At 41.1% G+C, this 63,686-nt stretch overlaps 7 protein-coding genes, 1 long non-coding RNA gene and 5 pseudogenes across 16 annotated transcripts; 5 read left to right on the forward strand and 8 right to left on the reverse strand.

The window, feature by feature from the left end:
* The first annotated feature begins 11,601 nt into the window (after nt 1–11,601).
* On the forward strand, nt 11,602–12,719 carry LOC115666630 (probable glutathione S-transferase parC; annotated as a pseudogene).
* Nucleotides 12,720–13,404: 685 nt separating this feature from the next.
* On the reverse strand, nt 13,405–14,614 carry LOC115666631 (probable glutathione S-transferase). 3 transcript variants are annotated; one of them, XM_056317443.1, is made up of 3 exons: nt 14,338–14,614; nt 13,875–13,948; nt 13,405–13,789 (listed from the first exon to the last, which is right to left on the reverse strand). In XM_056317443.1, the coding sequence occupies exons 1-3, from the start codon at nt 14,570–14,572 to the stop codon at nt 13,454–13,456; spliced, it is 645 nt and encodes a 214-aa protein (XP_056173418.1). In that variant the 5' UTR covers nt 14,573–14,614; the 3' UTR covers nt 13,405–13,453. The 3 variants fall into 3 exon arrangements, with proteins under 3 accessions (XP_056173418.1, XP_056173417.1, XP_030444188.1); XM_056317442.1 differs by having other exon boundaries at nt 14,335–14,614; XM_030588328.2 differs by having other exon boundaries at nt 13,875–13,956; nt 14,331–14,614.
* A 1,842-nt stretch (nt 14,615–16,456) lies between these two features.
* LOC115666633 (probable glutathione S-transferase) lies at nt 16,457–17,796 on the forward strand (annotated as a pseudogene).
* Nucleotides 17,797–18,704: 908 nt separating this feature from the next.
* Nucleotides 18,705–19,790, reverse strand: LOC130139674 (probable glutathione S-transferase; annotated as a pseudogene).
* Nucleotides 19,523–20,849, forward strand: LOC130139765 (uncharacterized). Its single transcript, XM_056317444.1, has 2 exons — nt 19,523–20,248; nt 20,430–20,849. Exons 1-2 carry the CDS (start codon nt 20,068–20,070, stop codon nt 20,756–20,758), a joined length of 510 nt encoding a protein of 169 aa, XP_056173419.1. The 5' UTR covers nt 19,523–20,067; the 3' UTR covers nt 20,759–20,849.
* Nucleotides 20,850–21,306: 457 nt separating this feature from the next.
* Nucleotides 21,307–23,082, reverse strand: LOC130139766 (uncharacterized). 5 transcript variants are annotated; one of them, XR_008817860.1, is made up of 5 exons: nt 22,880–23,082; nt 22,482–22,632; nt 22,073–22,371; nt 21,907–21,999; nt 21,307–21,667 (listed from the first exon to the last, which is right to left on the reverse strand). It is a non-coding gene; the product is annotated as an uncharacterized LOC130139766 (long non-coding RNA). The 5 variants fall into 5 exon arrangements; XR_008817858.1 differs by having other exon boundaries at nt 21,307–21,661; nt 21,907–22,041; nt 22,115–22,371; nt 22,880–23,081; XR_008817857.1 differs by having other exon boundaries at nt 21,907–22,041; nt 22,115–22,371; nt 22,880–23,081.
* Nucleotides 23,083–24,618: 1,536 nt separating this feature from the next.
* On the reverse strand, nt 24,619–25,634 carry LOC130139762 (glutathione S-transferase U19-like). Its single transcript, XM_056317439.1, has 2 exons — nt 25,227–25,634; nt 24,619–25,146 (listed from the first exon to the last, which is right to left on the reverse strand). The coding sequence occupies exons 1-2, from the start codon at nt 25,539–25,541 to the stop codon at nt 24,802–24,804; spliced, it is 660 nt and encodes a 219-aa protein (XP_056173414.1). The 5' UTR covers nt 25,542–25,634; the 3' UTR covers nt 24,619–24,801.
* Nucleotides 25,635–27,374: 1,740 nt separating this feature from the next.
* LOC115681172 (probable glutathione S-transferase) lies at nt 27,375–28,691 on the reverse strand. Its single transcript, XM_030605016.2, has 3 exons — nt 28,358–28,691; nt 27,895–27,968; nt 27,375–27,815 (listed from the first exon to the last, which is right to left on the reverse strand). The coding sequence occupies exons 1-3, from the start codon at nt 28,590–28,592 to the stop codon at nt 27,375–27,377; spliced, it is 750 nt and encodes a 249-aa protein (XP_030460876.1). The 5' UTR covers nt 28,593–28,691.
* Nucleotides 28,692–35,422: 6,731 nt separating this feature from the next.
* Nucleotides 35,423–36,661, forward strand: LOC115681171 (probable glutathione S-transferase; annotated as a pseudogene).
* Nucleotides 36,662–37,501: 840 nt separating this feature from the next.
* LOC115681268 (glutathione S-transferase U25-like) lies at nt 37,502–38,507 on the reverse strand (annotated as a pseudogene).
* Nucleotides 38,508–42,772: 4,265 nt separating this feature from the next.
* Nucleotides 42,773–43,835, reverse strand: LOC115681267 (glutathione S-transferase U19-like). The gene is made up of 2 exons (XM_030605153.2): nt 43,364–43,835; nt 42,773–43,284 (listed from the first exon to the last, which is right to left on the reverse strand). The coding sequence occupies exons 1-2, from the start codon at nt 43,676–43,678 to the stop codon at nt 42,940–42,942; spliced, it is 660 nt and encodes a 219-aa protein (XP_030461013.1). The 5' UTR covers nt 43,679–43,835; the 3' UTR covers nt 42,773–42,939.
* A 2,134-nt stretch (nt 43,836–45,969) lies between these two features.
* On the reverse strand, nt 45,970–53,929 carry LOC115681262 (ubiquitin carboxyl-terminal hydrolase 25). 3 transcript variants are annotated; one of them, XR_008817745.1, is made up of 10 exons: nt 53,496–53,929; nt 52,798–53,272; nt 52,644–52,719; nt 52,448–52,540; nt 51,013–51,099; nt 50,088–50,929; nt 49,475–49,606; nt 47,379–47,666; nt 46,637–46,778; nt 45,970–46,284 (listed from the first exon to the last, which is right to left on the reverse strand). XR_008817745.1 is itself a non-coding variant. In XM_030605141.2 (8 exons), the coding sequence occupies exons 1-8, from the start codon at nt 53,683–53,685 to the stop codon at nt 47,555–47,557; spliced, it is 2,007 nt and encodes a 668-aa protein (XP_030461001.1). In that variant the 5' UTR covers nt 53,686–53,929; the 3' UTR covers nt 47,024–47,554. The 3 variants fall into 3 exon arrangements, 1 of the variants encoding a protein (XP_030461001.1); XR_004005772.2 differs by having other exon boundaries at nt 45,970–46,360; XM_030605141.2 differs by lacking the exons at nt 45,970–46,284; nt 46,637–46,778 and having other exon boundaries at nt 47,024–47,666.
* Nucleotides 53,930–58,737: 4,808 nt separating this feature from the next.
* Nucleotides 58,738–62,610, forward strand: LOC115681265 (glycolate oxidase). Its single transcript, XM_030605152.2, has 12 exons — nt 58,738–58,896; nt 59,474–59,648; nt 59,798–59,922; nt 60,164–60,210; nt 60,472–60,549; nt 60,658–60,782; nt 60,898–60,964; nt 61,075–61,137; nt 61,533–61,602; nt 61,693–61,793; nt 61,923–62,027; nt 62,174–62,610. Exons 2-12 carry the CDS (start codon nt 59,512–59,514, stop codon nt 62,363–62,365), a joined length of 1,110 nt encoding a protein of 369 aa, XP_030461012.1. The 5' UTR covers nt 58,738–58,896; nt 59,474–59,511; the 3' UTR covers nt 62,366–62,610.
* The last annotated feature ends 1,076 nt before the right edge of the window (nt 62,611–63,686 follow it).

Raw genomic sequence — 63,686 nt, forward strand, 5'->3', positions numbered from 1 at the left:
CCTTTCCTTTTCTTCTTTCTTCTTCTTTCTCTATTTCTTCTTTCCTTCCAGCAGATTTTGCTTCTGACTTCTCACCAATCTTTCCTTTGGCTCTACTTCCTGCAATCTCTCTTTCCTTTCTGACATCAAATTGCTTAAAATTCATCTTTGCAAGCATCTTCTCCCCAATATATATTAAAGGAACAAAAGTCTTGCACAAATCATCAGGAACATTAATGTTGAGATAGATAAAAATCCTGGTGATCAATGCACCATAAGGGAGTTGACCCTTGTCCTTCAGTAGTGTTATGTACATGTGAAGAATGATAAGATGAAGGAGAGAAAATGATACTTCATTCAAAATTGCCCAAGTAAGCTTTACTTCAAATTTAGACAAATTTGTCTTAGACGATGCTTTGGGCCTTAAGCAATTTATTATGATCTTGTGTAAGATCACTGTCTTCTTTGTCAGATCAGAATATGATATGAGCCGTTTTGAGCCTTCGGAAAAATTCGGATTTTCTTAAGCTGCCTTGGAAGCTTCTTCTTCACTAACCTTAATGGGAATAAACTTGCTATGTTTGACTCCAATAATAGCAACCAAGTCATCAGCTTTTAGATCATACTCCTTATCACCAACAGTAAACTGAATCCAATTAGGAGACAAAATGGATAGATTGGAGTAAAAGTATGCAGTCAATTCAGCATACATATGTGCAGATTGAAGGCAAAATTCAGACATTCCCAGATTGTCAAATTGATGCTTCACGAAAATTTCAGCTTTTTCAAGATATTGTAAATCAACACTCATGTGATTCATAATTCCTCTGGACATCAAGATTTTGTAGTACTCATTATGCATTCGAGTCCAGAACAGACTGCCTTTTCCCTTGATTCCAGAAGCAATCCCAATTTTCATCTCTAAATTGTTAACAAGCCTTGCATCATCATCTTCCTTTATCTTTTCAGATTTAGATTCTGAGCTACTCTTTGACGTAGGGCTTGTAACAACAGGTTTCTTTAGAGTAGGATTAAATGATTCTCCTACTTTTTCTTTTCCTTTCCTTGATACACTCTCTTTTCGTTCAGGGCTAGACACATATTTTCTAGAATGACCAGTTGCAGACTGAAACAGAGAATATGTTTGTACAAGCTGTACTTCTAATCGATAACCATTGTCTTTTAAACATGCATTTAAGACCGACTCAGAAGCATTGCTCTTCTTCAACTTTTCGTAAGTCTTCCAAACAAAGTTAAGATCTTCAAAATAAAAATCTGTTTTACCAGAGGTTTTTGGAGGAGAAGACTGTTGAGATGCTTTACGAGATGCTTTGGAAGGTATTTGCGTGTCTGATTGTATTTCAGGCGAATTTGAGACCTCCATATATTCTGCCTCTGCTGTAGACTTTGAATCTCTGTTAAGAATCCTCGATGATCTTCTCTTGTAAGGCATTGTGGTTGAACGATGATTTTTGGAAGAGAAAGGTTTGATCTTTGAGAGAGATGAGAAGTAGGGTCTGAGGAGGTGTGAGAATCGAGAGCAAGGAGACGGGTTCCTATTAGGGTTTTATGAAGGAGACGGTTTTTTAGAAAGAAAACCGCTTTTGGAAGTTATAAAATGTGATCCGATTATTTAGAAATTTTGAAAAATAAACAAAAATATTTCAAGGACTCTCAGTCAATCAGATAAATTAGAATGCGTACCTGATTTTCTTCCAAAAATATGTGACTAGATATAGCCAAAATTTCCTGCCATAAATAAAATATGACCACCAAAATTTGAAATTACCTTACATTTGAGTCTGAATATGGATTTCAGACTTAGATTGCTTGAGTATGAAAAGTTCCTGTCTTCAAGTAGAAGGGTAAGTAATGCATAATTTATTTCGTATAAATTCAAATGATGATTTATCTAAAGGTTTTGTGAATATATCAGCTATTTGATTTTTAGAATCAATAAATTAAATATTCACATCACCGTTTTCAACATGATCTCTGATAAAGTGATGCTTGATTTCAATATGCTTGATCTCTGATAAATTGAATATGCTTGGTCATATTTATGGCGCTTGTGTTGTCACATTTAATTGGAACATTTCATTCTTCAACTCCAAAATCTCATAGCTATTGCTTCATCCACAGAATCTGAGCACAACGGCTTCCCAAAGCTACATATTCTGCTTCTGCTGTAAAAAGCGCAACTATGCTTTGTTTCTTTGAGTACTAGGACACTAACATGTTTCCAAGTAATTGACATGTTCCTTTGGTACTTTTCCTGTCAACTTTACATCCAGCAAGGTCAGCATCAGAATAACCAATAAGTCTAAAATCCGATCCCTTTGAATACCAGAGACCTAATTTGGATAAGTTACAATATATTTGATTATCCTTTTGACTACTGTAAGATGTGATTCATTTAGGTCGGATTGGAATCTAGCACACATACAGACACTAAATAATATGTCAAGTCGAGATGCAGTAAGGTATAGCAACGACCCAATCATGCTTATGAACACCTTATGATCAACCTGTTTACCACTCTCATCTTTATCAAATTTGGACGAATGAGACATTGGAGTGTCTATTTTCTTGCTGTTATGCAATCCAAACTTCTTCACAATCTCTCTTGCATACTTTTCTTAGCAAATGAAAGTACCATTCTTGGTTTGTTTCACTTGTAGTCCAAGAAAGAAAGTCAATTCTCCCATCATGCTCATTTCAAACTCATTCTGCATGCACTTTGAAAATTCCTTGCAAAGCACTTCATTAGAGGATCCAAATATAATATCATCCACGTAAATTTGAACAATTAAAAAATCTTTACTTTTTCTTTTAATGAAAAGAGTTGTATCAACTTTACCTTTTGTAAAGTCATTCTGCAAAAGGAAATTACTTAACCTCTTATACCAAGCACGAGGTGCTTGTTTCAGACCATAAAGTGCCTTCTTAAGTTTGTAAACATGGTCAGACTCTCTTGGTTCTTCAAAACCAGGAGATTGTTCTACATATACCTCTTCCTTGATGTAACCATCAGGAATGCACTTTTCACGTTCATCTAAAAAAATTTAAAGTTATGAAAATAAGCATAAGCTAAAAGTAGCCTGATGGCTTCTAACCTTGCAACCGGTGCATATGTTTCATCATAATCTATTCCCTCTTCTTGTGAGTAGCCTTTTGCTGCAAGCCTTGCTTTGTTCCTTGTGACTTGTCCCTTGTCATCCAGTTTGTTTCTGAATACCCATCGTGTTCCAATCACCGGATGATTTTTGGGTCTAGGCACGAGTTCCCATACTTCATTGATTCTAAATTGTTGAAGTTCTTCCTGCATTGCTTCCATCCAGCTTTCATCTGTAAGTGCTTCATCAATTCCCTTTGGTTCGATCTCAAATATCAAGGCCAAGGCATTGATATTTTATTTATGTTTGGATCAAGTCTTGATGCCATCTTCTGCTTCTCCAATAATAAGATTCTTCGGATGACTGGATTTATGCTTCTAGCTTCTGATGAATCTTTCCTTCTGAGTATTATCAGATTCTGATGATTCTGGTTGATTCTGAGTAATTGATGAATCTTCATTTCCTTCTTCAATAGATTCAATGATCTTTGGCAATTCTTGTTGAGCTTCAGACATTTCTTGAACATTGTGAGATGGTTCAGATTCATCTTTTTTAGTCTGAACATTTTCATCAAATCTCATGCTCATTGTTTCTTCCACAGTCTGAGAGTTTTTGTTAAAAACTCTGTATGCTTTGCTTGTTGTGGAATATCCAAGGAAAAATCCTTCATCTGCTTTCTCATCAAACTTTCGAGAGCGATCATTTGGGTTTTTGAGTATAAAGCATTTACAACCAAACACACAAAAATATGAAACACTAGGTTTTCTACCTTTGTAAAGCTCATATGGGGTTTTGTCAAGAATGGACCTTAGAAAAACTCTGTTAATAATATAACAAGCTGTAGAAACTGCTTCTGCCCAAAAATGATAAGGAATCTTGCTTTTAATCAAAAGAGTTCTTGCCATTTCTTGCAAGGAACGATTTTTTCTTTTCACAACACCATTCTGTTCTGGTGCATAAGGAGTAGAAAAATTGTGTTGAAAGCCATTTTCCTCACAAAAGTCTGAAAAATTTTGATTTTCAAATTCTCCCCCATGATCAGTTTTGATGCTGGAATGATATAACCCTTTTTATTCTGAACTCTTTTTGCAAATTTTGAAAAATATGAAAGGGCTTTATTTTTGTGAGTAAGAAAGAATACCCAAGTGAATCTGGTAAAATCATCAACAATAACTAAACAATACTTCTTACCACCAATGCTTTGAGTTTTTGTTGGTCCAAACAGATCCATATGTAGAAGCTGCAGAGTACGAGTAGTAGAAACATGATGTAAAGACTTAAAAGAGCTCTTTACCTGTTTTCCTAAAGTGCAGGCTATGCACAATTCTGTTTTCTTATATTTCAAACTTGGCAGACCTCGAACAAGTTTTTCATTTGAGATTTTTTAGATTTGTTTCATGCTGATGTGCCCCATTCTTCTATGCCATAGATGTTCATCTTCCTTTATAGAAATTAAGCATTGAGTAGAATCAAAATTTACATCAAGAAGATAGATGTTACCATGCCTTCGTCCTGTGAATGTTTGAGAGCAGTCTTTGCTAGAGCCACAGTAGATGTTTTCTTGGAAGTTTATTTTGAAGCCTATGTCACATAGTTGACTTATGCTAATCAGATTGTAATTGAGACATTTTACCAATGAAACATCATTGATAATAAGTCCTCTAATTTCAACCGTTCCTTTTCCAACAATTTTTCCTTTGTTATTTCCTCCAAAGGAAACACTTCCACCATTCAGACTTTGAAATTTGATAAACATGCTTGGATCTCCTGTCATATATCTTGAACAACCACCGTCCAAGTACCATTTCCTTTTTCTTTTGCTGGTAACCTGCAAAAATTATATACATTCAAGCTTTCTTTGGTACCCAGATTTGTTTGGGTCCTTGAGCGTTAGTAGTATAGGTTGTTTTTACAAAGTTTCTCCGAATTGGTCTCCAAACCTTAGGACAATCCTTCTCAAAGTGTTGTGGATCTCCACATTTTGAGCACTTGAGTGCACTTCGGCCAACAGGTTTTACGAAATTCCTTTGGAAGTGATTTTTGTAAGCTTGTCTAGGAGGTCTTTGCCTTAATCTCTCCTTGACTTTTGGAAAATTAATCAAATGATCACTTTCCTTAACAAATCCGAGACCAGGTTTTTTATAGTAAGGAATTTGTATGGAAAGAATATGTTCCAACGTTTTTGAACCATTTGAAAATTTGGAAGTAATATCAGAAAACTTCCTTTTCAAAATAGAATTTTCTTCGGCGAGTAAATCTCGATTTTTCTTGATTTGATGAAATTCTTTTGCAGAAAATCGATTTTATCCTTATTAGAAATATTCTATTGCCTCAGCACTGAATTCTCCTTTTTTAGTTTGGAGATTCTCTTAAGAGCAGCCTTAAATTCCAAGCATAATTCATCAATGTAATTTGACACTTCAATTGGAATTTCAGGATACTTTACCTCAATCTCAACTTCAAGTGTCAGAATCTGAGTTTGAACTTGAGTCTAAGTCTGAGTCTAACTTGGCCATCAAACAAAAGTTTAAGATATCTTCATCACTGTCTTCGCACTCTGTGTCACTCCAGGTTTCTGCTTTCAAAACTTTCTTTGCCTTTTCAAATTTGCTCTTCTTTTTCTTCAGAAGTGGACAGTTTGGTTTGATGTGTCCACGCTTCTTGCAATGGAAGCAGAATACTGCTTTTGATTTTTCTGCATCATCAGGGATCCTCTTTTTCTCAAATGACTTCTTCCTTTTGAAGTTTCTTCCTTTCTTTTTCATCTTTTTGTACTTCTTTACGAAGAGAACTAGTTCTTCATCATCAACATCTTTTGAATCTGAATCTGTATCATCAGAATCAATATTAGATTTTAAAGCAATTGACTTTTTACCTCTGAATTCATTCTCCTCATTCAGTTGTTCAGTTTCATATGACTGAAGAGTTCCAATCAGTTCATTTACTGATAGAGGCATGATCCTTTGAGTTTCTCGAAGTGAGGTTTTTATATTGTCCCACTCCTTTGATGGTCCCCTCAGAAGCTTGTTCACTTTCATTGCATCTGAGATTGGTTGTCCTTGATATGCAAGATCATTTACTATGTCAGTAAATCTGTCATACATATAAGCAACTGATTCTCTTGACTTCATTATGAAGGATTCATATTGTTTGAGCAATAGATTGATCTGAGTTTCCTTGGCTCGATCTGTTCCTTCATATGTTGTATAGAGGGTATCCCAGATGTTCTTTGCTGATTCACAAGAAGCAATTTTCTTATATTCAATAGGTGCCAAAGCACAATAAAATGAATAAATTGCTTTTAAATCTAAAGCTTCTCTTTTTGATATATCAGCTTGAGATAATGGAACTTCTTCTGATTTGCTTCCATCTAGCTTTTCTTTTGAAGCAGATGCTGGTGCAGAAGACTTAGGATTGACTCCTCTAATGACAACATCCCATTGCATGTGATCAACTGATTTGATAAATGCCTTCATCTTGTTTTTCCAGATGTTGTATTCCTTGCCATCGAAATATGGAGGTCTGGAATTGCTTTGTCCTTCAATGAGACCTGGAGCACTTATGCTAGTCATAAAGATCGTTAGCTCGGAAGTAAAAACACTTCAATAAACGAGCAATCTGCTCTGATACCAATTGATATAGCTAGCAAGTATCACCTAGAGGGGGGTGAATAGGTGATTTGAGTGATTTTGAAGAATTTAAAGTGGAAACAATTTTTAATCAATAAAGTCTAAACAATGTTCAGATTCTGAATGTGCCAGTGTGTAGTGTAAACAATATAATGAGAGATTAGAAATAGAGAAAACTGCACACAAGAGGTTATAGTGGTTCGGCTTAGATCAAACCTACGTTCACTCTCTCACGCTGACAGCCTACTGACTGAATTCCACTATATGATCAAAGGGGATTACAAGTTCTGAGTGATATCACTCAGTGAATGATAAAACTCTCTATCTCACATAATCACTCTTACAGAATGTCCCTCGAAATCTCAGTATTTAGCTCAGGAAAAACAAGTAAAAGAGTTGAAATGTGCTCAGTCTTTGGACTTATTGATTCTTGATTTCGTTCTCTTCCTTCTGCTCCTCGTTAATCTCCTTTTATACTCCTCTACTTCCAAACTAGCCGTTGGACAGTCTTCAAATGATCATCTTCCAATCTTCACCTTGGATAGATTTGTATAAAATGGATTGAATAGCCGTTGGTTGACAAAATCTAAATCCCACTAAATCTGGTCGCCCATACAACCAGAATCTTGGTTTCCATTAGTAGAGCTTTATCCGTTGTGATATATACTTGCCATAATGTTTGATTGTCACTCAATTAGCCTTAGATTGAGTCAATCAAAACTTTCTTTTCGTAAAATCCACGCCAGATCACTAGCATTATGTTTCGTTCTGAATAAATTCTGAGTCTGAAGAATTTTTGATTCTTGCTTTACATTCAGAACTTAAGTCAGCGTAGGTCTTCAGTAAGGTCTGAGCCTTTCAAAAGTGACGCTTGAAGTTCTTCATCAGCTTGATAAGAAATCTGAGTAACTTTTTAATAAAGTCTGTACTTCTCGTTCTGAAACTCGTAGAGTCTGAAGTTTTCCATATGAACATCGTAAAGTCTGAGTTGTCCAAAAAAATTAAGTTTTCTTGAAGTATTAAAGTTGCTACTTCCAGAATATATTTACCTGGATCAAAATACTTCATAGTACATATCAGATTTACAAGATTAACATAAATAGTTTTGTCAACTTTAAAATCTATTAGGAAATTTCCTTAACAAACAGAACTGAATAATGCTTTCCGTGGTGAAATCAAGCTAAACGCAGGGTGCTACTTATATAGACGGAAAGAGAACGTTGATGATGAGACTTTTATTCGTTGCACTGTGGGAGAGGCTGCTTAATATTGTCATTGCTCGCATCACTCTCAGGTCCAAAGTCTAGTCTCCCTGCCCGAGCCGATTAGGTCATGGCTTAGGTGTCACATGAACGAGAGACATATACATAATATTATTATTAGCTCAGAGTTAATTAGGTCATGGCTTAGAGTTGAGCTTTTATCTGTAAACAAGTCGTGGTTTTATGGCGCAAAAGTAAATAATAGAAGTTCTTCAAGTTCTTCATGTTGAAAAGGATGAACTTCACGACTTACTGTATGTCAACCGACTTTGCCCTGGATTTCATTGGAGAGTTAAAGATTACCACAACCGATGAATGAGGACGTAGGAGCTGCCCAGAAAAATCAAGAAGTGGTGGGTGGTTGGGACCCATGGTCCTTCCCTTGCCAATCAACGATGTTCCTTTAATCCTACTTTCTAACTCTCATGCCAGTTCGTCATCCTTCCGGAAGAGAACATCTCGTCACCTCATCGGGAAATGCAATGTTTCTTCATAGCAACCATTGGTTCTTGAATTGGAATTGATACGACTTTTCTTGCATCGGAGAGTTTTTTATTTCTTCGTAGCTGACATTTATCCAAATTTTTGGAAACATATAAGCCTCCCCCAGAACATGTAATCATACTATGGACACAAGCATGAACTCGACTCTATCCCTGTATAAACTCTTTTAACTGTCTTTAACATCCATGTTAATTATGGTTATAAATTTCCCACTGATATCTTCAGCAGTAAGCAGGAAATTTTCCGAGAAAATTGCGAGAGACTAGACAACGAGGTCTTCGGAACTGAATGGCATCCACTTTCAGAAAATTGCAAGAGACTTGTTCCAGAATCCTGCAAAACTAGTTCCATTTCAAAAAACTCAGTGGCAAGAACCCATCATCGATTACCAAATGCCCCTTTTCCAAGCAAAGTCCTGTTTTCATTGAAAAAGTAAACTGGAAGGAAAAGTTCTCTGAAAATTCCGAAGAAACACCACATGAAAACAAAAATGCTAACTAGAGAACAGGAGATTTAAAAAATTACTCATTCTTATAAGAAAAGTCACTCGATTGACCAGTTAAATCGAAAACAAAGTCTTGTGAAGTGTATATCATAGAAAAACAGCAATAGTACAAAATAAGGTCAAGAAAAATACCTACAAACAAGGAACAGTCTCCCCCAAAACTCTACCTTGCAAAAAAGAAAACTGTAATAAACATAAAGCAGCCTCAATAACTAATCACAGGGTTTTGCCAGCAATAGTCATCCATCCCAAACAATAATACTGGTACAACGCTCGCGGATGCACCTACACGAGCACATAGAACCTCAAATGCAACATCTTAGTATAACTGTACTGTAACAAAAAGAAACTACTTCCACAAGAGGGGCGAGTCGACCAACAATTTACTCAGGATGGGAAAGGTCAGCAGAACAATATCCTCAAGGGAGGGGCCGGCCACATTTTAATGAAAATATTGTTAAGCATCCACAAAATGAGGACCGTCTACGGTCAAAAAGCCTATTGTACAAGATGAATATTGAATAGAACTGCAACTTCTCCGTCACTAGCATCGCAAATATCCAGAAAGCAAAATTTTGTCCAATCCAACTCAGCTTCTATTTTCCAGATTTACAGTTCCTTCACCAACAAGAACAACAGATGTCGCCGTAGGCTGGTATCAACTGAATGTGACTTATCTGGTTGCCTGCGCTTGCTATCAAAAAATGGTCCAATATAGTAACACCCCTTAATAATAACCCTTTGGTATCCACACGAATGGGAACCCATTACTATCCGGTTTGGTATCCCTCTCATTTTCTACATGGCTGTATTTATATCCCTATTATTTGGTAACCCATTTATTCTTTTAAAGAAATCGGCTTGGTGACCAAAAGTACATGATCCATGTTAAATTAAGATTGAAATTCATGATGATAAAGGAACAAGTTTAAGTGATATAAAAATTCGAGGGCAAAAGGACACTACAAGTGCCATAAGTTGTGTACGGAAGACACTTTGGTGCCATAACTTTTTTTCGGAACACTTTGGTGCCAAGTCGGAGGAAAAGAGATCACTTAAGTGCCAATTTGGCCGGAAATCCGATGTGGCATTTTTTATTAATTTTTGACGCCGACGTGGCTCGCCGGAGGATGAGTCAGCGTGTACAGTCAGCATTTTTTATTTTAAATAATTTTTTTCCTTTTTTTTTTTCCTCTTCTTTCCTTTTTCCTTTCTTTTCTTTTTTTCTTTTCTCCCCTCGCCAGCCGGCTGCTGGTGGCCGAGCCCGAGAAGGGCCGGGCGAGGGCGGCCTTGCCCATGGCCGGCGAGGGTGCCTCGCCAGATCCGAGCGAGGTGACCCTCGCCGGCGACAGGCGAGGCCGCCCTCTGCCCAGCCATGGGCGAGGGGCGGCCTCGCTAGATCCGGGCGGCGACCCTCGCCGGCGACGGCGAGGGCGGCCTCGCCTACCATGGGCGAGGGCGGCCTCGCCGAGATCCGGGCGAGGTGACCTCGCCGGTGACGGCGAGGCCGCCCTCGCCCATGGTCGGCGAGGCCGCCCCTCGCCGTCGCCGGCAAGGGTCGCCTCGCCCAAATCGGGCGAGGCCGCCCTCGCCCATGGCTGGCGAGGGCGGCCTCGCTCGTCGCCGGCGAGGGTCACCTCGCCCAGATCTGGCAAGGCCGCCCCTCGCCCATGGCCGGCGAGGGGCGGCCTCGCCTGTCGCCGGCGAGGGTCGCCTTGCCCAGTTTGGCGAGGCCGTCCCTCACCGGCCATGGGCGAGGCGGCCTCGCCGGTCGCCGGCGAGGGCGGCCTCGCCCATGGCCGGCGAGGGCGGCCTCGCTGTCGCCGGCGAAGGTCGCTCGCCCGGATCTGGCGAGGCCGCCTCGCCGGCCATGGGCAAGGCCACCCTCGCCCAGCCCTTCCCGGGCTTCGCCGGTGGCCGGGTCGGCCACCGGCAACCGGCCGGCGAGGGGAGAAAAGAAAGGAAAAAGGAAAGAAGAGGAAAAAAAAAGGGAAAAAAATTATTTAAAATAAAAAATGCTGACTGTACACACTGACTCATCCTCCGGCGAGCCACGTCGGCGTCAAAAATTATTAAAAAATGCCACATCGGATTTCCGGCCAAATTGGCACTTAAGTGATCTCTTTTCCTCCGACTTGGCACCAAAATGTTCCGAAAAAAAGTTATGGCACCAAAATGTCATCCGTACACAACTTATGGCACTTGTAGTGTCCTTTTGCCAAAATTCGAGTGTGTTTGTATTTTCACGTTAGCTAGCTAAAAAAGTATCTTGTATAGCCAATGCATTCTATGCCATCAAGAAGTGAGGAAATTGTTTCAGAATTAGATCACAGATATTTAATTTAGTAAGAAACTAGTATTTTCCGAAAATGTGATGGACCAGTCATTATTTGCACAAAATACTTCCTATAGTTCCACGAAGATAAAACTAAAGTCTTGGAAATAAGCTGACAAACGAAAGAGGGCGTCAATACTTGGTTTGTTTACAAATATTACTCATCTCTCTTGTGTCGAGTGGTTGCTCGACAGTCAAGATTGTTGACTCTTTAACACGTCTATATTCTCTGCTTCGATTCTCAAGGGTCACAAGCACGATTTTGACGGCAATGGCCGATGAAGTGACCCTCCTGGACTCCTAGGCGAGCATGTTCGGGATGTGGTGTCAAGTAGCGCTGGCTGAGATGGGGGTCGAGTACAAAGAAGAGAACTTGTGGAACAAGAGCGAGCTCCACCTTCAGATGAACCAGGTCCACAAGAAAATACCCGTCCTAATCCACAACGGCAAGCCTGACTGCGAGTCCCTCATCATTGTGGAGTACATCGATGAGTCCTGGAGACAACATGCCCCTCTCTTGTCGTCCGATCCTTACGAGCGAGCCCGAGCTTGATTCTGGACTGATTACGTCCACAAGAAGGTATTAGCTCCTCTGTTTTGTCGTCATGTACATCTGTTAATGATTCTTCGATATGTGGACATTTACGTGATTTCTGATGGAGCAATCGATATTAGCTATTTAAATCTCATGCCGAATGCCGAAAAAGATCATCTGATCTCGCATATGGCTCCGTGCTTAAATTGTCATCATCAATTCACCATCATTTAGCCTTTGTATGGCTTTTCATTTAATATGCAGTGAAATTACAAATACGAACTGTAAGCAAAATGGCTCTCTACATTGACTACAAATGGTTGGACAGCCGAATTCTTGTAATTAATTCCACACATGATGGAAGTTGATGATGTTGCACGAACAATATGGAAGCAGGAAGTGCTAATGCTAACAGTCAGCTTGTGATGATTCTAATGATTCTTTCTGATCCGGTGCCGTGAGGAATAACCTATTATTATCTACAACTTTGCAGTTCTATGATCTCCGGAAGAAGGTGTGGATGACGAAAGGGGAAGAACAGGAGGCGGCAAAAGAAGGAATTCATTGAAAGCCTGAAACTGATAGAAAGCGAGCTCTGAGACGAGCCTTTCTTCGGGGGCAAGAAGTTCGGCTTCTTGGACATATCACTCATCGGCTTCTACTGCTGGCTGTACTCCTATGAGACGTTTGGGAACTTCAGCATCAAAGCGGAGTGTCCTAAGATCTTGTCGCAGGGCAAAAGATGTCACACCCTAAAGCCATCACGAATGGGGATGACATGGTCGTTCTTCCACCTAAAGGATGCAGCATCAAACCACTCAAAATCCAACTCCCAAAAGTGCCCTCGTCGATAAGGCTCTCCTAATACTCATCGCTAGCTGAAGAACCTTAAAAAGATTGGAAGGAATGAGGTGAACAACCACAGCTCGTATATACCAAATCTAGAATATAACAAACTTACAAGATCAAAATGAGTTATATATTAGTTCAACATAACATTTTCATCAATAATATCAAAACAAAGTCCATTGATCAATCTCAACAACTCATATATCAATGGTCTATTCCATTGATTAATCTCTTCAAACCACACGTCGATGGTCCATTCCATCGACTAATCTCAATCACATGTCAATGGTCCACTCCATTGAGCAAAATCAAATCACATGTCAATGGCACTCCATTGATCAAACTTGCGTTCAAATATCTAACCATGATCACGCGTAATGCCCCATGACAAAGCAACCAAGATTCGCCATTTAGGTAGGTTTCCACCTATATTGTCGGTGGCTCGGTCCAAAAGAATATTCTAACCTAGCATGCACATACACACAAACCTCAATCGGGTTCATAGCGATATTGAGCACCAAACCCACATCATCCAATACCAGAAATCAAATCCATAATCAATATCACCAATTGATTTCACAAAACAAAACACATGATTTTTTCTCAACTCCATTTATCAACCATGATACATTTCACAAGGCATTACTCAGAACATTTCAGAATCTAGCCTCGTCCATAGGAGAGGGGTTATTAAACGAAAGAGTAGTGAAATGAGCAATGATCAGGCTCAGAGAGTTGTTTATTGCGCCTGAAGCTTCTTCTTGAGCTCCAAGAGGAATTCATAGAGCTTGTATTGGTCAGGCAACGACTTGGCCACGCTCTCCCTCTGCATGCACCGCTTGGCCCATGCCACCAACTTGGGGCACTCCTCCACCATGCCGAAGTTGGCGAATGTCTCCAAAGCATAGAACCAGCTATAGAATGGTATTAGCGACACATCCACACACCCAAACCTCTCACCGCCAAAGCAAGCCTTGTCCCCGAGCTCTCCCTCAAACACCTTCAAGCACTCGATGTCCTTCTTCGCCGCCTCCTGCGCCTCCCCCGTCGACAGCCACACCCTTCGCCCCACCGACTACATTTGCACCATCATTTCATGTCTTGATGTTAAGCGCACTAAATAAGGAAATGTTCAAGAGATTAAGGCGTTGTTATCTTACCTTCTTGTCCACATAGTCGGCCCAGAACCTGGCACAGGCACGCTCATAAGGATCCGAAGGCAGGAGACGAGACTCTGTTGAGCTGTAGAGGCGTAACACTTGAAAGTGAAAGCCTCGATCATCGGTAACTATCGTCGGCAACTCTTGAAGGTGAACGACTTTAATTGGTAACTCTCAAGGAAAAACACTCAAGGAGAGGAGAGGAATAAACTATTTTATTATGACTTAATTTACTTTACAAATACTTCGACTAGACTTGCCTTTATATAGGCATAATACATGACTCTTGATATGACTCATAAATGACTATATATTTATCTGATATTAACTAGATATCGAAACACGAAAGGTCAAGACCAAATACAAACAATCACATTAACTAGTCATTGAAATACGAAAGGTCAAGAATAATCAAGAAAGATCTAGAGAGATAAGGCGGTGATATCTTCAATAGACTCACGACCCCAGGTCTCGTTGATGTACTGGACCATGATGAGGGACTCACAAACCGGCTTGCCATTGTGGATGAGGACAGGGATTTGATTGTGTAACGGGTTCATCTTCAAGAGTTGGAAGCTCTTGTTGCTCAGATCCTCCTCCCTCCATTCGAACTCCACGCCCTTCTCTCTCAGGGCAATCCTGGCCCTCATCCCGAATAGGCTCGGCCAAAAGTCCAACAATATCACTTCCTCCGCCATTGAATTGTCAGTACAAGCTCAAGCTTTTGTAATTTGAACTGAAGAACGCTTTCCGTGCTGAAATCAGGCTAAACGCAGGGTGCCGCTTATATAGAGGGAAAGAGAACATTGATGATGGGGCTTTCAGTTCGTTGCACTGTCGGAGAGGCCGCTTGATGCTGTCATTCCTCGCGCCACTCTCAAGTCCAAGTCTAGTCTCCATGCACGAGCCGATTAGGTCATGGCTTAGGTGCCCCATGAACGAGAAATATATACATATATTTTTATTATTATTATTATTAGTAGCTTAGACTGGTAGTTGCTTCCTTCTTTCCAGTGCTTCCAGTTCCTCTCGACTTCTTCATTTTCCATTTCTCAATTATTTATGTACTAAGATACAATCAGCTGGTCCTTGATTTCTTTGAAGCTGACATTTTCCAAATTTTTGGGAACATATAAGCCTCATAGCGTATTATCATCTTACGGACACAACCATGAACTCGACTCTATCCCCATATAAACTCTTCTAACCGTTTTTAACATCCGTATGTCGATTCTGACGGTACATTTCTCATTGATATCTTCAGCAGTAAGTAGTAGTAAGTTTTTGGAGAATTGCGAAGGACTGTGCAATGAGGTGCTTAGGATATGAATGGCATCCACTTTCGGTCATTTAACTCAAAACTTGCTCCAGAATCCTGCAAAACTAGTTCCTTTTCAAAAACCTTTCAGTGGTAAGAACCCGTCATCGATTCACTAAATGCCCCTTTATTCCAAGCTATGTCCCGTTTTAATTGAAAATGTAAACCGGAAGGAAAAGTTCTTCAAAAGTACCTAAGAAACACCACTTTAAAACAAAAATGCTAACTAGAGAACAGGGGATTTAAAAACTAATTTATTCTTATAAGAATAGTTACTCAATTGATCAATTGAATCAAAAACAAAGTATTGTGAAGTGTGTATCATAGAAAAACAGCAATAGTACAAAAAAAGGGCATTTAGTCTCTCCCCCAAAACTCTACTGCAAGAATGAAAACTGTAATATTTTGCTAGATGGACCGTTTGCTTGTCCATCTAATGATATTCAGGGGGATACCTCGCAATCGCTCGGTGGTGCATCGAGAAACACTTTCACGATGTCCAGGAAAATCCGCTGTCCAACCGACATGTAGCAGTTATAGAGCACCTATTCCCAAAATCAAAATCTAGTAATAAACATAAAGCAGCCTCAATAACTAATCACGGGATTTTGCCAGGAATAGTCATCCATCCCAAACAATAATACTGGAACAACGCTCGCAGACGCACCTACACGAGCACATAGAACCTCAAATGCAACATCTTAGTATTACAGTACTGTAACAAAAAGAAACTACTTCCACAAGAGGGGAGAGTCGACCGGCAATTTACTCAGAATGGGAAAGGTCAGCAGAACAATATCCTCAAGGTAGGGGCCGGCCACATTTTAATGGAAAAATTTTAAGCATCCTCAAAATGAGGACCGTTTACGGTCAAAAAGCCTATTGTACAGGATGAATATTGAATAGAAGTGCAAATTCTCCGTCACTACCATCGTAAATATCCAGAACGCAAAATCTTGTCCAATCTGACTCAACTTCTATTTTCCAGATTAACGGTTCCTTCACCAACAAGAACACCAGATGTCCCCGTAGGCAGGTATCAACTGAACGTGACTTATCTGGTTGCCTGCACTAGCTGTCAAAAAAATGGTCTAGTATAGTAACACCCCTTAGTAATAACCCTTTGGTATCCACACGAATGGAAAGCCATTACCATCCGGTTTGGTATCCCTCTCATTTTCTACAAAATACTTCCTATCGTTCAACGAAGATAAAACTAAAGTCTTGGAAATAAGCAGACGAACGCCGTGTCGTATATGCAGCCATGGCCGATAAACAATTACCCCAAGCGAAAGAAGGCACCAATACTTGGTTTGTTTAGAAATGTTTCTCAGCTGTCTTGTGTCGTGGGGTTGCTCAGAAGTCACTATTGTTGGCTCCTTCACACGTCTATGTTCTCTGCTTCGATTGTCAAGGCTTAAATGCACGACTTTGAAGGCAATTGCCGATGAAGTGACCCTCCCGGACTCCTAGGCGAGCATGTTCGGTATCAGTCACTATTGTTGACTCCTTCACACGTCTGTGTTCTCTGCTTCGATTGTCGAGGCTTACATGCAAGACTTTGAAGGCAATTGCCGATGAAGTGACCCTGCTGGACTCCTGGGCGAGCATGTTCGGTATGAGGTGCCAAGTAGCGCTGGCCGAGAAAGGGGTCGAGTATGAGTCCAAGGAAGAGGACTTTTGGAACAAGAGAGAACTCCTCCTTCAGATGAACCCAGTCCACAACGGCAAGCCTGTTTGAGAGTCCCTCATCATTGTGGAGTACATCGATGAGTCCTGGAGCCAGCACGCCCCTCTCTTGCCGTCCGATCCTTACGAGCGAGCCCGAGCCAGATTCTGGGCTGATTACATCGACAATAAGGTATTAGTTCCTCTGTTTTATCGCTGTGTACATTTTTTAATGATTCTTCGATCTGTGGACATTTACGTGCGTTCTGATTGAGTAATCAATATTGGCGATTTAGATCTCGTGCAGAATGCAAAAAAATATCATCTGATCTCGCTGTCCATGGCTCGGTGCTTAAATCTTCATCAGCCATACACCGTCATTTAGTCTTTGTATGGCTTTTCATTTAATATGTAGGGAAATTGCATAGATGAAGGGTCAGCAAAATGGCTCTCTACATTGACTAGAAATGGTAGGACAGCCGAATTCTTGTAATTAATTCCACACATGATGGATATTGATGATGTTGCATGAATATGTAAGCAGGAAGTGCTAATACTAATAGTCAACTTGTGATGATTCTGATGATTCTTCCCGCTCTGGCGCCGTGAGGAAATAAATTATAATTATCTACAATTTTGCAGTTCTATGATCTCGGGAAGAAGGTGTGGGTGACAAAAGGGGAAGAACAGGGGGCGGCAAAGAAGGAATTCATTTAAAGCCGGAAACTAATAGAAAGTGAGCTCGGAGACGAGCCTTTCTTCAGGGGCAAGAAGTTCGGCTTCTTGGACATCTCGTTCATCGGCTTCTACCGCTGGTTCTACTCCTACGAAACGTTTGGGAACTTCAGCATCAAAGCAGCGTATCCCGAGCTCGTTGCATGGGGCAAGAGGTGCATGGAGAAGGAGAGTGTGTCCAAATCTCTCCCCGACCCTTGAAAGGTGGATGGCGTGGTCTTGGAGCTGAACGAGGCGATGGGCGTAGAGTAGAGGACTTTGCTTCCTCTTTCGCTAGACCCTGTTTTCTTGTCTTCATGTTGGACTACCAGGTGAATCTGTCGCCCGGAAGTAAGGCATACTAGTTCATGTCCTGCTGAGGTAGTTATTTTAGTGGAAGGGAAGGTTCTGGTCAAGGTCATGGGTACATTACAGGTTTGCCAGCAACATCTTCCGTCTCAATTCGGCCTTCCTCTGTTTCTCAAGCTTCTCTGGATCCCGAGGCCTCCGAGTTTATAATCATATGCTCTCGTTGTTTGTCTTCAACTGGTTCATTACACAAAGTTTTAACTCTGCGTTGTTGGGGAGTCGTAATTAGATGGCCAAGTAACAAACCGCCCATTGACGAGTGTTTCGGTGACGATCCTCGAAGAAGAAAGAGATTCTTCAAGTTTCAATGCAAATTCCTCGGCATCTTAATCATCATCATCATCGTCATCATCATGATGTAGACCTCCACCAGTGTTGGCTTTGCTTTAAATTTATTCATAGAGGACGTCCATGTGATAAGAGTCCAACTGACATTCATTGTATGTGTCTCAAATATGTCGTGGGTGTCCTGTGCAGGCGCGGCGCAAGAGAGAAATAAGGAAGCATGCCATATTTTTAGCAATCCACGTGGAGGCGGCTTAGTAAGCCAAGTGAAATTCATTCATCGAGTGAACGCTCAACGCATACTAAATATATTTGTTGTCTTCTGGAGGATTTGTTATTGAAAATATTTTGAAAGAGGAGATATTCTCTCGTGAGACTACTACATGTAATTGACAACGGAATTGAACGATTTTCCTTGCTTAATTGACGTGCATGGTGCAAATAACGCAAAACATAATCAAACGGAATTCGTGAGATGATGTGTATTAGTTATATAGCTGATCCAGCAACACTAAAGTACAAAGAGGAAATCATAGTAAGTACAGAAGAGCTAGCCTCATCCAAAGAGAGGGGTCATTAACGAAAGAGTGATGAAATGAGCAACGATCAAACTCATAGGCTTGTTTGTCATGGCGCCTAAAGCTTTTTCTTGACCGCCAAGAAGAAGTGATAGAGCTTGGACTGGTCGGGCAACGACTTGGCCACGCTCTCCCTCTGCATGCAACGCCCGGCCCATGTCACCAACTTGGGGCACCCCTCCACGATGCTAAAGTTGGCCAATGTCTCCAAACCATAGACCCAGCTATAGAATGGTATCAGCGACACATCCACGTACCCGAACCTCTCGCCGCCAAAGTAAGCCTTGTCCCCGAGCTTTCCCTCCAACACCTTCAAGCACTCGACATACTCCTTCTTCGCCGCCTCCTGGGCCTCCCCTGTCGACAGCCACACCATTCGCGCCCCCAGAAATATCTGGACCGTCATTTGGTGTCTTGATATTAAGCGCACTTCATAAGGAAATGTCGGAAAGATTTAAGGCCTCGCTAAAAATCTTACCGTTTTCTCCACGTAGTCGACCCAGAACCTGGCATGGGCACGCTCGTAAGGATCCGATGGCAAGAGAGGAGACTCGCGACCTTAGGTCTCGTCAGTGTACTGGATTATGATGAGGGACTCGCAAACGGGCTTGCCGTCGTGGATTAGGACGGGGATTTGATTGTGTGTCGAGTTCATCTTCAAGAGCAGGGGGCTCTTGTTGCTCAGATCCTCCTCCCTCATATCGAACTCCACGCCTTGATGGTCTCTTCAATCCTTTTAAGATGGAAAATTTTAATTCTGAGTGGATTGAATTTGAACTTGTTATGGCTGTATGTCGCTGGACAAGTGTGTTTTGATGATCTCTTTCCAGTCTTGGTGTGCGTTCAAGTTTTTAATTGCTCGAACGTCCACTGTGCACCATGTGTTTGACAGAATGTTTGAACCAAGGTCCGATTTTGAGTCGCTTCGAATGCGTGGTGATCGGGTTCGCTTAATGATCTTTCACTAACGTTTTTTGCCGCCATGGTTCAATATGCTTTTTTTATCCTTTTTGAGTCCTGTCCGGTGCCTCCTCATGAACCGGGGACTCTTGAATACTGATTTTTTACGATACTTGACTGCACTTTACTGGTATTCCATTTTGTATGTTACGCATCATTCTGGATTCATAATCGAGGGTGGACGGTGGTCTGGCGACTTGCAGGTGTTAGACAGTGGTGAAATTTCTCATAGTGCTTGAGATGGTGGTCCAGAAGAACTCCCAGTAGTTCTGGCCGGGCACTTCTGGACAAATGTGTAGCGATGAGCTCAACTATAGTTCCTGACCAGCATCATCAGTCCAGCAGCCGATCCAGCCTCGGTTCTGATGGGGCTGCATCTCCTTATGCAGGAAGTGAAGATAGCCATTTTCGTAGAGCAAAAGACGAATTGCAATCAATGGTCAAAAGCCATTTGAAAAGCCTTTTGAGAGAAATTGATTTAGGTATGCGAGTTATATATATGTTCTACTAGATTTTTGGTCATATTATTATACATTTTTATGCTCTAGAATCCCGTGCTCGTTCTCTTTATGATGCTTTCTTTCAAGTGCTTATTGCATTTGTTTTTTCCCTGGTGCGCAAGGTGCCTTGCCTGTGAACTTATCGATATAATCGTTGATGCAGGTCATGGTGAGTTTAAGGAAATAGCGAGGTGTTCCACTCATACTGTATTGGCTGCTTGTGGCCTTGAGCACAGGAGGAGCGAGGTCTACACGATCCCTCTGCGATCCTTTTATTCCCGCATAGACAAAATGGCAACTGGACAGACAATTCTGATGAGAGGAGTTTGCTCAACATGTTTTGATGTTTTCGTTAGAGATGTAACCCAAAACATAATGTACACAAGACTACCATTGCGTTGGTTAAGCTTAGGTCTTTATGAATTGATAAACGTGGGCTGCCATTTTTTGCACGTCCATCCTTCTTTTTGGGGGGATTTAGATGAGAAGTAAGGGGATTTTTGTCCATACTGATAACTGTTCGTGGTTCCAAGAGGATCCATTTTTCTGTGATTACATCGATGATATTTATTTTTCAGTTGAAGGGGTCCTATTTTTGGAAGAGGTGGGTTAATCAAACTAAATAGTACTTCCTTTTTCTTCCCAGGCGGTTCTTCTCTCTCTTGTCCATCTAATTCAATTGCATAGGAGTGGCTAACTCACTTCTCAGAGAGTAAATTCGAACTCGAACCTAGTCAGAAGTTTAAATGTGGCATGGAATGTTCTCGTTCCTATACACTGTGATTTGGTCTTATTTTGGTCATTGGAAACAGAGGAAGATATCATCAAGCGAGACTAGCATTGACTGATGATATCTTTCCACTTCAATGAATATAACAATGCCTGGATGCGATGCCTGGTGCCGTGAAAATCCTACCCCAACTCCATTCCTATTACTTCCAAGTCCTAACTACAGTAAAATTTGGCGATTCTCACTCAATATTCGTTGCTTTTTCGATAGTGCTTTGATACGTTTATGAATAATACACGGTACATAGATGTAAAGAAAAGTTCTTCAATATCGTTACTTTTGAGAGGTCCAAGCATCACACAGGAGCTATGCACAGCATTGTTTCCTCAGGTCAAAACCGAAGTCGACAAGCAAAGAATTACATTTTAGCTTATAAACCTTATTCCCTTGCTTCCTATTTTAATACATCAGCAAACAACACATTCACCCCAGGCCAACCATAAAGATTGTAGGGGCGGATTCTCGGTCACGTAAGCTCCAGATCACCCGCCATTCTGCACCTACTCATAAATTATTGTCGATGACGGTGGATCATTATAGCTCACACAAATTCACATCTTTTTGCCCTCTCTTCATGATCCTTGTCCGCCAAAGGCGATGCTTGACTGTGGCTGGCACCAACAAAAGGCGCATATTAGAAATAAGAACACCACCCTCACAAGACAAGTGATGAAACGTTCAACCAAAATGTTGAGATTGTTACGCTAAGGCCTTTAACAGCAAAACAAATTCACCACAGAATTCAGCAGCCTATCTCTAACAGTAGTAAGAAATTGAAACATTCATGCTTTGCTTGTCATAAACACAAAAGATGCAGCCGGAAAAAAAAAAATTTCGCAGCAATACTCACCCCGTCCAACATGGCCATCAAAATGCTCGCTCCAACCAGGCAAATGCTTTCTAGCATTTTTCTTCCAAGCTTGTTCAAATTGAGGCAGCTCATCTAGATCGTCATGAGCTATATGAATGAACCATTTTTGGGAATCTGGCATTTAACAAACAAGAAAATTCAATACCTTCATTTAGGTTGTGCAGAGTCTGCATTATATCCACCTTACCATCAGAATTAAGCTTCCTAGTAATAGCATGCCCCTGCAGTAAGTATTGCTTCGAGTGTTGGATGACCACCCCATCAAAAGTGTTGGGGTGTTGGTCATCTCTCAAATATGCCCTTTACATAAACCATTCCTTTCTCACTGAGCTAAAGCTCCTTCCTCGTCTGCTCAACGATCTCCGATAGCGTCCGTCTTCCGCCACTATCATCTTTACCATAATTTGCTCCTTCCACGATGCCCGCATCCAATAGTGTGCTCCACTGCAAAATATCATATCAAGGGTTCAACATATTCACAGATGATTTTTGTTCTTCAGAAATGAGGAACGCTAGAAATCGGACTCTTCAAGGAAAAAACAATCTTCACTTACGCTAAGGGCCTCAATGCAATGATCCAAAACCAGTTGTTACCAATGTCCGGAACAGTTTGTAAGAACAAGGCCAACGCTAGTGAGGCTAATGCAGGAGCAGAATGTCAGCAATGCCGCTTGCCCTTGGCTCGGAGTCATCATCCCTTCAAACCTTCAAACGAGAGCACGAAGCAAATTAACTAGCAGCCCCTTCAGAACAGAGCATCATGCTTGGGTTTGCTTTCATTTGCAGTAACAATGGTGGCAAAAAAACCAGAAGGGCCCCATTTTGTACCGAACCCACCACCACCAAAGAGAAAAGTAAAAGAAAAAGACCAATCAAAACCGCTCAACGCGGGCACACAACAAAATGGATCGACGAAGAATCCAGGCGCGGGGGAAGAGGAGAAGAGGGGAACCTTGCTTGTGGCTGGCGCCTTTCTCGACGGTATGGCACTGAGCAGAGAGCGAAAGATCGCCGGAGGAGCAACAACGCCACGGAGGGAGCGCCGGAGCAACAAGGAAGCCGAGCCAAATTTGAGAGCGAAATCGCAGAGATTCAAAATAAATTTGAAAGCAAGAGAGGTAAGAGCAGTGGGTTTTCTTCTACAATGCGAAAACAAAGGAGAAGAAGAGAGAGAAGAACTAAATGCGTGCAAAGGAGAGAGAGAGAGAGAGGGGCTAGCATACAGGGCTAAGGAGAAATAATAAATATAATTGTTTTTGTGCAAAATTTTCATCCGGCCGAGCCGGTCCCGCAAGCGCCACGTGGACCACGTGGCGCTTCATGAGCGGTCTGGGATCACGCTGACTTGGCGGTCCCGGATCACCTGATATTTTCTCGGGAGGAGAGAGGCGGCTCAATGTCGTCATTGCTCGCGTCACTCTCAGGTCCAAGTCTGGGCTCCATCCCGGGGCTGATAAGGTATTGACTTAGGTGTCCCATGAACGACAAATATATTTCGTTTTCCATTTCTCATTGTTTATGTACCTAGACACAATCAGCTCGTCCTTGACTTTTTTTGTGGCTGACATTTTCCAAATTTTTGGAAACGGATAAGCCTCGGAACATACTATCATCCTATGGACACAAGGATGAACTCGACTCTATCCCCATATAAACTCTTAAAACTATCTTTAACATCCATATGCCGATTTTGGCGATACATTTCCCATTGATATCTTCAGCAGTAAGCAGTAAGTTTGCGGAGAAAATTGTAGAGGACTGTGCAATGAGGTGCTTAGGAACTGAATGGCATCCACTTTCAGTTATTTAACTCAAGACTTGTTCCAGAGTCCTGCAAAACTAGTTCCTTTTCAAAAATCTTTTAGTGGCAAGAACCCGTCATCGATTCACTGAATGCTCTTTTTCCAAGCAATGTCCTATTTTCATTGAAAATGTAAACCGGAAGGAAAAGTTCTTCAAAGATACCTAAGAAACACTACACGAAAACAAAAATGCTAACTAGAGAACAGGGGATTTAAAAATTATTCATTCTTATAAGAAAAGTCACTCGATTGACCAATTAAATCGGAAACAAAGTTTTGCGAAGTGTCTATCATAGAAAAATAGCAATAGTACCAAATAATTTCAAGAAAAATACCACCAAACAAGAAACATTCTCCCCTAAATCGCTTGGTAGTGCATCGAGAAACACTTTCACGATGCCTAGGTAAATCTATTGTCCAACTGACATATAGCAGTTACAAGATTTTGCCAGCAGCAGTCATCCATCCCAAACAATTATACTGGTACAACGCTCGCATACGCACCTACTCGAGCACATAGCACCTCAAATGCATTTTCATCATCATTTAGACCTCCTCCAGTGTTCGCTTCACTTTAAATTTCCTCATAGAAATTCATTGTATGTGTCTTAAATATATTGTGTGTGTCTATGCTCGCACGTGTGAGAGAGAAATAAAGAACCACGGCATATTTTTAGCCAGCCATGGGAGGCGGCTTGGTAACTTGAGTGAAATTCATTTTGTCGAGTGAATGCTCAACGTGTGCTAAATAGATTTGTTTTCTTTGAGAGGATTTGTCATCAAAAACATTTTGAAAGATGAGAAATTCTCTCGCAACACTACGTGTAATTGACGACCGGATTGATCAATTTCCATTGCTCATTTGACGTACACGGCGCAAATAATGTAGAACATAATACTAAACGGTACCGTACCGTGAGATGGTGTATATAGTTATTTAGCTGATCCAGAAGCACTGTGAAGTACAAAGAGGAAATCGTAGAAGTACCAAAAGAGCTAGCCTCTTCCATAGGAGAGGGGTTATTGAACGAAAGAGCGATGAGATGATCAATAGTCAGATTCATAGAGTTTTTTATTGTGCCTGAAGCTTCTTCGTGCGCTCCAAGAGGTATTCATAGAGCTTGTACTGGTCGGGCAACGACTTGGCCACGCTCTCCCTCTGCATGCAACGCTCGGCCCACGCCACTAACTTGGGGCACTCCTCCTTGATGCTGAAGTTGGCCAATACCTCCAAACCATAAAACCAGCTATAGAACGGTATCAGCGACACATCCACATACCCGAACCTCTCACCACCAAAGTAAGCCTTGTCCCCGAGCTCTCCCTCCATCACCTTCAAGCTCTCAATGTACTCCTTCTTCGCCGCCTCTTGGGCCTCCCCCGTCGATGGCCGCAACGTTCGCAGCGCCAGATATATCTGCATAGTCATTTCATGCCTTGATGTTAAGCATACTTATTAAGGAAATGTTCGAAATATTTAAGGCGTTGTTGTCTCACCTTCTTGTCCACGTAGTCGGCCCAGAACCTAGCACGGGCACGCTCGTAAGGATCTGAAGGCAGGAGAGGAGACTCGTGACCCCAGGTCTCATCGATGTACTGGACGATGATGAGGGACTCGCAAACGGGCTTGCCGCCGTGGATGAGGACGGGGATTTTCTTGTGGACCGGGTTCATCTTCAAGAGCAGGGGACTCTTGTTGCTCAGATCCTCCTCCCTCATATCAAACTCCACGCCCTTCTCTCTCAGGGCAATCCTGGCCCTCATCCCGAACATGCTCGGCCAAAAGTCCAACAATATCACTTCCTCCGCCATTGAATTGTCAGTACAAGCTGAAGCTCTTGCAATTTGAACAGAATTGAAGAATGCTTTTCGTGGTGAAATAAGGCTAAACGCAGGGTGCCACTTACATAGAGGGAAAGAGGACGTTGATGATGAGACTTTTTGTTCGTTGCACTGTGGGGAGAGGCTGCTTAATATCGTCATTGCGTGCGTCACTGTGAGGTCCAACTGTCCAAGTCTAGTCTGCATGCCCGAGCTGATTAGATCATGGCTTAGGTGTCACATGAACGAGAAATATATATTGTAATAGATGGGCCTAACAAGTACAAGCCCTTGTCTCCTAGAAGCCAAACTCAGCCCATCTTTCTTTCCTCCTCTAGATGATTCACGCGAGCGGCGGACAAAACAAAAAAATTTAAATAGAAAGAGCACGTCCGTGAAGAGAGGAAAAGCGGAAAAGAGAGAAAATTTTCTATGTCCCAACAACCCGAATCAACTCCGAATTGCAATGCCGGGTAAATATTCAAGTCTATTATTCGTATAACCGAAGTAAGTTTTGAAGTTAGGTCGTAAATCTGAAGTTATGTCAATTTTAAACTGAAATTCGATGGAGGAGTTGTCGAGTTATGGATATATATAATATATATATAATAGTTTAGAGCAATGCGAAGCTGTGGGATTTGACGAAAATCGATTTTGAAGTACGATTTAATCGAAATGAATTTCTAAAGTTTCATGTGCGAGTTACGCGTAATGGACAATACACGTAATGGGCAAAGTTGAACGTTTGTTATAAACGAGTTTCTTCGTCAGTGTGTGGAATTCGTTTTATTGACAATTAAGCATAGTTTAGTCGAGTCATTCATTAGAGTAGTGTATTACTTGGTTTTTATATCATTTTTTGATTAATTGATAGGAATGCGGGTGCATCGGCTTGAGTAACCATTGTAAGTTGGTTTTCGGCTTTTCCGGATGAATTGTACTATCTCTTCATGAATTTACAAGATCATATCTTGAAAGTGGTAGAGATTTAATATAGTATGAGTTATGAAAGAGCATATTTCTTGCATAAATTTGATCGAACTTTTAGTACATTTTTAGTCGGTTGAAAAGGCATTAGAAAGCCTTATTTGAAATAGTTTGAAACGATCATTTGTGAATGTTTTGATTAATTGCTTTGTGAAGGGAATTCCCAAAAGCTATACGTATTGATTTGTTAAATACTTTATGAAATGTATTGAAAGGTTATATGATTCGGGTTGTGAATGAGTTATGGATTTGTTTTGTGGGTATTGGAGAATGATATTGGGGATTATGCTCATATCGTTATGATTAGAACCCATTGAGAGGGTAAGTATGCATATTGTTATCAAGATGTCCTTCTGGGTCAAACCAGATATAGGTAGAGACCTAATCAAGGGGGTAAACTTGATTGCCTTTGACAAGGTTATTAAGCGTGACTATATTTAGAATAGACCATTGAATTTGAGATTGTTGATTGATCATATATGTAAAAAGTTTTGATGAAAAGATATCATTCACTTTTGATATTTTGCATATATTTTATTATGGATTTAGAATTGGTGATTTGTGATATTAGTTTATGAAGATACATAGTGAATGTTCGATCTGCTTAGAAGAGATGTATTACTCACTGAACTGTGATTGATCATTCCATTCATCTTACTTACTTTTCAAGTTTTTCAGCGAGTCGTAAGTACGATAAGAGCATTATTGTTATCAGGAATACAATTTGATAGTGGGAATTTTTTGGTATGAGTTGCATATCACTATGTTGAACTTCTAAGTTAGCTCTTTGTTGGAGTTGTATATATCTTCTCGATGGATTATGGAAACTCCAATCCTTTAACCAAAGGACTTTTTATCAAATATATATATTAATGTATATGTTTCAATATCAAATCGAGTTATGGTTATCTTTGAGCAACCATATCGCTCAGCTTCTACTGCTGGTTCTACTACTACGAGACGTTTGGGAACTTCAACATCGAAGCAGAGTGTCCCAAGCAGAAGTTTGGCCACGCTCTCCCTCTGCATGCACCGCTTGGCCCATGCCACCAACTTGGGGCACTCCTCCACCATGCCGAAGTTGGCGAATGTCTCCAAAGCATAGAACCAGCTATAGAACGGTATTAGCGACACATCCACACACCCAAACCTCTCACCGCCAAAGTAAGCCTTGTCCCCGAGCTCTCCCTCCAACACCTTCAAGCATTCGATGTCCTTCTTCGCCGCCTCCTGCGCCTCCCCCGTCGACAGCCACGCCCTTCGCCCCACCGAGTACATCTGCACCATCATTTCATGTCTTGATGTTAAGCGCACTAACTAAGGAAATGTTCAAGAGATTAAGGCGTTGTTGTCTTACCTTCTTGTCCACATAGTCGGCCCAGAACCTGGCACAGGCACGCTCATAAGGATCCGAAGGCAGGAGAGGAGACTCTGTTGAGCTTTAGAGGTGTAACACTTGAAAGTGAAAGCCTCGATCGTCGGTAACTATCGTCGGCAACTCTTGAAGGTGAACGACTTTAATTGGTAACTCTCAAGGAAAAACACTCAAGGAGAGGAGAGGAATAAACTATTTTATTATGACTTGATTCACTTTACAAATACTTTGACTAGACTTGCCTTTATATAGGCATAATACATGACTCTTGATATGACTCATAAATGACTATATATTTATCTGATATTAACTAGATATCGAAACACGAAAGGTCAAGACCAAATATAAACAATCACATTAACTAGTCATTGAAATACGAAAGGTCAAGAATAATCAAGAAAGATATAGAGAGATAAGGTGGTGATATCTTCAATAGACTCACAACCCCAGGTCTCGTTGATGTACTGGACCATGATGAGGGACTCACAAACCGGCTTGCCATTGTGGATGAGGACAAGGATTTGATTGTGTAACGGGTTCATCTTCAAGAGTTGGAAGCTCTTGTTGCTCAGATCCTCCTCCCTCGGATTGAACTCCACGCCCTTCTCTCTCAGGGCAATCCTGGCCCTCATCCCGAACAGGCTCGACCAAAAGTCCAACAATATCACTTCCTCCGCCATTGAATTGTCAGTACAAGCTCAAGCTTTTGTAATTTGAACTGAAGAACGCTTTCCGTGCTGAAATCAGGCTAAACGCAGGGTGCCGCTTATATAGAGGGAAAGAGAACGTTGATGATAGGGCTTTCAGTTCGTTGCACTGTCGGAGAGGCCGCCTGATGCTGTCATTCCTCGCGCCACTCTCAAGTCCAAGTCTAGTCTCCATGCCCGAGCCGATTAGGTCATGGCTTAGGTGTCCCATGAACGAGAAATATATATATATTATTATTATTATTATTATTAGCTCAGACCGGTAGTTGCTTCCTTCTTTCCAGTGCTTCCAGTTCCTCTCGACTTCTTCATTTTCCATTTCTCAATTATTTATGTACTAAGATACAATCAGCTGGTCCTTGATTTCTTTGAAGCTGACATTTTCCAAATTTTTGGAAACATATAAGCCTCGTAGCGTATTATCATCTTACGGACACAACCATGAACTCGACTCTATCCCCATATAAACTCTTCTAACCGTTGTTAACATCCGTATGTCGATTCTGACGGTACATTTCTCATTGATATCTTCAGCAGTAAGTAGTAGTAAGTTTTTGGAGAAAATTGCGAAGGACTGTGCAATGAGGTGCTTAGGATATGAATGGCATCCACTTTCGATCATTTAACTCAAGACTTGCTCCAGAATCCTGCAAAACTAGTTCCTTTTCAAAAACCTTTCAGTGGTAAGAACCCGTCATCGATTCACTAAATGCCCCTTTTTTTCCAAGCTATGTCCTGTTTTAATTGAAAATGTAAACCGGAAGGAAAAGTTCTTCAAAAGTACCTAAGAAACACCACATTAAAACAAAAATGCTAACTAGAGAACAGGGGATTTAAAAACTAATTTATTCTTATAAGAATAGTTACTCAATTGATCAATTGAATCAAAAACAAAGTATTGTGAAGTGTGTATCATAGAAAAACAGCAATAGTACGAAAAAAGGGCATTTAGTCTCTCCCCCAAAACTCTACTGCAAAAAAGAAAACTGTAATATTTTGCTAGATGGACCATTTGGTTGTCCATCTAATGATATTCAGGGGGATACCTCGCAATCGCTCGGTGGTCAATCGAGAAACACTTTCATGATGCCTAGGCAAATCCGCTATCCAACCGACATGTAGCAGTTACAGAGCACCTATTCCCAAAATCAAAATCTAGTAATAAACATAAAGCAGCCTCAATAACTAATCATGGGATTTTGCCAGGAATAGTCATCCATCCCAAACAATAATACTGGAACAACGCTCGCAGACGCGCCTACACGAGCACATAGAACCTCAAATGCAACATCTTAGTATTACAGTACTGTAACAAAAAGAAACTACTTCCACAAGAGGGGAGAGTCGACCGGCAATTTACTCAGAATGGGAAAGGTCAGCAGAACAATATCCTCAAGGTAGGGGCCTGTTGGAGTTGGCGAATACTTCAGGGACCCTTGTTTCTCACACGGGGTACGCCCACGTGAGTTTAGGGAAACTGAAGTGTTATCCGACGACATGTGACCCCTGAGTGCGGAATGCGGGGGTTCGGGGGCAGCGCCCCCGAAACCTCAACGGGTTTGGGCTGGCCCGTATGGTGCGAGATTAAGAGATTTCGTATAGGTTTAGGTTTTGGGCCCGTTTGGGGCACATATATATTTTGCTCGTTTTTCTGATCATTGTAACGAGTTGAGTGGCTGTAAACCGAAAATATAGTGAAATCTCTTTGCAGGACGTAGCCCTATTCGAGGGTGAACCTAGGTAAATTCGTGCATCGTCTATTTTCTCTGATTTCTGCGTGATCGTTCTGTTTCGGTTCTCGATACGTCCCTTCAATTGGTATCAGAGCCGGAGTTGTTCAAGGAATTAGGGTTTATTTGAGATGTCAGGAGGATCATGAATTGAGATAGAAAAATTCGATGGGACGCGATTTGATCTGTGGAAGATGAAGATGGAGGATCTTCTTTGTGATCGAGATCTTTGGTCGGCAATCGAAACGAAAAGGCCTGTTGCTGCGCAACCTGATGTCGTGATAGGCAAGGAAGTGGTGAAGGAAGGGGATTCAACTTCCAAACCGGCAGATCCGAAGGAGATTGAAGACTGGAATCGGATTGATCGGAAAGCAAAGGGTTTGATTCGGCTTTGTCTCGCAGACTCGATTCTGACAAACGTGATGGGGGAACCTACAGCCAGGGACCTATGGCAGAAACTGGAGTCGCTGTATCAAAGTAAGTCGTTGGTTAATAAGCTGTTTTTGAGGAAAAAGCTGTATAATCTTCGGATGCATGAGGGCGACTCGTTTTCTGCACATATGTATAACTTTAACACATTGATTAGTCAACTCGTATCAATCGGTGTTAAGTTCCAGGATGATGATAAGGCAATAACACTGCTCTATTCCCTGCCGGATTCATGGGATAACCTGATTGTGGTGATCGGTGGTAGGGATAAGGAATTATCGTATGAAAGTGTGTGTTCTGCCTTGTTATCTGAAGAGACACGAAGAAAGGGATCGGGAAATTCCGGTAAAGAGGCATTGGCGGCTAGGGGAAGGCCACCAGAGAAGACTCTGAATCAGAGAGGGTCCAGATCCAAATCTCGTGGGCGATCGAAGAGTAGGGAGAGGAGGGTACAGTGCTATAAATGTCAAGAGTGGGGCCATGTGAAGCGGGACTGTAAAAACAAGCCAGTTTTTAAGAAAGAAGCTGAATCATCCTCGGGTAAAAAGGAGGTCGATGCAGGAGATATGTATTTGGCTGTTGCGTGTATGGCGCAGTCAGACAAGGATATATGGTTGATCGATACGGGTGCTTCATACCACATGACGCCTCATAGACACTGATTTTGTGAATATGAGCAATATAATGGTGGGGATGTCATGCTCGGAGATGATACTGCAGTTCAAATTGTCGGGCGTGGCAGGGTGAAGCTGAGGATGAGTTTTGGCACGGTGAAGACTATTCTAGACGTGATGCACATACCCTTGATGAGTAGAAATTTGTTATCGGTCGGTACAATGGTTGATTCGGGGGTTATTTTTAGTTGTGATAAGGACTCATGCAAGATGACTCGAGGTTCTATTGTGATTGCACGAGGAGTCCGTTACGGGACATTATACAAGCTGCTCGGGGAAACAGTGACTGTTGGTAGCGGGTTTGTTTCTGAAGAGGCCAAGGAAGATGGACATGATACGTCCATGTTGTGGCATCAGAGGTTAGGGCATATCGGTGAAAAGGAACTGTCTACCTTAGCTTCAAGTCAGATGGTAGAAGGAGTTCCAAAATGCTCTGTGGGTTTCGGGTTCTGTGAACACTGTCTCCATGGAAAACAGAACCGAGTTAGCTTCCAACACACTGGTACAAGAGCAACTGAGGTTCTCGACCTGATTCACAGCGATGTCTTTGGACCTACTCTGACTCCATCTATTGGAGGATCCAGGTACTATGTATCGTTCATAGATAATTTTTCGAGATATAGTTGGATTTATTTTATTAAAAGTAAATCAGATGTATTCGAGAAATTTCGAGAATTTAAGGTTTTGGTTGAAAACCAATTGGGCAGGAAAATCAAGGTCCTTCGTACAGATAACGGAGGTGAATTCTGTTCGGATAAGTTCGAGCAATTTTGTGTGGATAATGGTATTGCAAGGCAGAAGACGACTCCATATATGCCTCAACAAAATAGGGTAGCCGAAAGATTAAATCGGTCACTCATAGAAAAGGCAAGATGCATGCTGAGTTGGGCAGGTTTGGGGCCAAAATTTTGGGCAGAAACTGTAGCCACAACCAGTTATTTGAAGAACCGATCACCGACCTCATCAGTGAAGGATCGTACACCATATGAGGCAGTGTTTGGGAAGAAGCCGAATTTGTCGCATGTTCGGGTGTTCGGGTGTGACGCATATGTTCATGTACCCAAGGAGAAGCGGGGTAAGCTTGACAACAAGTCTGAGAAGAACATATTTGTCGAATACAATGAAGGGGTCAAGGGCTATAAGCTGTGGAATTCAGAATCAAAAATCATTGTATACAACAGGGATGTTGTCTTTCGTGAATCACAACCCCAGGTTGGCACACAGAAAGGTGATGAGCCCAAGAAAGTGGTAGTGCTTGAAGAAAGTCCTAAAACTGAAACTGTGGAGATGGTTCCACAAGGCACACTAGTAGAGTCTGATTCTGAATCGGAGCAAGGGGACTCGGTTAATGAAGTCGAGGATGCAGATTAAGATGAAGACCCGGATACAGATAGCATGCCGACTCTCAGGAGATCGACGCGGGAAAGAAAGGTACCACTTCGATACTCACTTAGTGCTTTGAGTACGTTTCATGCTTTGAGCATTACCGAAGATGATCCTAGTTCTGTAAAAGAGGCGAGATCTATGGATGATGCGAATCGGTGGGATCTCGCAATGATAGATGAGATGCAATCGCTTGATAAAAATGAAACATGGAGCTTGTGTAAATTGCCTAAGGATAGAAAGGCAATTGGGTGTAAATGGGTGTTCAAGCGAAAGCTGAAACCGGATGGAACTGTAGAGAAGTACAAGGCTAGGCTTGTAGCCAAGGGGTACTCTCAGATTGAGGGAGTTGACTATGACGAGATTTTCTCTCCCGTGGCGAAGTTGACCTCGATACGATTTGTTCTGTCTATAGCAGCTGCATATGATCTTGAGGTAGAACAGATGGATGTAAAGACGGCATTCCTTCATGGGGACTTGGAGGAGGAGATATATATGAGGCAACCAGAAGGCTTTGAAGTAAGAGGAAAGAATAATTTGGTGTGCAAATTGAAAAAGTCTTTATATGGGCTGAAGCAGTCACCAAAGATGTGGTACCAGAAGTTTGACACGTACATGCTCCAGCTTAATTATGTGCATTCAAATTCTGACCATTGCGTTTATGTGAAGAGAACGGGCGATCAGTTTGTCATTCTCACGCTATATGTGGATGATATGTTATTGATCGGGGAATAGTGTGAAGATGGTGAATTCCGTGAAGAGTTTGTTGGCCAAAAAGTTTGAAATGAAAGACTTGGGGCTTGCAAATTTTATTTTGGGCATGCAGATTAGGAGGGACCGTGAGAAACGGAAACTATGGCTAGGACAGGAGAAATACATAAAAGAAATATTGAAGAAATTCAATATGATAGACTGCAAGCCTGTTGGTACCCCTATACCTTTAGGGACCAAGCTATCTGCGGAACAATGTCCAAAAATGGATGAAGAAGCTGAAGAGATGGCCCAAGTTCCATACGCGAGTGCAGTGGGTAGCTTGATGTATGCTATGGTGTGCACGCTTCCGGATATAGCCCAAGTAGTGGGAGTCTTGAGTCGATACATGTCTAACCGAGGTAGAGAACACTGGAATGCGATCAAAAGAGTTTTCAGGTATCTTCGTGGAACTTTGAATTTTTCTTTATGTTTTGAAGGTACAGTGAATAGAAACATGCTTGATATCGTAGGCCATGTAGATGCTGATTGGGGTGGAGATATTGATAGTAAACGGTCCACTAGCGGATATGTTTTCACATTGTTTGGTGCTGCGTTGAGTTGGATGAGCAGGAGGCAAAGCGTGGTAGCGCTTTCTTCTACGGAGGCTGAGTATATGGCTCTTACTCATGCTGGAAAAGAGGCCGTATGGTTACGGCGGTTGTGCTTGGAGCTCGGTTTTGAGCAAGGTGCCATAGAGGTGAGATGTGATAATCAAGGGGCTATTTATTTAGCTAAGAATCCAGCATTTCACTCACGCACAAAGCACATTGATATACAATATCATTTCATCCGAGAAAAGGTAGAGAAGAAAGAGGTTCAGCTTGTAAAGGTCAACACGGTAGAAAATAGTTCTGACTTCCTTACTAAAGCCGTCATAGGTGCGAAGTTTGAATGGTGCTCTACTGCGATTGGATTGAAGAAGAATGATATTGGAAAGGCTCTCATTTGCGCGAAGTATCCACCAAGTGGGAGAATGTTGGAGTTGGCGAATAATTCGGGGACCCTTGTTTCTCACACCGAATACGCCCACGTGAGCTTAGGGAAACTGAAGTGTTATCCGACGACATGTGACCCCTGCGTGCGGAATGCGGGGGTTCGGGGGCAGCTCCCCCGAAACCTCAACGGGTTTGGGCTGGCCTGTATGGTGCGAGATTAAGAGATTTCATATAGGTTTAGGTTTTGGGCCCGTTTGGGGCACATATATATTTTGCTCGTTTTTCTGATCATTGTAGCGAGTTGAGTGCTGTAAACCGGAAATATAATGAAATCTCTTTGCAGGACGTAGCCCTATTCGAGGGTAACCTGGGTAAATTCGTGCATCGTCTATTTTCTCTGATTTCTGCGTGATCGTTCTGTTTCGGTTCTCGATACGTCCCTTCAGGGCCGGCCACATTTTAATGGAAAAATTTTAAGCATCCTCAAAATGAGGACCGTTTACGGTCAAAAAGCCTATTGTACAGGATGAATATTGAATAGAAGTGCAAATTCTCCGTCACTACCATCGTAAATATCCAGAACGCAAAATCTTGTCCAATCTGACTCAACTTCTATTTTCCAGATTAACGGTTCCTTCACCAACAAGAACACCAGATGTCCCCGTAGGCAGGTATCAACTGAATGTGACTTATCTGGTTGCCTGCACTAGCTGTCAAAAAAATGGTCTAGTATAGTAACACCCCTTAGTAATAACCCTTTGGTATCCACACGAATGGAAAGCCATTACCATCCGGTTTGGTATCCCTCTCATTTTCTACAAAATACTTCCTATCATTCAACGAAGATAAAACTAAAGTCTTGAAAATAAGCAGACGAACGCCGTGTCGTATATGCAGCCATGGCCGATAAACAATTACCCCAAGCGAAAGAGGGCACCAATACTTGGTTTGTTTAGAAATGTTTCTCAGCTGTCTTGTGTCGAGGGGTTGCTCAGAAGTCACTATTGTTGGCTCCTTCACACGTCTATGTTCTCTGCTTCGATTGTCAAGGCTTAAATGCACGACTTTGAAGGCCATTGCCGATGAAGTGACCCTGCCGGACTCCTGGGCGAGCATGTTCGGTATGAGGTGCCAAGTAGCGCTGGCCGAGAAAGGGGTCGAGTACGAGTCCAAGGAAGAGGACTTTTGGAACAAGAGAGAACTCCTCCTTCAGATGAACCCAGTCCACAACGGCAAGCCTGTTTGAGAGTCCCTCATCATTGTGGAGTACATCGATGAGTCCTGGAGCCAGCAGGTCCATCTCTTGCCGTCCGATCCTTACGAGCAAGCCCGAGCCAGATTCTGGGCTGATTACATCGACAATAAGGTATCAGTTCCTCTGTTTTATCGCTGTGTACATTTTTTAGTGATTCTTCGATCTGTGGACATTTACGTGCTTTCTGATTGAGTAATCAATATTAGCGATTTAGATCTCGTGCAGAATGCGAAAAAATATCATCTGATCTCACTGCACATGGCTCGGTGCTTAAATCTTCATCAGCCATTCACCGTCATTTAGTCTTTGTATGGCTTTTCATTTAATATGTAGGGAAATTACATATATGAAGGGTCAGCAAAATGGCTCTCTACATTGACCAGAAATGGTGGGACAGCCGAATTCTTGTAATTAATTCCACACATGATGGATATTGATGATGTTGCATGAATATGTAAGCAGGAAGTGCTAATACTAATAGTCAGCTTGTGATGATTCTGATGATTCTTCCCGCTCTGGCGCCGTGAGGAAATAAATTATAATTATCTACAATTTTGCAGTTCTATGATCTCGGGAAGAAGGTGTGGGTGACAAAAGGGGAAGAACAGGAGGCTGCAAAGAAGGAATTCATTTAAAGCCTGAAACTAATAGAAAGTGAGCTCGGAGACGAGCCTTTCTTCAGGGGCAAGAAGTTCGGCTTCTTGGACATCTCGTTCATCGGCTTCTACCGCTGGTTCTACTCCTACGAAACGTTTGGGAACTTCAGCATCAAAGCAGCGTATCAAGAGGTGCATGGAGAAGGAGTGTGTCCAAATCTCTCCCCGACCCTTGTAAGGTGGATGGCGTGGTCTTGGAGCTGAACGAGGCGATGGGCGTAGAGTAGAGGACTTTGCTTCCGCTTTCGCTAGACCCTGTTTTCTTCTCTTCATATTGGACTGCCAGGTGAATCTGTCGCCCAGAAGTAAGGCATACTAGTTCATGTCCTGCTGAGGTAGTTATTTTAGTGGAAGGGAAGGTTCTGGTCAAGGTCATGGGTACATTACAGGTTTGCCAGCAACAACTTCCGTCTCAATTCGGCCTTCTTCTGTTTCTCAAGCCTCTCTGGATCCCGAGGCCTCCGAGTTTATAATCATATGCTCTCGGAGTTTGTCTTCAACTGGTTCATTACACAAAGTTTTAACTCTGCGTTGTTGGGGAGTCGTAATTAGATGGCCAAGTAACAAACCGCCCATTGACGAGTGTTTCGGTGACGATCCTCGAAGAAGAAAGAATTTCTTCAAGTTTCAATGCATATTCCTCGTCATCTTAATCATCATCATCATCATCATCATCATCATCATGTAGACCTCCTCCAGTGTTGGCTTTGCTTTAAATTTCCTCATAGAGGACGTCCATGTGATAGAGTCCAACTGACGTTCATTGTATGTGTCTCAAATATGTCGTGGGTGTCCTGTGCACGCGCGGCGCAAGAGAGAAATAAGGAAGCATGGCATATTTTTAGCAATCCATGCGGAGGCGGCTTAGTAAGCCAAGTGAAATTCATTCGATGAGTGAACGCTCAACGCGTGCTAAATAGATTTGTTGTCTTCTAGAGGATTTGTTATTGAAAATATTTTGAAAGAGGAGATAGTCTCTCGTGAGACTACTACATGTAATTGACAACGGAATTGATCGATTTTCCTTGCTTACTTGACGTGCATGGTGCAAATAACGCAAAACATAATTAAACGGAATTCGTGAGATGATGTGTATTAGTTATATAGCTGATCCAGCAACACTAAAGTACAAAGAGGAAATCATAGTAAGTACAGAAGAGCTAGCCTCATCCAAAGAGAGGGGTCATTGAACGAAAGAGTGATGAAATGAGCAACGATCAGACTCAGAGACTTGTTTGTCATGGCGCCTAAAGCTTTTTCTTGACCGCCAAGAAGAAGTCATAGAGCTGTACTGGTCGGGCAACGACTTGGCCACGCTCTCCCTCTGCATGCAACGCTCGGCCCATGCCACCAACTTGGGGCACCCCTCCACGATGCTAAAGTTGGCCAATGTCTCCAAACCATAGACCCAGCTATTGAACGGTATCAGCGACACATCCACATAGCCAAACCTCTCGCCGCCAAAGTAAGCCTTGTCCCCGAGCTCTCCCTCCAACACCTTCAAGCACTCAACATACTCCTTCTTCGCCGCCTCCTAGGCCTCCCCTGTTGACAGCCACACCATTCGCGCCCCCAGAAATATCTGCACCTTCATTTGGTGTCTTGATGTTAAGCGCACTTCATAAGGAAATGTCGGAAAGATTTAAAGCCTTGCTAAAAATCTTACCTTTTTCTCCACGTAGTCGGCCCAGAACCTGGCATGGGCACGCTCGTAAGGATCCGATGGCAGGAGAGGAGACTCGCAACCCCAGGTCTCGTCGATGTACTGGATTATGATGAGGGACTCGCAAACGGGCTTGCCCTCGTGGATGAGGACAGGGATTTGATTGTGTACTGGGTTCATCTTCAAGAGCAGGGGGCTCTTGTTGCTCAGATCCTCCTCCCTCAGATCGAACTCCACGCCCTTCTCTCTCAGGGCAATCCTGGCCCTCATCCCGAACAGGCTTGGCCAAAAGTCCAACAATATCACTTCCTCTGCCATTGAGAAATGTCGCTACAAGCTGAAGTTTGGTAATTTGAACAGAACTGAAGAATGCTTTCCGTGGTGAAATCAAGCTAAACGCAGGGTGCCACTTATGTATAGGGAAAGGAGAAAATATTTAGTAGTATCAGCGTGCCACATCAATCGCTGACGTGGCGCGCATTTGCCTAATTGGATCCATTTAGAGGCTGACACGTGACGAATGTTTAATAATGAAATAAACACATCTGAAAATTGGACTGCTGTCCATAAATGCTTATAGCAGCTTTTTGCAGCAAACAATTTGAACTCCCCGCCGAGAAGGGAGAGAGAGTTTCTCCTTCTTCCTTCCAATGCTTTTCTTTTCGGAGGAGAGAGAGTTTGTCCTTCATCCTTCCAAGAGTAGCTCATGCGTCTCTGTTTTCGCTTAGAATCGGACTCCTTCGTCTTCGCTCGACCACAGCCTCAAAGACTTCCATTTTCGCGAGTGCCGCCGCTCGAAGATCTCCACTTTCGCAAGGACCGCCGGTCGACTGTCACTTCGAAGACCTCCATTTTCGCGAGGACGGCCGCTTTCACTTTCTTTCTGGTTGCTTTTTTTTTTTTAATCATTTTTATCCTCAGCACAAGATTTTCTCATTAACGTCCTCCAGTCTTTAGTGGCGGACGCAGAGCAACAACCCTCGTCGTAGAGATTTATGCATGTGGACTTTCTCAGAGATTCTTTCTTTCCTAGTTATTTTGCAATGTGATGCCATGAACTGTTTGTTGTAATCTTCTGATAGATATTAGTGAGGTTTCTAAATTATCCGTGTTGGATCAGTGGTTAAGGAGTGGGCTTGTATGTGTGGAAGCTATAGCACGGTCTGTGTTCTCCGCATGTTCAAATAATTCAATGTTCAAGCGTTCATGGGTTTGGGTTTGTGCACATCGATGCCTTTCTCTTAGTCTGTTTCACTACTTGGAGCATCCAACGTTTCAGTTTTGGATTAAGCATCACGTCTTATTCATAAGCCAGCACTTGTTAGCACAGATTAGCTCAAATTTATGTGAGTAAATGATATATCATTAACATTGATCACAGGGAAGATGGAGTTTTTGTCTGTCTTAGCAGCCAATAATAGCTATTCTTTGTAACGTGAGTGCTGCATTTCCATGTAGCTGTTTGTTGATAAAATTTCTGTCCTTTAAATTTTGGGTTATTTCTGTTTGCAGATGCAAGCAAGAGTTATTCAAGAAGTTATGATCATATATTAATAACCATTGACTCAATTTCATCCCTGATCACGCCAATTATTGGCAGCAGTGGTTCGCAGGGTACACACTCTTGAATGTATGCGCAGTTTCCATGTCTTCTAAAGCACTGGACTGATATGTTTTATGTATATTATGCCTCGACTTGCAATGTAAGATGTCAAGGGATGAACAAAGAAATCTTCTCCAAACAAAAACAGATCCTTGAAAATCTGATGCATCAATTGCTTCCACGTTCAACTTGCTTGCTAAAGGAAGACTAAACAAGCAAATTGTTTTTGGGGTCAATCCTGCACAAAAGAGTATTAGAATTACTTCGTGTCTTTCTAATGCTTATATGCATTTTTAGAATGGAATACCGCATATAAATAAGCTAAAAGAATTGATGGAATCATTCTATCACATTAAATAAGCAGTTCGATTGGTGGAGTGTCCTTTGCAATTACATACAAATGTCAATCTTCACAATGCTCCTTTACTTTTGTTTGCTTTTTGTCCTTTTTCGCACTCCAAATCTCTTACAAATTGCATAGCATTGTATGCATTATAAGTTTCATCTTCATTAACAAATATCATGCCAATTCTAAATTCAAATTCTCCATCAATATTACATACGATGATATCTTTTGAAACCTTTAGAATTTTAAGAAAAGAATCTAATCGTTAATATAAAGCAAATACAAATTTAATTCTAAAAGGATAAGGTCATAGCCATTTCTCCTTAGAACAAGGCGTTGTTGGAAGTGAATCTCAAACACGAGTTTTGCGATCCACCCGTATTGGGTTTCTCACGGTTACACAGAGAGGCATTCAATCCTCGTTTGGCCTCGAGGATTCCATTCCGACCAAAGCATCTAACACAATGCCTCGACTTTCAAGCAAATCGTGAACCATTCATCTCCATATTATTGCCCACAGTGTTATCATTAACTAAGCAAGACTCAAATTGACTAAGCAAACACAAACCGGAAAGAAAAAGGGAACTTTAGAATAGCTCTGCAACCGCCGCACTCATAAACAGAGTAATCGGCGAGCTCCAGCAATAGATTCTCGCACTTGGCACACCGAACCAGCTGAACTTTCTCCGCGTTCTCCATTCAAAGACAAACCTCTGAGAACCAGAGCGACAAGTCTAAGCAAAAAAATAAAAAGCTTCTTTTATTATATGTGAAAAAATCAGGGGGACAGAAGGTCATTGGGTTGGATTCCTAAGGCCTCCCTCTCAGTGCTCTCTAATGTGAGCTTATTATATGGGAGAAAATACAAAGCTTCTCCTCTAGATTTTCACCTTAAATACTTCCGGCGGTCTTCAGAGCGGCGATCAAGCGGCGGTCTTCGTGAAAGCGGCCGTCCTCGCGAAAATGGAGGTCTTCGAAGTGACAGTCGACCAGCGGTCTCTGCGAAAGTGGAGATCTTTGAGCGGCGGTACTCGCGAAAATGGAAGTCTTCGAGGCTGCGGTCGAGCGAAGACGAAGGAGTCTGATTCTAAGCGAAAACAGAGACGCATGAGCTACTCTTGGAAGGATGAAGGACAAATTCTCTCTCCTCCGAAAAGAAAAGCATTGGAAGGAAGAAGGAGAAACTCTCTCCCCCTTCTCGGCGGGGGCGTTCAAATGTTTCGGTGCAAAAAGCTGCTATAAGCATTTATGGACAGCAGTCCAATTTTCAGATGTGTTTATTTCATTATTGAACATTCGCCACGTGTCAGCTTCTAAATAGATCCAACTAGGTAAATGCGTGCCACGTCAGTGATACTGCTGAATATTTTCTCGCAGGGAAAGAGAACGTTGATGATGAGACTTTTTGTTCGTTGCACTGTGCTGTGGGAGAGGCGGCTCAATGTCGTCATTTTTTGCGTCACTCTCAGGTCCAAGTCTAGTCTCCATGCCCGGGCTGATTAGGTCTTGACTTAGGTGTCCCACGAATGACAAATATATTTCATTTTCCATTTCTCATTGTTTATGTACCTAGACACAATCAGCTCGTCCTTGACTTTTTTTGTGGCTGACATTTTCCAAATTTTTGGAAACGTATAAGCCTCGGAACATATTATCCACAAGGATGAACTCGACTCTATCCCCATATAAACTCTTAAAACTGTCTTTAACATCCATATGTCGATTCTGGCGATACATTTCCCATTGATATCTTCAGCAGTAAACAGTAAGTTTGCAGAGAAAATTGCAGAGGACTGTGCAATTAGGTGCTTAGGAACTGAATGGCATCCCCTTTCAGTTATTTAACTCAAGACTTGTTCCAGAGTCCTGCAAAACTAGTTCCTTTTCGAAAACCTTTCAGTGGCAAGAAGCCGTCATCGATTCACTAAATGCCCCTTTTTCCAAGCAATGTGCTGTTTTCATTGAAAATGTAAACCGGAAGGAAAAGTTCTTCAAAGATACCTAAGAAACACCACAGGAAAACAAAAATGCTAACTAGAGAACAGGGGATTTACAAATTATTCATTCTTATAAGAAAAGTCACTCGATTGACCAATTAAATCGGAAACAAAGTCTTGCGAAGTGTCTGTCATAGAAAAACAGCAATAGTACCAAATAATTTCAAGAAAAATACCTGCAAACAAGAAACAGTCTCCCCCAAATCGCTTGGTAGTGCATCGAGAAACACTTTCACGATGCCTAGGTAAATCTGTTGTCCAACTGACATATAGCAGTTACAAGATTTTGCCAGCAACAGTCATCCATCCCAAACAATTATACTGGTACAACACACCTGCTCGAGCACGTAGCACCTCAAATGCATTTTCATCATCATTTAGACCTCCTCCAGTGTTCGCTTCACTTTAAATTTCCTCATAGAAATTCATTGTATGTTTCTTAAATATATCGTGTGTGTCTATGCTCGCACGTGTGAGAGAGAAATAAAGAATCACGGCATACTTTTAGCCAGCCATGGGAGGCGGCTTAGTAACTTGAGTGAAATTCATTCGTCGAGTGAATGCTCAACGTATGCTAAATAGATTTGTTTTCTTTGAGAGGATTTGTCATCAAAAACATTTTGAAAGAGGAGAAATTCTCTCGCGACACTACGTGTAATTGACGACCGAATTGATCGATTTCCAATGTTCATTTGACGTACACAGCGCAAATAACGCAAAACATAATACTAAACGGAATTCATGAGATGGTGTATATATTATATAGCTGATCCAAAAACACTGTGAAGTACAAAGAGGAAATCATAGAAGTACAAAAGACCCAACCTCTTTCATAGGAGAGGGGTTATTGAACGAAAGAGTAATGAAACGAGCAATAATCAGACTTAGAGAGTTGTTTATTGTGCCTGAAGCTTCTTCCTGAGCTCCAAGAGGAATTCATAGAGCTTGTACTGGTCGGGCAACGACTTGGCCACGCTCTCCCTCTGCATGCAACGCTTGGCCCATGGCACCAACTTGGGACACTCCTCCTTGATGCTAAAGTTGGCCAATGTCTCCAAACCATAGAACCAGCTATAGAACGGTATTAGCAACACATCCACATACCCGAACCTCTCACCGCCAAAGTAAGCCTTGTCCCCGAGCTCTCCCTCCAACACCTTCAAGCACTCGATGAACTTCTTCTTCCCCGCCTCCTGGGCCTCCCCTGTCGACAGCCACACAATTCGCAGCTCCGGATAGAACTGCACCATCATTTCGTGTCTTGATGTTAAGCGCACTTAATAAGGAAATGTTCGAAAGATTAAGGCATTGCTATCTTACCTTATTGTCCACGTAGTCGGCCCAGAACTTGGCACAGGCATGCTCGTAAGGATCAGAAGGCAGGAGAGGAGACTCGCGACCCCAGGTCATGTCGATGTACTGGACGATAATGAGGGACTCGCAAATGGGCTTGTCGCCATGGATGAGGATGGGGATTTTCTTGTGGACCGGGTTCATCTTCAAGAGCAGGGGGCTCTTGTTGCTCAGATCCTCCTCCCTCCATTCGAACTCCACGCCCTTCTCTCTCAGGGCAATCCTGGCCCTCATCCCGAACAGGCTCGACCAAAAGTCCAACAATATCACTTCCTCCGCCATTGAATTGTCAGTACAAGCTGAGGCTTTTGTAATTTGAACAGAACTGAAGAATGCTTTTCGTGGTGAAATCAAGCTAAACACAGGGTGCCGCTTATATAGAGGGAGAGAGAACTCTGATGATGAGACTCTCTGTTCGCGTCACTGTGTGGTCCAAGGCGGCTTGATATTGTCATTGCGAGAGGAGGCTTAATATTGTCATTGCTCGCATCACTGCGACAGGCGGCTCAATAATGTCATTGCGAGAGGCGGCTTAATATTGTCATTGCTCGCGTCACTGTGTGGTCCAAGGCGGCTGAATAGTGTCATTGCGAGAGGCGGCTCAATATTGTCATTGCGAGCGTCACTGTGTGGTCCAAGTCTAGTCTCTGGTCTCCATGCCCGAGCTGGTTAGAACATGGCTTAGGAGTCACATGGACGAGAAATATATATTGTGATAGATGGGCCTAACAAGTACAAGCCCATGTCTCCTTTAAGCCGAACTCAACCCATCTTCTTTCTTTCCTCCTCTAGATGATTCACGCGAGCAACGTACAAAACAAGGAAATGAAAATAGAAGGAGCACGTCCGTGAAGAGAGGAAAAGGGGAAAAGAGAGAGAAAATTTTCTATGTCCCAACAAAGTCGAATTAACTCCAAAGACAGGTAAGTATTCAAGCCTATTATTCGTCTAATTGGAGTAATTTTTGAAGTTATGTCGTAAATCCAAAGTTATATCAATTTTAAACTGTGAGGTTCAATTGAGGAAGTGTCGAGCTGTGGATATGTATGGAAATGATAGTTGAGGACATCGTGAAGTTGTAGGTTTAATGAAAATCGATTCTGAAGTACAATTTGATCGGAACGAATTTCTAAAATTTCGCATGCGAGTTACACGTAACGAACAATACATGTAACGGGCAAAGATGAATGTACGTTATAAATGGGTTCCTTTGTTAGTGCGTAGAATTCATTTTATCGACGATTAAGCGTAATTTTGTCGAGTTGTTCGTTAGAGTAGGGTATTACTCGGTTTTTGATTTTTTTTTTTTTATTAATTGATAGGATTATGAGTGCGTCAACTTGAGTAATCATCGTAAGTTGGTTTTCAACTTTCCCAGGTGAGTGGTACTATCTTTTTATGAATTTACAAACTTCTATCTTGAAAGTGGTAGAGAGTAAATATAGTATGAGTTACGAAAGAGCATAATTTTTGCATAAATTGTATTGAAATTTTATTACTTTTTTAGTCGGTTGAAAAGGCATTGGAAAGCCTTATGTGAAATAGTTTGAAATGATCATTTGTGAATTTTTTGATTAAATGTTTTGTGAAGGGAATTGCCCAAAGCTATATGCATTGATTTGTTAAATGTTATACGAAATGCATTCTATTTGATAAATGTAATTGTGAAAGGTTATATGATTCGGTTTGCAAGTAAGTTATGGATTTGTTTTGTGGGTATTGGAGAATGATATTGGGGATTATGCTCACGTCACTATGATTAGAACCCACTGAGGGAGTAAGTGTGCATACTACTATCAAGACGTCCTTCTGGACTAAACCAGATATAGGTGAAAACCTAGCCAATGGGGTAAACATGGTCGTCTTTGTCGATGGAATGGACCATCGACATTGATTTGATTGAGATTAATCAATGGAATAAACCATTGATAATTGATATTGTTGATTGATATTATATGTAAAAAGTTTTGACGAAAAGATATCATTCACTTTTGATATTTTACGTACATTATATTCAAGGTATAGAATTGGTGAGTTGTGATATCGGTTATAAAAATGTACAGTGAATGCTCAATTTGCTTAAAAGAAATGTATTACTCATTGAATTATTGCTCATTCAATTCATCTTACTTGCTTTTCAGATTCTTCAGCGAGTCATAAGTAGGATTGCTTTTCAGATTCTTCAGCGAGTCATAAGTAGGACGAGAGCATTATCGTTATTAGGAAAGACATTTTGATAGTGAGAATTTTTTTGTATGAGTTGTATATCACTATGTTGAACTTTTAAAATAGCTTTTTGTTCGAGTTGTATATATCTTTTTGATAGATTATGGAAACTTTAATCCTATAACCAGATGACTTTTTATTATACATACATATATATATGAATGTATATGTTTCCATATTATATATATATGAATGTATATGTTTCGATATCAGGTTGAATTATGGTTACCTTTGAAGCTCGCCGTGTCATTCTCATAGAGTTGGGGGTGTGACATATATTACATATATAATTATTATTAGTTCGCCTGGTAAATGCTTCGTTCCTTTTGGTGCTTCCAGTTCTAAACTGACTGAAGATAACTTCTGATTAAAGTTGGAACATGTACTTGCTCACCATATGTTCAGGTTGAACAAAATGAACTTCACAACTTCACTGGAAAGTTAAGATTACAACAACCGATGAATTAAAACGCAGAAGCTGTCGAGAATAATGAAGTGGTGGGTGGGACTTAGGGTCCTTCCTTGCCAAATCAGGGAACGTATAATCCGGTCGGCAATTTCCCTTCTGGTATGTTTCTTATTCTTACTTTCTACTTTCATATCAGTTCCTGATCCTTCCGGAAGAGAAACGCTTCATCACTTCATCCGGAAATGCATTGTATCTACATAACAACCATTGTTCTTGCATCGGAATTGACTCGACTTCTTTGCATTGGAGAGTTGTTGATTTCTTTGTAGCTGACATTTTCCAAAATTATGGACACAATATAAGTCTCAGAACACATTATCATCCCACGCACACAATCATGAACTCGACATGATAGTCGGAAACTCTATCCCCATATATAACTCTTTTAACCCTCTTTAACATCCGTACGTCAATTCTGATGATAAATTTCCATTGAATATCTTCAGCAGTAAGCAGTAAGTTTGCTTAACATGCTCAAGAAAAATACCTATAAACAGGAAACAGTCTCCCCAAAAACTCTACTGCAAAAAAGAAAACTGCAGTACCTTGAAAGTGGGACCGTTTGCTTGTCCATCTAATGCTATCCGTGGGGGATACCTCCAAATCGCTCGGTAGTCAATCGAGAAACACTTTCACAATGCCAGGGTAAATCTGTTGTCCTACCGACATATAGCAGTTACAGGGCACCTATTTAACAAAATCAAAATATAGAGATAAACATAAAGCAGCTTTAATAACTAATCACAGGGTTTTGCCAGCAATAGTTATCCATCCCAAACAATAATACTGGTACAACGCTCGCAGACGCACCTGCGCGAGCACATAGAACCTCAAATGCAACATCTTAGTATAACTGCACTGTAACAAAAAGAAACTACTTCCACAAGAGGGGAGAGTCGACCAACAATTTACTCAAAATGGGAAGGTCAGCAGAACAATAACCTCAAGGTAGGGGCCGGCCACATTTTAATGGAAAAATTGATAAGCATCCACAAAATGAGAACTGTTTACGGTCAAAAAGCCTATTGTACAGGATGAATAGAATTGCAACTTCTCTCTCACTAGCATCGCAAATATCCAGAAAGCAAAATTTCGTCCAATCCGACACGGCGTCTATTTTCCAGATTAACTGTTCCTTCACCAACAAGAACAACAGATGTCACCATAGGCAGGTATCAATTGAATGTGACTTATCTGGTTGCCTGCACTAGCTATCAAAAAATGGTCTAGTATAGTGACACCCCTTAGTTATAACCCGTAGTATCCACAGGAATGGGAACACATTACCATCCGGTTTATAGAGGAGGCCCACTGGCAGAAAACTGTGAGGCCATCGCTTCCCATGAACATAACAGTACCAACTACACCAATTGTATCAGGTCTTAAAAGCTCTCAGTTCGTGCATAATCCTGTGGACATAAAACTGCCTCCTCATGTCATATAACGCATGGATCCAGGCATGGCTATGATCCTTTTTCCTGGCTAAATGATCGGAGACGTCCAATTAATTTCTCTTTCAATGATTCTGGAATTTGTGAGTTAAAGGTTGGTTTGGCATCCGCAATCAACAGCTTCCTGTGTGACAATGATCTATGTTAGAAAATTCAACAAAAAAATTTAAAAATATCAGGTGGAAAAGGCACAGTAAAACCGTATAAACAACCGATGGATAATGCTTTAATACCCCTTTCACATGCAAACTGGAATAGCACATGATATTGACGAACGAGGAATTAAACAAACAGAAATCCACATGTAAAACGAATAATTAAATGGGGCATAAACAATATTAGAAAGTCCAACTCAAATAAACCATTAGGTGGGAGACTACAAGCATAAAAGGCACAAAAAAAAATCCCTGTAAAGAAGCAATGTGGAGCACTTTCACGATCAAAATTTTTTTTATTATAGGTGAAAGAAATATTACTAAAAGGCACTAAGGGCGTGCAAACCCATATGCAAATCTAAAACAGATTAAAGGAATTCCATTTTGGTTCTTGGTGATTCTTTTATTAGTTTATTTATTTTCTTTGAGGGCGAGGGGAACTTAAATATATTAAAAAGTTGACTCCATAGCCATAGGAAGTAGGAAATTGCAAAAATATATCAAACTCCACTTAAAGAGAAAGAATTAAAAAAGAGCTATCAATGAATCACCGAAAGGCCCATATTTTTCGACAAAATACAACCCAACAAATGAATGGTCTCTCTTCTGCGACAATTAATACTAAATTCCGCTTGCACATGGAAGTGCCTTAATAATTAGTTCTGCACCCTATTAATATATTAGCAGTAAGAAAGCCAGATAAGTCACAAATTGATGCACACTAAGGCCCAAAATCTAATAACTCAGTTTTGTTTTTCAAATTAACTTCATTAATATAAAGTGATCCAGTCAATAAGTTAGCAAGTCGATATGTGTCGTAGTATTTTCATCATCATCAAATTTGGGTGGTGGAATAGGATTCTTCTTCTAGTCGAATTAGTAGTTTTATCGATTAGGTTTAAGTATCATTAAGATTTACATTATTCCTATATTAAGTAAGATATTGTGCTTCCTATATAGATGTTTCCACTACATAAATTACGTTTCTTGCTTATTTTCTATTTCATTTAGTAGTACACTATACTAGGAAGAGTCTGTAAGTATCATTGCAATTCTGTTTTCTCTACCAAGTTTGACTTATTGAATTTAGGAACTCTTTTATTTTCAAATTGTGTGATGCAATTCTCCTACTAAGTGTATGCATTAGGAACCCTACTTGTGATGCCTACAGAAATTTAATTGTTTTGAGTTATCTATCCTATATTTCTCCTCAAGTTTTCAATCAAATTGGGCTCACTACTAAGGGACCCGTCATGCTCAAGTCAGAATGTCAGTGTCTCATAATGTAGATTTGAGTTTTCACATGTCATTTGGGAATAAAATTCCATTTACATCAAATTGGGTGCTGGGCTGACAGAAATTCAGCATAAGTGATATGCTTTTTGGACAATAAAATCTTCAATCACTCTCTCCAATGGCATGGACAAAATAGTGTCTCTCTCCATGTGGAAAAAGGATAATGACCCGCAGAATCATGCATCAAATGGGAAACATTCACCCAATCAATATCCATTAGAGCAAAACATAACCTTCAATATCAAAGTTTCAATGATATTGATGACAGTTTAACCGACACTCGTCAAATGTGTTGTGACGTGTGAAACTTCAGTGCCTTCTATTGGAAGTATCCCCCACGCAAGAAAAGAAAATGATCGCGGAAGTTGATTATCCTATTTCCAAAAGATGTACAATGTAACTCCAAAGAAGTTCTACACCCATGCATTCCATGGAGAAAAGTAAAACTGCTCACGTACGGAAGAAGAGAAAGAGAACTCACCTCAAATGGTCAAAATTTAGTGAACTCTCGTCTGCTTTGCTCGCGCACATTTTCTTCTTCGTGCGCATGACAGCGTAAACGTCATCCGCCCAGCCACATGATCGCAATACAGAGGAAGCTTCATTCTTGAGTCTGAATTTACAAGAAAAATAAATAAAAGATTAGCAGAAGCCAAATTCGATAGCAGAGTCTACCACCAAATAGAAGACATTATCTAAAGAGAACTGTTTTGCAAGACAATAATTTAGTAAATGTAAACAAACATAGATACAAGTTTTGGCCCCAAAACACTGACGGAAAAGCCCATCGACAGAGTTGTGAGAGAAAGAGTAATGACAATGTGTCAACCTTCAACAAAAGTAAACCTTGGGGGCCTGAAAGAGTTGTATATAAAGGTAAATCCTCATGATCCTTAATCTATCACACACATGGAAACATAAAGGAACATCACAAATAATGCAAGAGACCAGATTCACAACAAACAATAGCATGTTTTATACATAAGCATCGGGAGAAAAAAAACTGAAATTAGCTAACTTGACCCATCATTAATTATGATTGCACAAAAGTAATCATAAATGACTAAAACTGACTCGAATAGATTCGAACATACATTTCTTTCAGCTCTTCAACTTTGGCCTGCGATTGAGCATCCTGTGCCAGCAATATGCAGGAGTCATCCTGCAGCTTCCTCTTGGACTTCGCTACATCAGAGAGGTGATTAGAACTACCATTTTGCAATTCATGCTGGTTAGACCCTCCCCCTTTTCCTAAGACGTGCGTTGTACCATCCCTCTCATGGAGATGTGATTTAACTGAACAGGGGCCAGCAGTACCAACGGTGGTACCATTTCCATTGTGGGAAGAATGAACTTGACCCTTGTCACCATTAAGATCGCTGACTTTCAAATTGTTGTGATTTGAATGCGCAATTACTTGGGTCCTCCCATTGGAGGTGTTCTTATTCTCTTTGTCAATATCATTCCTGTTTATTGAAGTTGAAAGATCTCTGTCACTCTTGTTAACAGGAGCTGGCCCTTTTATATCCCCGTTATTTTCCCCCAATTGATTCTTAAGTGCGTGCACCTTTCCATTGCTAACTGCAGGAACTCTTTTGGAACCAATATTTCCAGCAATGCTGAACTTCATCCGCGGACAGGAAGATACTTTATCACCATTGGATGAGGCAGAAACATCCTTCCATGAAGAATTTTCAGTGAATGGTTTTAATTGTGCCGGTTTTGATGGAAGAGCAGAAGACTGCTTCTTAGATGCTTTGGTGCCATTCAAATCACGAGATTTTACTCCATTGGCAGCAGGAGCTGCATTGGCAGATGTTGACCTTTGTTTGGTGCGAGAGAAAAACAGGATATAGACCTTTTCTGATAAGACCTCATCCAAAGTGGCCAGAGAAACACTTGCATCGTCACAGCAATACCACCGGCCCACTGCGTCCTGTTTCCATATAGCCGATAGTGAATGATCGAAAATTTACAAATAATAGTCTTAAAAGGACAAAAAGGATTAATGAGGCAGACCTTTATATAAGCATAATAGTGTCCTGAGTCTGGTGAGCAGCCTGCATGCACAATAGTACCAAAAAGATTATACTCCGGTGACGAATCCTGCACAAAATCCCAGTCATCACGTGTCGAAAGGCAAGTTATTGAAGAAGATAAAATGCGCACAAAAGAGTAATGACACCAGAGAAGAAAGCAAACGAGGCTATTCCAGAGCACAATTTACAAGTAACAACCAGGAGAAAGTCATATGCTGATACTTCTCAAATGAAACCACCACAATCAGGAAGCAGCACCCATGCAAACCTTGAGAATTCTCATTTCTCATGAATCGGATATATTGTTTGGTTCTTTCTTACAAGTAAAGAGAAACTACCATAGAGCACCAAGGGGATGCGAACCCACATACAGAAAGAACTTGAACCAAAAAGAGCTCAGTTACTGGGACCGACATTTACAACATCAATCATAACATTTACATCCACATGTAAGTCTACACTATAAGATAAGTGTAAGACTTTCAGCCAATCCACAATACTCACAAAAACAGTTCTCTCCTCTCTTTCAAAGGCTCACTCGTTCGCTCTTTCCAATCAACCAAAAAACAGAGAGACATTGAATCCCATAATTCTTGTCTAGATCCTCCTATAGACCAAGTTAGCCCCACGCAAGTATAAGAAGCCACCCATAAGGCCATAACATTCTTGCCAAGAAATCATGTATTGACCAACACGTCCCCCATTCTTGCAAATTACCTGGGGCGAGAATAAGTTCCCTAATTGCTTCCCTAGCAAAAACAGAGACTCTAGTAGGTGCTCATGAATCACGTAAATCATTTGATATAGAGACAGCATTAACCCATACACGCTATTTTTTTCCGAGCAATCCACATGTTATGTCATAGTGATTTTGTCCATCCCATCATTGGTCCTCCAACAGATATCTTAACCCTTATCAGGATACATAAGGTAGCATTTTCTCGATCTTGACAGGAGAAACAACTTAACTAGAGAGTACCTCTGACACTAAACAAGAATATCCTTATCTTCCCATCTATTCCTCGAAATCTTTTTAAGTTGATTAAATTAAAATATCTGGTTACATGGAAGCAAATAGAATGCCAAAAAGTTAATCGCGTTTACCTAAAGATCTTCTTCTTTTTTGTTAAACATACAGGATGCACCTGAAACAATGCCTATGACATAGATATCTATCTGTGCCTGAACTGTGGAGATTAAATTCCACACGATTTCTATTGCTAAAGCTGTAGCCAAGAAAACAATCCGTTAGTCAACTTCAATTTCTTTTACTCTATCAGTGGCTCCGGTGATGCAAGATAAATACTACAGATCACAGAAACAGATAAAAGAAAGGAAAGCACAAAAACCAGATCAGAAAAGAAATACTCCCAAAGATAACTACAGGAGACCCCGAGAGGGCAATGTGGAAATACCTGGCTTTCTTTGCACATGAAGCTTGAAAGCACCAAAACTTCTTCAAACGAAATAGCCTTATCGATCTTCCCACCATATATACCTTCGAACCTCTTTGCAAATCAAATAGACGACGACGACTACGTAAGCCACCACACAACTTCATTGACGACACAATTAACAACAGTAAACATGCACAGTTAAGCAACGACATACCTTAAACTGGATTACAAGAACATTAGGTGCTTGAAAGACCGACATTTGCTTCCTAGCCACAACCAATTTCTTGCAACTGAACAAGCACGAGTATCTGATTTAGAATACAGAAGTGGAGTTCATCGAGGTAAAATTCAAACTTCAACTCACTTACTTCTCACACTTGTACTTATTGTTGCCATCCAAAACTTCTGGCTGGAAAAATTTGTGCAACGCTTCCTTAAGTGAACTACTTTGCAAGACATCTAGACTAATATCCATAATATCATCAACCTTGTTGGATTCCGCTCCGCAAGACAAACACTTGACCTGACTCTGCAGCGCGCCGCCAAAAATCTCCTTAACAACGGAATCACCACAGTTGGGTGCCTCGGCGCCGTTGCGCTGCTGCTGCCGCAGCTTCTTGAGGCGGAGACAGGTGTTGTGGCAAGCATCGATCACGTAACGGAGGAACTCGTGCGCGTCCTCCTGGCGACCACACCGGAAGTGCTCGGCGTACAGGCGCAAGCAGCCCTGGATCTTCGCCGGCGCATCTTGGGGTTGATCTAATCTCAGAGATCGCGCTATCCGCTTCTCTAGTAAACAGAAAGGACAATCTCGCTTCCGCTCCACATCCGCACCCGAATCGCCTGCAAAAGAAGGAAAAAAAATTACCGAAATTCCCCCCGAAATCAAAACTTTCTCCGTCCCTTAGGGCAAAAGACGAAAACGACCCAAAAAAAGAGCGACGAAATTCCAATCCCTAACGCCACGAACGCCAGAGTTCGTCAAATCAGCTAAAAGAACAGAGCCGACGGGAACGAGACGGCGCGAGCGAGCGAGAGGAAGGGAGGAGGGGGAAGGGGAGCGTACATAGGGAGGAGTGGAGGTTCTTGAGGCAGAAATTGGCGAGGGGAGGGGTGTAAGTGAGGCACTGGAGGACGCTGTTGAGGTAGCAGGAGTTGCCGAGGTTCCTGAGGCCGAGAGGGGGACCGGTCTTGCGCTTGAGGCTCAGCAGGCTCGGTTGCCAGCTCATCTGCAACCGGTGGTGGTGCAAGGCCATCAACGACCTTCTCCGTCTGCCTCCTCCGCCCTCGCACGCGCATTGCACGGCGGCGCCCCGCGCAGGCCGCTCGCTCTAATCGCCGATCGCGGCCGCGATCGCGCTCGCATCGCTCCCGTCGGCCCTCGTCGCCGTCCTCGTCGCCGTCGCCGTCGAGACAGACAGCGCTCTTTCTCAAAGCCTTTGGAAAGAGAGACGAAACAGTGGGTCTTTCCTTCGCCTCGCCTCCAGGCTTTAGGGGGGTTGGGGGCTAAAAAATTATCCCACGCGGTCGTGACTAGGATTACCGTCCACCTCTATTATTTATTTATATATATATAACGAAAAATTGGCTTCGCTTTTTCTTTTTTCCCTCTTCATTTTTGAGCTTCATAATCATAACTCCATTATCATCCTCCTCTATGAAGCCAAAAAATATATATATAGAAAAGGATTTACAGTACTTCGATTTTCAATGGCGAGATTTTCCGATGAATATGAAATATTTCTTCCTAAATAAGGTAATCGGCAATTTTTCCTCGACCGTCAGTTATTCCGATGAGAAAGTTAACGGATTTTTGAAAATGCTAGCTGGTTAATGGAACTCGAACAATCGAAACGTAACATTGGCTTAATAGTCCATTGCCAAAAAAAAATTAACTGCGCTCTCTATTTATCATGCGTATTTTAATGGGCCGAGTATGTTCTTTTATTACATTATAAACCGTTAAAAATATTATGCGTCTTTAATTAATTTACTTCCATATAATTTCACGGAATAAATAGAGCTTATTTAACGTCTTGTTTATTGTAACATGACTATGGCCGGAGTTTTTGAACATCTTATAGGATAAGATAATAACGATGTACTTCTATATCAATTTTGGATTTTTTTTCATACCTTGCAACAATATCCAGGCTTCTATAAATATCACGGAAAATGTTTTCGATAAAACAATAGATTTTTTGAATAATAGATAAAAGAGCAACTTTTCTTTTTTTTTTTGTCTTTTTCTTAATATCCCCTTCTTAATCAAATTATTTTTTTATTTTTTTTATTTTTTTTGCTTTTGTTGGCCTGAGTTTCACGGTTTGTTCGATTTTCTATGTGGACAATGATTAGGACCGGACCAAAAACTAAACACAGATTCACCAATGAGTCAAAAATGGCAAATTCGTTATATTTCTTTTTAACCGACCTCACGTAGCATCGATATCCAGAAAATTAATTGGATAAAGGATTTATATCATTGCCAGTTTTGTACGGGCCCCGACATGGATTGTGCTATATATTGAACTACCACAAAAGAATGTCAAAAAATGATAAGAGATTTACCTTCTATTTTTCGCGGATTTTTTTTTCTATTTTCTTGCAGTTTTCGATCAATCGGCGGAATCAGATTGCTCTGGGAATTGACCGACTTTTGTCAGCTGCCAAATGAGGAAAGAATTAGCGATTAAGGAAGAATCCGTACATTGACGCCCCCTTTTCCTTTTTGCCTTTTTTCTTTTTTTGGGTTTGGATAAGTATCGTATTACGAAAGTTCATCCAATTAGAATCTTCTCCATCATAAATTTGTCTTGTCCGTAGTTTTGATTGGAGATGTACATTTGCATAGGATAAGCTTGGTCAATGACGATACCGAATATGGTAAACCCAATCATGGCTCTGGCAATTACGGACCCCCGCTCAGGCCAAATTAGACCACGGAGCATCACGAGAATGGTGAAGCTTGTCTCGAGCATGGAAGCATCACTTGACTTCAATCAGATTTTGGAAATCGATGAATAAATGAAGAACTTTTGAGCGAGTGGTGGTGGTCTTTCTTTCACGCTGTCAACAGCGTTCTTGCGTAAAAATACTTTTCAATAGGCAGACACTATCAAGCATCGGTGGCACCATTTGATGTCCAAACATTTTTTTCATGATTAACAAAAATCTCAAATCCGTACCTGTGTGATACATTTACCATCCGTTAAAATTCTGTCAATAAGAATCGTTAAAAATCTGCCTACATGGATGCCGGAAAAAAAAACAGTGTTGACATGACGCTCACGTGACTTGAGTGAAATAAAAACGACGTTTTTGCTGAAAAAATCATCTAACGGAACCTTGACCGATGGTAAATATGTCACATAGGTACAAATTTGGATTTTTTTATGTCACAAGAAAAAATTTAGAGTAAACACGTCACGGTGAACATAACTTGGGGCTTTTTGTGGCTTTTTTTTTTTAATGAAGATTACATATTAATATACGAACAAGTACACGTAGGGTGGGACGACCACACTAGTAGGTGACGATCAGACCCTTCAAACCAGCCACAAAATTTTCTCGTCATTTTCCTTCCACAGCTCAAAATTTTGGGCCGGGCTAATGGGTCGGTCCTAAGCCTGATATGCGCTTGCGGAGCAGTCTCTTGGCCCAATGGGCTTGCTCGTAATTTTGGCCCGTTATTCAGCCGCATCATGCTCAAAAAATGTGAACAAAAAAAAATTTGAGAAAAATAATGAAAATGGTAAGCAGCCCGCCCCGAGAAAGTATCTCGACGGATACAATATCGATTAAAATCGAGGTGCATATACACAATTACACACACGCCATCATGTAAAATGAGATACACGGCGCGTGGAACATCACGTCATTACTGTCACGCGATTAAAAGAGTTTCCCGCACATGAAACACTTTCTCTTGCCTACTAGGCTGAGATCAAATTTCGACCTTAGAAATATTAAATCCAGCTTACATAATTTTTTTGGCCTCCGGTATGCACAAGACGGCTTAAATCGTTGGCAAAATTTGTTTCACACCAGATAAGCAATTATCATACTGCTCTATAAATTCATGTCGCAATACATAATGAAAATATCAAAAACATACATTACTTTTTATCAAATGACCACTTACATATCTCTACTTTTAAAAATACCAGATACATACTTAAGTTTCACTTTCGGAGACCACTTTTTATACCTTTACATCAATTATCCTTTTGATCCCATCCCAAAATTCTAAATTCTCTCGCCCACCCAAAACACTCAAAATCAATAGAAAAACAAAACCCACTACCCGATAGGCGTGGGCAGTGGCTTTGCGAGCCACCGTACAAGGGTTCATCTATCTCTCTTATTAAATTAGTGAAAGAGGGCTCGTCTGTAAATTCAATTCGAAAGAAAAGAATTATGTTTTCACATGTATTATCCAAGTAAGTCTCTTCTCCGGAGGGATGCACTTTGTTTTCCAACTTTCCTAGAAATTGGGAATGCAGGATTATGCATATCTTAATATCAACATTGCTTAATGATATCAATACGATCATAAGGAGAAGTTTTAAATTTGGAGTCCACTCGAAATTTACCGAAACATCCTTAAAATCTCTATATTCTAACAACAACAAAATCTAGATTGGTCATTTTCATGGGTTTGATTCGCTTTTTCAAGGGGCAGACACTTCAACTGTTCCGCAACATTCACCCTCTTGCATCATCCTGCCTCTTGTAATTGTAAACATTCACATCCTCAAAGGAATCGCCCACTTTCTGTTCACGCACGACCATCCGACTACACACGAGCGTAGCTCGTGTTTTAAAAGAAAATTACCAAATCAACTCTAAATCTATTGTATAATTTAGATTCAATCATAAACTCTCCAATTTTGTCAATGTAGACTTAAACTTTTTTTGCAAAATTCCAATGTAATCCTTTCGGTCAATTACCGCTAGAAATCGATAGCATGGCTTCCGGTCATTACCGGCTGTCCTACGTGTCATGCTGGCGTGGACAGCTTTACTTGAGATGACGTCCTATGTGGACCACGATGTCAATGATTTCTGACAGTAATTGATCGAAATGACTGCATTGGAATTTCGCGGAAAGGTTTAGGAGTACATTGACAAAATCGAAATATTTGGGACTGAATTGACATCTTTAAAATAGGTTTAGAACTGATTTGACACTTATTCCCACATGCTACAGTGTTGTACAAGGTATGGAGTGACATGTATATTAACACTTTATAAACCTGTGCATGCTTATTAGTAAACAGCCATCCTTTTGTTATTAGTGTACACATACATGTGTGTAGTTAGTGATCACCGCAATTTATTGATAATCTTTTTATTCGTTTTGACGGTGCAAACTACGACAATTCCTTTTTAGTTTGGGAAAATAACACAAATAGTCCCTGAATTTTGGCCTTAACGTGCAATATGGTCCATAAACTTTTAATTTAGACGATATGATCCATGAACTTTAACCCAATGTGTAATGTTATCCCTGAACTTTTAATTTGTTCAATACCGCCCCTAAACTTTTGGTACATGTTCAATTTAGTCCCTGAATTATATGAAAAAGTTTAATGTAGTCCTTCCATTAATTTAAGTCTAGGGACTACATTGAACATTTCCATATAGTTCAAGAATTATATTAAACATGTACAAAAAGTCCATGGACCACATTAAATATTAAGCTAAACTTCAGGGACCACATTAAATATTAAGCTAAACTTTAGGGACTACATTGAACAAATTATAAGTTCAACGACTATGTTAGAACTGTTTATGTCATCATCCGTTTTAGTTTCAATAATCAACCCTGACCAACACATTAAGGCTCAACACATTAAGGCTATGAGCCTATACACCTTGGTCGTACAAAGACTATATAACATGAATTATTGCCTTCGGTTGCATGGGCATATTACATTAATTATCATCCCTGCGTCAGCCAAGACGCTCCCATGCATTCTTATCCATATAAAATCAGTACGTACAAGACAATCTCTAAAACTAGGAGCTTCCCCTCTGTTCCTCTGATTTTAATTTTCCCTGGTCATCCTTCCATTCTTGAAAAGAAAACAAGGAACAATTAGACCAAAATTTTCGATTTTTTCTTTTTCGTTCGGAGACATGAATGATAATGAAGGAAGAAAACTGAGAAACACACAAAGGACGTGTGGTGGAGAGCAGCCCAATCGCCTTTGTTTGGATTTGGCTTCCAATGCTCACCTCCGATTGCTCATCCACTGCGCCTCGTAACTCACCATCGCTTGCTCGTAAACTCGGAATTATAAGGTGATGCATCGGCCCTACCGTTCTTGTCTCCTTCCTATCCATATTTATCGGCTTCACGTACGTTCTCTGTTCACTCCGTTCCTTCCTCTTTTTCACCCACTTCAGCTCGTCTCTGCTGGGTTCTCTGCTTCTGCATGCACTAGCTCCGCAAACCCAAGGTACTCAGTCCTCAACTCATTCCTCTCTTCTGGTGTTCTTAACGTGACGAGTTCGTTCTTGATGCGGCCACCGCGCCTAACTGTTTGCGTTCGTTTTGTTTTTGAATCTGAACTTAACGAGAATCATGTTCATGTCGAGTATGGATATCGATATTTTCATCATTTGACATGCTGCATACTTGCCAGTTGCTACCCTTTTCTTGCTTTCTAGGTGAAGATGTTGACAAAGTCTATCTTTTAAAAGCTTCAATCAATATCTATTTAGTATGGGCCTAGAATTGTAGACACTCTATCTGATAAGGTTTTACCAATTTAGAGCAGCTTGCAAGCACTAACTGAACTTGCCAGTGTTTATGGGTGACTTCTCGATGGTTTGATGAGGTGACTACAATTCTAGGCCCATACAGCCTGATTATAGCAATTGATCTTCGTAGGAAACTTTCTTGTGCTTGTGAGTAACTTCTCAATGGTTTGATGTAGTGACAATAAGGCTAGGTGCACATTACTTGATTGCTGCAGAGTAGTGGTTAGTCTTATTTGGAACCTGATATGAAATTCTTACTGACGATGAATGCAGATTTTTTGCTGATTACCGATTAACGGTCAGCTCCAAAGATGGAGATCACAAATGTCAACGAGTATCAGGCCATCGCGAAGCAAAAGTTGCCCAAGATGGTCTATGACTACTATGCATCAGGAGCAGAGGACCAGTGGACTCTCCATGAGAACCAATATGCTTTCTCGAAAATCTTGTGAGTTCTCCATGCTTTGGTGGTTATGAGTTAGCCCTGCCAGCACCAAGTTTCATTCCTTTCCAACCTATTATATCGGTATACCTTTCTAAGTGACAAGATTTTGGGCTCTAAAATTCTATTGACAAAGGAATTTCTTCGATGTGCAGGTTCCGACCCCGTATACTGATTGACGTGAGCAAGATAGACATGAGAACCACTGTCCTGGGATTCAAGATATCAATGCCTATCATGATTGCCCCAACAGCTATGCAGAAGATGGCTCATCCTGAAGGTGTTTGATCTTTTCTCTATGTCGACATACTTAAACAGCAAAAGTGAGCTCAGGGCATACTAACCACTTTTTCCCTTTTCCGTGTGCCGACAATATTGCAAATTATGCGAGCTTATTTCTTGTAGTAGAAGAAGAAACAAGTCTAATCCTTTATAATAAAGCTTGTAATTTGCTTTTAGGTCTTTGCTAACATTACAGAGAATTAGACTTCATGCCTGATGGTTTTCTGATATCTATCCAGGGGAGTATGCAACAGCAAGAGCTGCATCAGCAGTTAACACTATCATGGTAAGGTTTCTTGCACTTTAGCTCCAATTTCAATAGGTCTACTGAGTACTGCTCTGTCAAAATTGGCAGTAACTGTTTGTCGATAATACTTTCAAGTATTGTAAATACATAAATTCTTTTTATCATCTTTTTGGTGTTTGTCAAGTGACGAGGCCTAGAGAATTACTGAAGCCTATTCTAAATCCGCTAACAATTTTGTTTTTAGGATACTTTGATATGTATCATGTTGCTTCACTTATAAAATCTTCGCATTTGTGGCAGACATTATCTTCGTGGGCTACTTCTAGTGTTGAAGAAGTTGCTTCCACTGGACCTGGCATCCGCTTTTTCCAGCTTTATGTAAGCTGAATATGCTTACCTTCTTTCCTAATAGATCAGTTTGATCTTGCTGTTTGGAGATTAGATTAATCTGATGCTGACCTTTGATCCTCATGTTCATGAAATAAGGTTTACAAAGACAGGAATGTGGTAGCTCAGCTTGTGAGGAGAGCTGAAAGAGCTGGCTTCAAGGCCATTGCACTCACTGTTGATACCCCAAGGCTCGGTCGCAGAGAAGCTGACATCAAGAACAGGTGGATCTCTGACTGTCTACATAAGAAATTAGATCGGGTTCGATGTGTCTTTTGTGAATTCCACAGTGAAGAAAGGATGTATTGAATTAGAATAGGTCTGATAGGCTCCCTACAGGTTCACATTGCCACCATTCTTGACATTGAAGAACTTCGAAGGTCTAGACCTTGGAAAGATGGAGAAGGTGAGTGATAAGTCTCATTCCACTATATTTTATATTCGGTAAAAGTCTGATTTCACTAATGATTCACTCATCTGTTTGGGTTTATTCCAATGTTATTTTTTCCCTCGCAGAGTGATGACTCCGGACTTGCTTCATATGTTGCTGGTCAAATTGATCGCACTCTGAGCTGGAAGGTAAGTTAGCTTATGCAAATTGCATACAGTCTTCTTAGCTTTAAATGTCGTTGATTAGTGTGCTGTAGCAATTAGTTGGTCATGCTGGCCTCTTTAAAAAAACAATTTCAGCTCAAACCCTTTTCATGGACTGAGATTGAACATAAAATAGATGGCACTATTGCCATCTCAATCCATTCCAGAATGTTGCCTGAGTTGAGAATTTCGATACTGGTTACTCCTTAATCAATCTTTTGCCAGAAAGACGAATATCTGTTCCATCCTTGCAATGTTGCTATTCTGCTATATCAAATGGCAATGATATGAAATGAGAATTCTTAGGAACTGGGTTTAAGTGGAGTTTCTTCATCTTTTCTTCCACGTATATTCAAGCTTCTGTAATGGGGTTTGTGTAGGATGTGAAGTGGCTTCGGACAATTACCTCGCTGCCCATCCTAGTGAAGGGTGTACTTACGGCTGAGGATGGTTAGGACACTGAGACTGACCAAAGTTTGGCTGTTCCTTTTTGATGATACCACCGAGCAAAGTGAACTTACCGCGACTTTGTCTGTGCAGCTCGGCTTTCCATACAAGCTGGAGCCGCTGGCATCATCGTGTCCAATCACGGTGCTCGGCAACTGGACTATGTTCCTGCCACCATCATGGCTCTAGAAGAGGTAAGAGTACCCAAGTCATTTCCTTTTAGACATGTCCTAATAAACAGAGGCCAACTCCAACATGCCTGAGCAAGTTTCGATTCTGTCGTCATCATATTCTCATTTGAAAAAATTGTGATGTTGAGTCAGGTTGTTAAAGCTGCGCAAGGACGGGTGCCAGTGTTCCTGGATGGCGGTGTTCGCCGTGGAACTGATGTTTTCAAAGCATTGGCACTTGGAGCCTCTGGCATATTTGTAAGTTCTTTAATTATGCATATATTTGAGGCTCTCGATATGAAACTTAAACGATCATCTCAGGGGGTCCCTAGCTAGCTCCTGCTCCATGAATCTACCAAGTTCTTGGTTAAAGTCGGACTCATCTTTTGAGCTCGCTTTTTCAGATTGGACGCCCCATCTTGTTCTCATTGGCTGCAGAAGGCGAGGTCGGCGTAAGGAAGGTACTTCAGATGTTGCGAGACGAGTTCGAGCTGACCATGGCATTGAGCGGTTGCCGCTCTCTCAAAGAGATCACCCGCGACCACATCGTGACAGAATGGGATGTCCCTCGCATCCGCCCAGCGCCCCGGTTATAGATGCGGTCTCATCAGCCGAGCAAGCGCAGCATGCCGGGAGACGGGGGGATACCATCTCGAAGCGCCTGCCTGCCTTTCTACTATGGACAAACACTTTTTTTTAGCTTCGCTCAATCATGCGCTGTGTTTGAAGATTTATAAGCTAATCTAAACCATGGTGAATGGTTATTATTTCGTGGCCATCTGCTCCGTGCTGTATATTTTGTTACAATCAGAATTCCAAGTACTCGCTCTCTTTCTTTTCAGGGTTACAGAATGGCCAAAATTATTCCATGGTTTTCTTATTCTTCAGCTTCTGAAATCTCTTGCAGCCTTGAGTTTGATGAAGCATCGATTCGTACATCATAACTGCACAGTATATGCCAATCCGAAAGAAGAAAATAACTTGATTGCAGTCTCGCAGACAACGAAACATTGTCGATTTTTACTGTGTTGCATACTTCTTCTGTCATGTTACAGCGTGTTAGATATCGATAGAAACGTCGTAATCTTTTCGATAAAAAATGTGAAGAAAAAGTATAAGGTATCGTGGAACGTGTGGGGCGGCCTTTACATAGGGCATTCGCATTTCCCCCTAACTCAAGTTGGTATCTAATTCGGAAATTGACAATGCCCGGCATACAATGAGTAAATAAAAGAAAATGAATTTCCAATATCTCTAATGGACTTTATGAGATTTAAAAAAGTTTTGCACTTCATCTTTTATCACTTTTAAAAAAATGATGAATCGAACATTCTTATTGTCTAAACACCTAATATATCATATTTGTGTATTTCTTTAAGTATATTTGATAGCTTATTAGTGCTCGATCAAAGGTTGATAACACAGACGATATTTACCGAGTCAGATAAGTTGACTAGTCAAAGAAATGTGGAGGAAGAAAAACTAGGTAAAGAATTGGTCTTGCATAGAAATTATTAGCAATGTCTACAAGATCACTAAACGAATTTTATGATATTTAAACCTGTTAAATTGAATTTAGAAACCGTATTGGCTGTAAAAAGGAAAAATTGAGGAAGTTGTAGTATCGAGTATGGTCTTATTGTTGAAATAAATTAGTCAATATTCCATTAGCTGTCACAAATATAGTAATAGTAGCATGTTTATACGTGGCGTAGCATAATATTAGTCTTTTCTTTCAAAGAATGAATTATGGTGGTGAAATTGAATACTTTTAAGTTTTAACAATGAAGTTGAAAGGTTAAATATGTGAGTTCTCTTTTGAAATTCACAAACAAACAAAGAATGGGCATTGACTATTCGTTATTTACTATATATTTAAAAAATATTAAATGTAAAAGAGACAACTTTCAATATCTA

The sequence above is a fragment of the Syzygium oleosum genome, unplaced genomic scaffold, assembly GCF_021117445.2.
Source record: "Syzygium oleosum isolate NSW1041296 unplaced genomic scaffold, Sole_v2.1 Sole_v2.13, whole genome shotgun sequence".
In the NCBI taxonomy this organism is placed as follows: Eukaryota; Viridiplantae; Streptophyta; class Magnoliopsida; order Myrtales; family Myrtaceae; genus Syzygium; species Syzygium oleosum.

Coding starts and splice junctions, on each gene's coding strand:
- LOC115666631 (XM_030588328.2), bottom strand. CDS start 14,572: ATGGCGGAGGAAGTGATATTGTTGGACTTTTGGCCGAGCCTATTCGGG. Junction 13,957..14,330: donor AACGAGACCTGGGGTCGTGA/GTCTATTGAAGA, acceptor ACGCCTCTACAG/CTCAACAGAGTCTCGTCTCC. Junction 13,790..13,874: donor CCGACTATGTGGACAAGAAG/GTAAGATAACAA, acceptor GTGCAAATGTAG/TCGGTGGGGCGAAGGGTGTG.
- LOC130139765 (XM_056317444.1), top strand. CDS start 20,068: ATGAGCTCAACTATAGTTCCTGACCAGCATCATCAGTCCAGCAGCCGA. Junction 20,249..20,429: donor TTTGAGAGAAATTGATTTAG/GTATGCGAGTTA, acceptor TCGTTGATGCAG/GTCATGGTGAGTTTAAGGAA.
- LOC130139762 (XM_056317439.1), bottom strand. CDS start 25,541: ATGGCGGAGGAAGTGATATTGTTGGACTTTTGGCCGAGCATGTTCGGG. Junction 25,147..25,226: donor CCGACTACGTGGACAAGAAG/GTGAGACAACAA, acceptor ATGACTATGCAG/ATATATCTGGCGCTGCGAAC.
- LOC115681172 (XM_030605016.2), bottom strand. CDS start 28,592: ATGGCGGAGGAAGTGATATTGTTGGACTTTTGGTCGAGCCTGTTCGGG. Junction 27,969..28,357: donor GTACATCAACGAGACCTGGG/GTTGTGAGTCTA, acceptor AAAGCTCAACAG/AGTCTCCTCTCCTGCCTTCG. Junction 27,816..27,894: donor CCGACTATGTGGACAAGAAG/GTAAGACAACAA, acceptor ATGATGGTGCAG/ATGTACTCGGTGGGGCGAAG.
- LOC115681267 (XM_030605153.2), bottom strand. CDS start 43,678: ATGGCGGAGGAAGTGATATTGTTGGACTTTTGGTCGAGCCTGTTCGGG. Junction 43,285..43,363: donor CCGACTACGTGGACAATAAG/GTAAGATAGCAA, acceptor ATGATGGTGCAG/TTCTATCCGGAGCTGCGAAT.
- LOC115681262 (XM_030605141.2), bottom strand. CDS start 53,685: ATGGCCTTGCACCACCACCGGTTGCAGATGAGCTGGCAACCGAGCCTG. Junction 52,720..52,797: donor AATAAGTACAAGTGTGAGAA/GTAAGTGAGTTG, acceptor GTGCTTGTTCAG/TTGCAAGAAATTGGTTGTGG. Junction 49,607..50,087: donor GTTGAAGAGCTGAAAGAAAT/GTATGTTCGAAT, acceptor TTGTAAATTCAG/ACTCAAGAATGAAGCTTCCT.
- LOC115681265 (XM_030605152.2), top strand. CDS start 59,512: ATGGAGATCACAAATGTCAACGAGTATCAGGCCATCGCGAAGCAAAAG. Junction 60,211..60,471: donor CAGCAGTTAACACTATCATG/GTAAGGTTTCTT, acceptor CATTTGTGGCAG/ACATTATCTTCGTGGGCTAC. Junction 62,028..62,173: donor TTGGAGCCTCTGGCATATTT/GTAAGTTCTTTA, acceptor TCGCTTTTTCAG/ATTGGACGCCCCATCTTGTT.